Below are 72,089 nucleotides of genomic sequence, written 5' to 3' on the forward strand. Positions count from 1 at the left end.
AACAACTCTATTTCCAATTGCATCAGAAAGAACAAAATACCTAGAAATAAATTTAATCAAGGACATGAAAGACCTGATCACTGATCACTTGAAGACACTGAAAAAGACACAAATCAATGGAAAAATACCCCATGCTCATGGAACGGTAGAGTTCATACTGTTAAATGTCCATCTAATGGAAAAATTGGCGTTCGTCCCCAATCCCGGGGGCGTTTTTCCCAGAAACAAAGCAAACCCTCGCACCCGTTCGTGTGGAGCCACAAAGGGCCCCAAGTGGCCAAAGCGGCCCTGAGAGGGGAGAACAGGCTGGGGGCGTCTCCGCCCCGACCTCACACTATTGTGAAGCTTCAGGCACCAAAACTGTGGAATTGCCTCCAACAGGCGCCCAGAGCAGAGAGCCCAGAACTAAACCCACACGACGGGGTCGGTTAACTTAGGACAAAGGGGCTAAGGACACACCGCGGGGAAGGGCAGTCCCCACAGGCAAGGTGCTGCAAACACGACCCCCGCATGCCTGCCGTCTACACCGCACACAAAACTGAGTAGATCCCAGCTTTCCCATCGAGCCCTTCCTGCGTCTTCTGAAGAGGGACCGCCCTCAGCCGCACGCGGGAAGTTTCTCCCCATTTTCCCTCACGTCTCCTCGCCTTTTCCTCCCTCGTCGCCTGGTCAGCATGGAACCCGGCTCCCATCAGGTGGATGCAGCTCCATGTGGTCCTGACCTAGTCCCCCGTGGGTCCCCAGGAGACGGAGGCCCCTCTGCAGAAACACCGCCGTGGGGTCCAGCGCACTGAGCAGACACGACTGCCCTCAGGTGAGTGGAGTGGAGCCCAGCCCGCCAGGACCTCGCTGTGGGTCCGTGAGGAGCTCGCCCCCTGTGGTCAGGGCGGGAAGTGCAGGCCTCGCCTCCCTCACGGTCACTCGACACGGCGCCCCTGCTGGCCGAACTGCTGAATCCACTAGATGGTGGAAATCAGACTGAAATGGAAACGATATTCCCAAGCTTGTCTAAAAAGCGTTAAAAAACAATCAATTGAAAACTATTTGGCATGAAATAAATGCAGACGCAAACTTCACAGCTTACACCAAATTAGTTCAAAATTATGGCTAGATCCTTTGCCAGGGCCTCCTGCTATTTTTCAAAACGTGGCCCAGTTGGAGGCTGATATTGAGGGCCTCAGAGGAGCTCTTCTGGAGGTCCTCTCTGCTAAGACCCCACCTGGGCTAAGATGCAACTACATGCTTGAGGAAGAGAGCATGTGGAGCCTTCGTGGAAGGATCTAGGAAAATACCTCCAAAGGCACACAGCTCTAAATCTGCACATAGGAATCTTCTGATTTACATCTTAGTTGGAAAGCTTCTCTTTGATAGAAAGCGAATTTAAGATAGTGAAGTTGGATGGGCAGGCCAGCCTCTTGAAGTATCATTGAGTAGGATACACAAGTCTTCCAAGAACTAAAAACAACCGTCTTTGCTAATCCCATCCATACACAACATAAACGTGGCTCTAGGAAGAATTTAAATCCCACCCACCCTTCTTATTGATATCAAAGTCTCCATTTTCTTCTCATGTCTAGGCTTTGGAAAAAGAACTGTCCTACCTACACTCAGGAAAGAAGAGAAGTTCCCGTTGTGGCTCAGTGGTTAACGAATCCGACTAGGAACCATGAGGTTGCGGGTTCGATCCCTGGCTTCACTCAGTGGGTTAATGATCTGGTGTTGCCATGACCTGTAGGTCGCAGATGTGGCTTGGATCCCGAGTTGCTGTGGCTCTGGCGTAGGCTGGTGGCTACAGCTCGGATTAGACCCCTAGCCTGGGAACCTCCATATGCCACAGAAGCGGCCCAAGAAAATGGCAAAAAGACCAACAAAACAAAACAAAAACCACACCAAGACAGCCACAAATTATTTCCAAAAATTCCTTTGTCCAGATTTTAGTCCATGGCATCCGTAAGATTACATACCAGGACAAGTCCAAATCTCAAATGTTTTCCCTACAAATATTAGGTAAAACCCTTAGCTCTTCTTAGTGAGTAACCTTTCTTGTTCCATCTACCAGAAACACAATTCAGAGCCAACTATTTTATATAAATAGATTTTAAATTACTCAGTTTTACCGACTCGTGGATAAAATTTTGGTAAAAAAAGATATATCTATTTGCATTTGTCTCTATGATGATATGTCTATGTACATCTGTATGTTCTATATGTCACATTTTCTACCTTCAGTTGGTATTGCCAATATTAATTCATGAAATTCCAGAAAAAAAGGTCTATTTGAAATGGCTTAAGTTCTTATAATAAATAATATTTATAAAATCCTCAGAAACATAGGAACTAACCCCAATGCTTTTCAAATTGAGTAATCTTAGTATAGATGGTGAGATGCACGTTACCAGGGGGAAATTAAGACATGCCCACTGCTGCTGTGTGTCTTCACCACTGGTCATGGCTCCTACCACGGAATGGACAGGTCCTCCTGTAGAAATGTATAATCTGGAGTTCTCATCTTGGCACAGTGGAAACAAATTCAACTAGGAACCATGAGGTTGCAGGTTCAATCCCTTGCCTTGCTCAGTGGGTTAAGGATCCGGCGTTGCTGTGAGCTGTGGTGTAGTTCACAGATGCGGCTTGGAATTGGCATTGCTGTGGCTCTGGCATAGATTGGCAGCTGTAGCTTCAATTAGACGCCTAACCTGGAAACTTCCATATGCCATGGGTACAGCCCTAAAAATCAAGAAATAAAAAAATAAATAAATGTATAATCCAGTGAGCTACAGGTCAACCCTTGGGTGAAGGCAACCTTGAAAGAACTGACTAGCAAAAGAAGTCTACCCAGGAACTAGAAAGGCACACAGTGCAATTTTGCAAATGTTTTATGCATCATAAAATATTCACTAGCAAGAAAGGAGACTGGCAGCACCCATATGTAGGAGAAAGAAAACTGATGATTCCATAAGCCTGCAGTCTCAGAACTTCGAAATAGAAGATCTCCTTGACATCATAATCACCCCTCTAAATGGGGCACCACCTCCTTCTGGCCACATGAGACCCTATAAAATTGTATTTACTATTTTTTTGGGGGGAGCAATGTTTGCTCTTAGTTTATTTTATAGATATATGTTATTAATATGTGTTTCCAAAGTTGTATGAAATTCCTAGAAATTTGCCTTTGTCTTTACTACCCATGATATAATCTGTTATAATGTAATCACTCATAATTCCAGTTATTATCTTAAAAAGTTACAACCAAATTTCCTTGTCAATTTCATTAAAGTGACATCTCACCAGGTCTTTAACCCCAGCCATTTTAAGCCTTTTTGATTCATAGTTATATTTTTACTCTGATGCTTTTTGAAAGCTATCACATTCATCTACAAACCAATATGCTTCATCATCAACAAAAAAGGAAGGATTTAGTTGAGAAGTTGATGGGTTCCTAAAACTGCTGACTTCACATCAAGGAAAATAAGAGTTAATTACATGAGACTAAAGGAACTGATGAAGATATTTATAATTTTATAATGTTTTATTGGAAATATGCTAGTGTTGCAGGACTTACTTACAGGGAGACAGGACACTGAGGCCTTTTTGCCAGGAAGCAGCATTTATTCATGCTGGCACTGGCTCACCGGATTCATATCCAAAGGCTGAGCCTGGAATGCAGTGGGCCACTGTCTTATACACCCTCTGTTATTTTTTACTTTTACACTTTGATCTCTTTTTCCCCCTTATAAGGTAACATATATTCTGTAATCTGAGTGGATGGTTATAGATATGCTTGTGCCCATGGATTCAGGTTATGTTACATTGTTACAAACTGCACACGCGCTATAGGTGCTGATATTGCCTTCCCTTTGTCCTGGGAGGGCCCTTCCCCTCCTCACCACACTAGTGCTTTAGTGATCTATTTTCCAGATTAAGAAACCCCTTTTATCCTTTTCAACAGGCTATCTATAACTTGCAACAGTTTAATACATTATACCTTTGTAAATGAAAATGAAATATTTATCTCTTTTTCCGAATAAAGCTTCTGGAATTCAGAAACTCTTATTGAGAACAGTTGACCTTTGAACAACATAGATTTGACTGCACAGGTCCACTTATATGCAGAATTTTTTTTCACTAGTAAATACTACAGTACCACACCATCCTGGGCTGGTTGAATCTGAGGGTGCAGGACCACAGGTAGGAGGGGTCTAAGTTATATGTGGGATTTTTGACTGCACAGAGGGTTGGTGCCCCACATTGTTCAAGGGTCAACTGTATTATTTTCATGGCAATCAAATTATCTGCCTAAGTTTTATAATAATCTTTCTTCCTTGTAACAGGACACATTAGAAAGGTTGATTTTATTACCAAGGCTTTTCCTGAAATGTCTTATTCCAAAAGATGTGTATAGAACCAGGTAGAACCAGACAGTTTTCAGTAACTATGTTGGTTTTGTGGAGTCAGTATTTACAAAAGCCCTTGACAATAACTTGTCTGGCACTTGGTTGACAGGGTTCCCAGGCTTACAAGTGAGTAAAGGAAGTTTACTTCATGACAGGTCCAGGAACCTTAGGATATCTGGGAGACATTGAGAAGAGAGAAATTTACTCATATCTAAGTATTGCAGGGGAAATATGGTGGTGAGTCTATGGTTTGGCTTCTTAGCCTTGAGAGGCTTTTAAAAATTGAATCTGAATTTCCCATTGTGGCTCAGTGGTTACGAATCTGATTAGGAACCATGAGGTTTGGGGTTCAATCACTGGCCTTGCTCAGTGGGTTAAGGATCTGGTGTTGCTGTGAGCTGTGGTGTAGGTTGCAGACGAGGCTCAGATCTGGTGTTCAGTGGCTCTGGCATGGGCCAGCGGCTGCGGCTCCGATTAGACCCCTAGCCTGGGAACCTCCATATGCTGCGGGAGCAGCCCTAGAAAAAGGCAAAAAGACAAAAAAAAAAAAAAACATTGAATCTGAAGTTCCTTATTAATAGTTCCAGTAATAAAAACTGCTGTGCTCTGAGAAATACCATGACTGTGACATGAATGTCTGTCCTTCACTAAAGGCATTCAAGCTGCCAACCAGGAAAATTGTTGGATTGCCAGTGCTGTCCTTGATTTGCCATCTGGAGAGTATTTATCTAGTTCTTGCTGTATATAAGTAAGGATTTGATCCTCTCAATAACTGAGAAGGAGATATAACAATCAACCCATTTTACTGAGGAAGAAACTGACATCCCAAGAGTTAGATACTTGGCCAAGGTTTTGAGAGAGAAACGCATTAGATACAGGATATTAATCTCTAATCTATAGCCTGTACTTCAGCATCTTGCATCAATCCCTATGCTATCTTGCCCTGAGAATAACCGGAAAATAAGATTATAATCATCTGAATGGATTTTCAAGTTGAAGCATAGCCTATCTATCAAAAAGTCTGGAAATCATGGGTGTTGCTTCATGAATTATCCAAAGAGAACACAACTGGTAACCAGTACATACAGGAAATAGAACATTACCAAGCCTCTGGGTACCCCCTAATGCACCCATCCCAGGTTACAGTCCTCTTTAACCCAAGGAAAGCCAATTTCTAACTTCTGAGTTAATTTTTTTTTTAAATTTTTGATTTTTGGCTGCACCTGTGGGATGTGGAAGTTCCCAGGTCAAGGAATTGAACCTGTACCACAGAAGCAACCTGAGCCACTGCAATGACAACCCTGGATCCTTTTTTTTTTTTTTTCCCTTCTTATATATTTCTTTTTTTTTTTTTTTTCCCACTGTACAGCAAGGGGGTCAGGTTATCCTTACATGTATACATTACAATTACATTTTTCCCCCAGCCTTTCTTCTGTTGCAACATGAGTATCTAGACGTAGTTCTCAATGCTATTCAGCGGGATCTCCTTGTAAATCTATTCTAAGTTGTGTCTGATAACAACCCTGGATCCTTAACTCATTGTGCCACAAGGGAAATCCAATTTTGCTTGTTTTTGAAATTAATTAATTTTTTTTTTCTTTTTTGGCTGCCTGGCGGCATATGGAGTTCCCAGGTTAAGGATTGGATTCAAGCCACAACTGCTACCTACACCACAGCTGTGGCAACACTAGGTCCTTAACCCTCTGCACCAGGCTGAGGATCAAACCCACAACCCTGCTGCTTCAGAGACACTGTCAAACCTGTTGTATCACAGAGGGAACTCCTTGAAGTTGATTTCAATAGGGTCATACATAATGCTCTCCTTTATGTCTGGCTTCTTTCATTATGCTTTTTAGGATCATATCTAGTCTTCACAGTGGCTATAGCTCAGTTTTATTTCTTACAATATTTTATTATAAAAATATACACCATATGCAAAAATCAAGTTAAAATGGATCAAAGATCTAAATGTGAGACATAAAAACTCCCAAGAACAAAACACAGGAGGAAATCTTCATGACACTGCATTTAGCAAGGACTTCCTGGATATGAAAATATAAGCACAGGCCACAAAAATTAAAATAGGCAAACTATATCAAAATGTAAAACTTCTGACCATCAAAACACACAATAGGCAGAGTGAGAAAAGCAACCTATGGAGTTAGAAAAAATATTTGCCCATTTCATATCTGATAGAAGTTAATGACTAATCCTAAGCCCCCAACCCCTCCCTGCGTGCAGACATGGGACCCAGCCCTGCGACCCAGCCCTGCCCCACCAGTGGCAGCAGCCTCTTTGGAGGCACAAACCGGCAGTCAGGCAGGTGGGTGGGTGCAGGGTGGGCAGCCCCACCTACCAACATACCCACAGAGGTCAGCCTCACCACACCAGGAGGGCCCATATATAGCTGTAAAGCATACAGCTCTAGTGTATAGCACATAGCAGCATGCGTGTGTTGCTGGGCTTCCCAGGAGAAAGCAGGGACTTAGAGAAAATTTAGCAGACACAGACTGTCAAACCAAAGCCAGGCAAGTACTCAGGGAACAACCTCAGATGAATTGCTTTTGATTCTATCATTTCCAGTGGAGAACGTCTTCCCCAAAAAGGCTGTATGCCGCAGAGCAGGCAAAAAAAGAAAAAAAGAAAAAAAGAAAAAACAAAGATGACACAAAAATCCCAGGAGCCAGAAAGGAAATAATGGATACATTTGACCACATGCAAGTAGAAACAATACTCTGTCTCTGCACAGACCACAACAAAGTCCAAAGACAACAAATAGGTGCGTGTGGAACACAAGGGCAATTAGAATATCAATTTCAGCATGACTGACCAGAATAACACAAAACAAGGAAAGGAACTAATAGCCATTTATGAAACAAGGCAAGTCCAGTACATCTGTACAATGTAATACTATGCACACGTGAGTGTGTGTGTTTGAAACGAGGTAAATGTTGATGATGAATGATGAACTTCTATTTTTAAAAAACTGGTTGTAGAACTTCCTTTGGCATTAAAATGAATAAAAATGAAAAAAAGTATACATATTTCTCTTTAAAAAGATATACAGATAGGGAGTTCCCATCATGGCACAGCGGAAACAAATCTGACTAGTATCCATGAGGATGTGGGTTCAATCCCTGGCCTCGCTCAGTGGGTTGGGGATCCGGCATTGCTGTGGCTGTGGTGTAGGCCAGGGGCTGTAGATCCGATTCGACCCCTAGCCTGGGAACTTCCATGTGCTGTGGGTGCTTTCCTAAAAAATAAATAAATAAATAAATAAAAGATATACAGATAAACAAAGGGACCATAATGATGACAATAATTTCAAAGAACTGGAGTTCCCGTCATGGCTCAGCAGTTAATGAATCCAACTAGGAACCATGAGGTTGCGGGTTTGATCCCTGGCCTTGTTCAGTGGGTTAAGGATCTGGCATTGCCGTGAGTTGTGGTGTAGGTCGCAGATGCGGCTCAGATCCCGTGTTGCTATGGCTCTGGCGTAGCCGGTGGCTACAGCTCTGATTCGACCCCTAGCCTGGGAACCTCCATATGCCACGGCAGTGGCCCAAGAAATGGCAAAAAGACAAAAAAAAATAATAATAAGAGTACCCTGATATAACAATTACTTATCCAGAGACCACTGTGTGATGTTGACAGAAAGACAACATCAACTGATGGAAAAAACAGAGACCCAAACAATATGCTCAACCTCAGCTGAATTTTGGCAAACATGGAAAAGCAAAAAGATGGCCTTTTCTTCCGATGGGAGTAGGGCAATTGGACAGCCACAGGCAAAACATGCAAATAAGCAAACAAGCAAGCAAACAAAAGACATTTGCTCTTGACACTTAGACCCCCACCAAACATGGAAATACATCGTACACTTCCATGCAAAACAGGGGATTTCTAAGGGGAAAATTAGGGATCTAGGGCCAGGCAAAGAGACTTGAAGATGACACCAGAAACGTTATCCCTAAAAAGAGATGGAGACGTTGGAAGTCATCAACATTAAAAACCTAGGCTCTGTTAAATGCCCTCGGAAGAGGATGGTAAGAGCAAGGAATAGAGGCCGGGAGAAAACATGCACAAACCACACATTCTGTTGGGATTTCGATAGTGTTCACCTGCCTAACAGATTTTACCAAGTGAGTTTGGTACTTGCCTCTTTAGAAGAATGAGTTTGTGAGAGATGATGTCAAGACTTTATTTCTTGATCCTTAGGATTTGAGTATACGCTTAGCAAATGTTCAAATTTGCTAGACCCTCTAGAGTCTACTGAATCCATGATATGTTTATATTCTACTAAAGATCTCACTTAGTGTTTTCTGCTTCCAACCTTAAGTGAGGTTATGTATAAATTCTTCCACCTAGGTTCCAAGAAATCGCCTAAATGGCCTCACCCTACTTGTTGAAATGTCTGTCCCTAGAAGCCCACATGTTTGCATGTCCCTTCCAGCCTGAACAGTTTTTTTTCCCACCCTTCTGTGCCATGTCTGTTTCTAGCTCGCATCACAGAGCCCATCATCTGTCCCTGAAGTGTCTTCGCCTGTGTCAGCCATGTGCCTCTTTGCCGGGTAAAGCCCTCGCCCAGCCATTCCTCTACCCCTGGCTTCCGTATCTCCGGATTTGGCTGATGGGCAGCACCAGCCAGGAACTGCAAGAAGTCAGAATCTGTCTGTGCATCTTCTCCATATCAGCACTTGCTGACTCACCACCATGTCTCCTCCTGCCACACACCCTCCCTCTTTGGTCACACCTCACCATAGGCATCCCTGCCCCCCTTAGGGCTGGGCATGTTATGGCAGCTCCAGCAGCAGCAGCCCTGTGGCTGCAGTGCCTCAGCTCCAGCAGCTCTTTCTACCCATTGAGAAACCACGTGAGCACTCGGAGAGTTGGAGAACTCAGGTTTATTACACCAACCTTCTCAGAGGAGATCACTCTCCAGAGTCTTAGCCCCGAGGAAGGGTTTCACAAGACTTTTATGGGCTAGCTCTTCCGGGTCTGTGGACAGCAGAATGGACTGGAGTGGGTATAGGCAGGATTAGGATTGCCGAGCGGGAACAAACAGGACTGCTGATGCAGAAGCAAATTTACAGAAGCAGACTCGTGGGTGGGGTGGTTAGGGTCTGTTGGGAGGATCTTGCTTAGTCATCACGACCAGGGTGTTCCCCCTCCTGTTCATCGCAGGACGTTTTCTCCTTCGGTAATATCACTATTCCTCAGGTTGACCCAGCTTTCTGCTGACATTAACCTGCAGTTGCCTCTCTGTTCCTGGTTTGGGGGGAGCAGAACTGGGTTTCCTCACCACCCCCCCATCTCAGTCAATTAACTATTTGCTAGGCTGTTTACTTTCTGGTTATTCTGGACAACCATCCCTCTCCCATTTTATTATTCAGTAGCACTAAACTATGTGTTAATGAGAACACAGCCCTTCAGTGAGTTTCCCCGTGGACAAATTACCCTGCTAGTACAGGCTTTGAGAACAAAAAGAGAAACAAAGGAAAACATGCATTACTGAGCAATTTAAGTATTCTTTTCCACAATTTCCATGCAGTAGAATTAACATTTCCTCTCTGATGGAATAGAACTTGACTTTTTAAATTTTTATTTATTTATTTATTTATTTATTTATTTATTTATTTATTTATTTTTGCCTTTCTAAGGCCACACCCGCGGCATATGGAGGTTCCCAGGCTAGGGGTCGGTCGAATCGGAGCTGAAACTGCCAAGCCTACACCAGAGCCATAGCAACGCTGAATCCGAGCCGCGTCTGCAACCTATACCACAGCTCATGGCAACGCCGGATCCTTAACCCACTGAGCAAGGCCAGGGACGACAGGAACTCCTAGAACTTGACTTTTTACTGTTCCATTGTGTTCAGTGTTCAGATGACTCAAAGTAATTCTGAGTTTGATTTTCCTCCATGTCTTTATATTTTCCGGAATAAGAGGGTCCTAGAAGCACTTTATCTCTTTACTAGAGTGTTTATGAAATGGCAGCAGTGTACAAGAGACTTGTGCAGTGGCCTAAGAAGGATCGGGTCTATTTAGACGCCTTACCACCAAGAATACCTTAGATATTGGAAAAAATGGGACACAGAGAGTTAAATATTGGTATACCAGTGCATGCGCAGGCAAACAAAATAGCAGTGGTGCTTAAAGCAGAGGTAGAAGAGTTCTCTTGTTGCACAGTAGGTTAAGAATCCAGTGTCACCGCAACAGCTCATGTCACTGCTGTAGTGCAGGTTCAATCCCTGGCCTGAGAACTTGTACATGCCATGGGCACTGTTAGAAGCATGGGGAATAAGGAGACAGAGGCTGGAGCCCTGAGCTCTCAAGCAGGTTTATCCACTAACAGAGCCCCCGGGAACAAGATATAAGTTATGTTGTTACAATTTAACAGTTCCTCCAGCTATTTTTGTCTTGAAGCTTTGTGTTTCATGATGTTAATTTTTGTTCCAAGGCCCTCTGGCTTTTGCCACATTTTAGTTCTTTTCCAATCTACAGTCACCCTCTAACAGGCACCAGTCACAACAAACAAACAGGGGAAGACACTAGCACATTTTGTTTAAAAATGAAATATTGGCCAAGATCCTAGAGCTCTGACTTTGTAGAATTAATGTCTTATAAGCCTTGATTTTTGAAAAAGAAAAAAAAAACCCACTGTTCTTATAAACAACAACAGTAAATATTTTGTGCACTTTGAGTTTGCATTTTGGTCCTTTATTTGTTGCTTAAATATCTAGCTTACATTCAGAGGTTTCCTTCCAAGATCTGCAGCTTGTTCTCCCTATTGAAATCTCTATTGAACTGCCTGGTGTGGGCTTTGTTTTCCCGATTGGATCCTGACGCATACACCACCTTCAAGGTACACATTCTCCAAAGTTACTAAAGTCATTGTTAATCATTCGAGGGCACAACACCGAGGACGTAAAGATGGATAAGATGCAGTCCTGTTGCTGCCTGAGGAAGCTAGCCTCACAGAAGACAAATTCGTGATTACGGAATGCCTTTTGGATAAGCATGTGGACTTCGGAGGTGAACCTCAGAGCAGGAGGTGGCTCTGGAATGACTTGCTTTGTGAATGTGAGCCGGTCAGTCACCAGTCGAGAAGGACCTTGTGCATTAGGCCAAGGAACTAATACGTAAGTGTGGGATGCTCTCTGCATAGGGAGATATTTGGGGACAGTGACCCTCAGGAGCACTTAGGATGGACTAAGTAGGTCTGACTAGATTCGAGGCTACCATTAGAAAGATACTGAGTGGTGTGGGAATTGGGGGGGGGGATGCTGAGAAGAAGGGTCACTTGGCTGTAGAATCATGTAGGATTACTGGTGGATTGGAGAGGGAAGGGGGAGTTAAAGATACAAATGACAAACTTTCTTTTTTTTGTGTTTTTGTTTTTGTTTTGTTTTATTACCAACATTTAAAAAAATTGTTATTTCCCCAATACAGTTTTTCCTACAGTACAGCATGGTGACCCAGTTACACATACATGTATACATTCTTTTTCTCACATTATCATGCTCCACAAATGACAAACTTTCTGCTCTCCCTTGTCGACTCTAGGACAGCTGATTTGTCTTCTCTTTGAATTTTGGCTGAGCCACATCCCCAAACAGTAACCCATTTCATTATCTGTAATCATTAAAATGTTCATTTCTGTCCTTCTCCCCACCCAGATTGAAGGATTAAAGAAGAGAAAACCAATGACAATATTTTCACATCCCCCAAAATATTCCACATACTTCACATATACTGGTATGTAACATATTTCTTTGATGAATCCAGATCTATTTTTAAGTTGTATGTATTATATATACAATAATATATATATACAATACACACATATATATACACACACGTATCCACAAGTAATTTAATTAATAACTAACAATTTAATAAGGTAATTCTAAATTATGCACCTTTCCAAAATATCAACTTAACAAATGTTATTTATTTATTTTTGCTTTTTAGGGCCACACCAGTGGCATATAGAATTTCCCAGGCTAGGGGTCAAATTGGAGCTACAGCTGCTGGCCTATGCCACTGCAATATGGGATCCAAGCCACATCCGTGACCTACAACACAGCTCACAGCAGCACTGGATCCTTAACCCACTGAGTGAGACAAGGGATCAAACCCACATCCTCATGGATACCAGTTGGAATTGTTTCCACTGCACCACAATGGGAACTCCCTAAAGGCTAGTTATTAAGTGGAATAAAAATACAAGCTTACTTTCAGGAATTTGGTCCTTGGCAGTTGTGGTAAAGTAACTGCCTTAGTAACCATCTTTAATGATAAAGAGCTAGTAATACCTTGGTGATTGGAATTTAAAGACTCTATTGGACTTTTTACTAAATGAACTAAGGTTAAATATGCAATATAATGCACAAAAGTATATCAAACTCCATTGGGTTTGTTTCTCTTTTAATGGAGGGTTTAGTGCGTGATTAGAAAATGAAAAATTCAGTTTTTAGGGTCCATTTACTGTAAACTAACTGAAATTGAGTGGAAGAAAACCCTCACATACCTGCCTTATTAATGCTATTTCAGTGTACATAGTACTGATTTCTGGACATCAACTTGAGAGATGTGCTTTTTCGTTTAACCAATGGAAAGTAATCTTTGAATTAGAATCCTTTTTGTGTAATAACATAATTACCACATACAAGTATTCTGTTTCCTCTCTCTTACTAGTGATTTTTGGTTTCTGTTTCCAAATGTTTATCCTGTTTGGAATTCATGCAACATTTTATATGGAAAGAAGTGTGAAATATCACACAATAACCCCAAACCCTGACACTGACTCCAACTCCAGACCTAAACCCTAGCCTTAGTCTATCCCTGACCCATACCCATACCCTAACTCATATCCTAGATGGTACCATAACCCAAACCCTAACCTTAAGTTTTAACCCTAATTGGTAAAAGAATTTGTAACTGAACCTGTAACCAAACCCAGACTTGAATACCAAAACTCTGAATCCTGAAACTGAAACTTGAACTCCTAACCCCAATCCCAGACACAAATCCCTGTACCCAGGAAGGGCCCTAACCCAAATCCTCAAGCCATATTCCAAGGCCCAGCCTGAGCTGGGACTCTAGCCACTAGCCTTTACCTTTTAACCCTGAGCCCTGGCCCAAACCTGAGACCTGAAACTGACAAGAACCAAAACCTGGAAACCAGACCAGAAACTATAAACTATAAACAATAAACCATAACTACAGCCTAAATCCCAGCCATAACCCATAACCCTAACTCAACCCCAACCATAGTCCCAATGCCAGCCTCAGCCCTTGCCCTGACCCCCTAAGCTACTAACACTTGCACCAAGCTAATCAAATCACACATATACATCTTCTAAAAGAAAATCTATAGACCACCATCTAAAGTATCTCTCTTAAATATGGGCAACCTGAAGGGCTTAGCATCTGAAGGATGTCCAATATGGCTAGAAATAGAACTTGAGAGAAATCCTGGGATAAACTGAGGCTTGTGGAGGTGGCCAGGTCCCGATAAACTGTGTAGGACATAAGGGAAAACCAAATCTAATTATGTACAAATGGGAGCCCCATAAGAACAGGAGGGCCAAGGATGAGTTAGGCAATCGAGGCTTGTATGGGACTTCAGAGGGCAGTTCACATAGAGGGGGAAAAGCAAATATTTGGCAAAAAAAAAAAAAAAAAAGGACACAAAGAGGGTTTTGGTCTCCAGTTCCTGCCAGGTCTCCCCCACACCCCACCCAGCCCACATTTTGTGATGATGGTGCCCTTCCTGGACCAAGCCCTTTACCTAAAATTTTTTAGGCAGTAAAGGGGGAGATTAAAAGAAAGACTTTCTGAGGCTTCTGTTTCTTAAAAATAACCAGCCTAAAACAATCCTCTTGCCAAAGAGACACATTTTGGGGTGGAAAATGTTGTTCCCCTTTATACTTAACAATAATTTTTTTTTTGTCTTTTGTCCTTTGTCTTTTTAGGGCTGCACCCGCAGCATATGGAGGTTCCCAGGCTAGGGGTCGAATTGGAGCTCCAGCTGCCGGCCTACATCACAGCCACAGCAACTCGGGATCTGAGCCATGTCTGCAACCCACACCATGGCTCACAGCAACGCTGAATCCTTAACCCGCTGAGCAAGGCCAGGGATTGAACCCACATCCTCATGGATACTGGTTAGGTTTGTTAACCACTGAGCCATGACTGGAACTCCAAATATTTTTTAATAAGTGACTGAAGAAGCAGGCCGTCATCCCCACCCAGCCTGAGATGCTGTGTTGGCTTTCCTGTTCTGACCTGCTCCTCTGGCTCTAGTCTTGACCAGCCTATTTACCATGTGCCAGTTCCTGACCAGCCACTCCATCACTAAGGCTATGCTCTGTGCCCAACCCATCTCTGTTCTTACTGCCTTTTAGTAGAGCCCCACCCCACCCCCCAGTAAAAACAGCCTATCTATTGGTGCCCCCTGTGGTGTCTGCTACCCTCTCTCCCCAGAAAGCCCTCCACGTTGACAATTACCTCTGCCCTATGGTGTCTGGGCATCAGCTCCTGAACATTTGTGCCCACCCTATTCCTAATCCAACTTTCCCCAGAGGCCATAAGTGTTACATAGAGTTAAGTGACACTGGGAACACTACATCAGCTATCACTGACCCAAAAGAGCCTTGTGGTTGCTGGGAGGGTTTGAGAGAGACCCATTCTAATTTGAGCCCACGGGCTGTGTGTGTGTGTGTGTGTGTGTGTGTGTGTGTGTGTGGACATGGAATGCTCACCACTCATTAGGTGAGTGTTTCTCAACTCTAAATCTTTATCAGAAAAACCTGTATGTGTGTGTGTGTGTATACACATACATACATACATACATACAGATAGATAGATAGATAGATAGATAGAGATATTCAGAACTTAGCATGGTGGCCTGGCACATGAAGTGCATAGGAAATGATTGCCATGTGACTACTGACCAAACAAGGGAGAGGGTGAGAACCAGACAGCTGAAGGGACTGTGTCGTGTCAAAGAATACTCTGCTACTCAGAACTACTCACACATCTAAATTCCCCCCATGGCCATCTACACTCTTTCAGCAGTACCTGCTATCTTATCCCCAATCCCTCAGGCCATTGGTGATATCCCTTTTGTATTTATTCTGCTCTTAACAAGAACTGCCAATGGGTGAATGGCTCTGACACATTTACGCCAAGTCTTAAGGGGCATTGATCTACCCAGGTCATTTTGACCACAGAGACTTTTTTGGCCTTTTTTTCACGACATTGTTAAAGTCCTGGGACATTGTATTACCATGTTAGGCTTTCTAGCCTACCTTCATTTTACCAAGAAAAAGTGAGGAATGAATAGCATAACTTTTTCTGAATCTGCCATTGACATAGTCACCATGGAGGAACAGTTGACCCAGACTTTAACAAAGCTCAGATCAGTCTATACTCAATTTTTTTCAGAAAAATTTCATGCTTCACAGCTCCATGACAACTGCCCAGGGTGAAGGTGCAAGTGACCTTCAGAAACTCTGATTCAGTACTGCCTGCCTCAATCCAGACTCCAAACCTGTAACTCCATCAGAATAAAGGGGAGGACAGCTAGGCTGGAAAAGTTTCTTCTGAGTATTTCTCCGGCTCCACAGGCCTCATAATTGCTGAATAGTAAGTGAAACAATGAAGGTGTGAGTGCCCTCCAAAGAAAGTCTATTTTACTTTTTTACAATGCATTACTTGGAAATTGAGGACACCAAAATAAGGCAAGTTTCAGTAACAAAACTTCTAAACATCTAGTCATTGTCACATAAGAAGTGAAGCTTAGAGACATTTTCAATATATGAACACACAGATACTTCTGATGGCTTTTCAGAATTGGAAGAAGTGAAATTGTCTCAAAGGAATTATTTAACTTCTTTGAATGATCTCTGACTTTGTTTCTTATTATTTGGTTTCCAATGATTAAATAGAAAAATATCACTTCCAAAGTTTTCATCATTCATTCCTTCCTTCCTTCCATTTAAGAAATATTTACTGTCTTACATGGGGCTTTCCACTGGACATGGAATGCTCAGCACTCACTAGGTGAGTGTTTATCAACTCTAAATCATTATCAGAAAAACCTGTTCCAAATCAAAAATTCTGATGAGATGTGTCTGTAGTGGGTTCTGACCTGTTTTTACAGAGCTTCATAGATAACTCTGATACATGGTTAAGATGAGAGTCTCTGACCCAGGGACTCTCCTGGGTGGGACAGACATGCATAAATAGTGAAGTGTGGCAAGGCCAAGCAGGCAATAAGTGCCATTAAATAGATAAACTGAAACACTGGGCAAGAGCAAACATATGCCACCAAAATGTTGACAATTTTATCTCTGAGAAAAGGACCAAAGGTGAGAGTCAAGACTGAATGGAAGAAGAGTAGCTGAAATGCCATTCAGATATAAGAATGAAAAATGCAAAAAAAACCTGCAGATAAAATGACATAAAAGTTTCTTTTTCTCTCATAGCATTACACATAGGCAATTCAGATCTGCTATGATGACTCAGAGTCCTTTAACGTCATTGCTCCAGTATGCATACTCTCCATACTCTCCATTCTCAAATTCATCTCATGGTCCAAGATGATTGCTTCAACTCCAGTCATCACCTCTACATACTAGACAACAGGGAGAAGAAAGGGAGAGAAAGACATCCTCCTCCCCATTCTGATAACTTCCTAGAGGTTTTGCATACTACTTCCTCTTAAACCTCATGGCCAGAAATCAAAAGCTTTGCAGACAAGCAAAATCTAAAAGAATTCAGCACCACCAAACCAACTTTATAACAATTGTTAAAGGAACTTCTCTAAGTGAAAAAGAAAATGCCACAACTATAAACAAGAAAATTACAAAATGAAAAATTCACTGGTAAAGGCAAAAATACATAAAGGTAGGAAATCATTCACATATGAATCTACTAGGGAAGTTGAAAGACAAAAGTAGTAAAATCACCTGTATCCACAATAAATAGTTAAGGGATATACAAAACACTTACATGTAAAATACGAGAACAAAATAGTACTCATAAGTGGAAAAGAATACAGAGTTTTTAAAGTGCATTTGAGGAGTTATCTTGTGGAACAGAGGGTTAAAGATCTGGTGTTGTCACTACAGTGGCCTGGGTCACTTGTTGTGTGGGTTCAATCCCTGGCCTAGGAACTTCCACATACCATGGCCAAAAAATGAAAAATAAATAAATAAACAAAATCTCTTTTGAAATTAAGAGTTCAGAAGCTTAAAACAATCACACACACACACACACACACACACACACACACACACACACACACACAGAGGCTGCTATACAAAAACTTCATGGTAACCACAAACCAAAAATCTATAATAGACACACAGGCAAAAAATAAAAAGGAACCCCAACGTAACATTAAAGATAGTCATCAAATCACAAGAGATGAGAACAAAAAGAGGAAAGGAAAAAAAAGACCTACAAAAATCCAAAATAATTAACAAAATAGCAATAAGGACAAATGTATAAGTACTTACTTTAAATGTAAATGCACTAAATGCTCCAACTAAAAGACATAGACTGGATGAAGGGATACAAAAACAAGACCCATAAATATGTTGCCAAGAAACTCATTTCAGATCTAGCGATACATACAGACTGAAAGTGAGAGGGATGGAAAAAGGCATGCCACACAAATGGAAATCAAAAGAAAGCCAGGGTAGCAATACTCATATCAGACAAAATAGCGTTTAAAATAAAGACTGTTACAAGAGAAAAATAAGGACACTAAATAATAATCAAGGGATCGATCCAAGAAAAAGAAATAACAACTAGAAAATATATGCACCAAACATAGGAGCATCCTAATATATAAAGGCAAATATTCACAGACATAAAGGAAAAATTGACAGTAACACAATAATAGTAGGGGACTTTAATACCCCACTTACATCAATGGACAGATCAAATGACACATTAGACCAAATGGACTTAATTGATGTATATAGAGCATTCCATCCAAATTCAGCAGAATTCACATCCTTTTGCAGTGCACATGAAACATTCTTAAGGATAGATCATAGTCTAAGCCAAGCCTCTGTAAATTTATGAAAACTGAAATCATATCAAGCATCTTTTCTGACCACAATGCTATGAGACTAGAAATCAACTACAAGAAAAAAAAAAAAAAACTGCAAGAACCACAAACACATGGTGGTTAAACAATATGCTACTAAACAACCAATGGATCACTGAAGAAATCAAGGAGGAAATTTAAAAAATATTTAGAGACAAATGACAATGAAAACACAGTAATCCAAAACCTATGGGATGCAGCAAGAATAGTCCTACGAGGGAAGTTTACAGCAATACTCTAACTGCATGAAGCAAGAGAAATCTCAAATAAATAACTGAACCTACATCTAAGGGGACTAGAGAAAGAAAAACAAACAAAAAACACAAATTAGCAGAAGGAAAGAAATCATAAAGACCAGAGTGGAAATAAATGAAATATGGACTAAAAACAAAAGAAAGAAAAATAAAAATCAATGAAACCAAAAGCTGGGCCTTTGAGGAGTTCTCTGTGGTACAGTGGGTTAAGGAGCCAGTGTTGTTACTGCAGTGGCTCTGGTCACTGCCATGCCTTGAGTTCAATGCCTGGTCCAGGAACTTCCTTCCACATGAAGCAGCCATGGCCAAAAAACCCCCCAAAATACAAAAACTGGTTCTTTGAAAAGATAAAAAAAAAATTATAAACCTTTAGCCAGACTTAACAAGAAAAAAGAGAGAGGGCCCAAATCAATAAAATCAGAAATGAAAAAGAAGTTACAACCAACACCATGGAAAAACACAGGATCATAAGAGATCACGACAAGCAACTATATGCCAATAAAATGGACAACCTAGAAGAAATGGAAAAGTTCTTTGAAAGGTACAACCTCCCAATATTGAACCAGGAAGAAATAGAAAATATGAACAGATCAATTACCAACACTGAAACTGAATCAGTAATGTTAAAATTTTCAAAAAAAACTAAAGCGCAAGACCAGTTGGCTTAGCAGGTAAATTTTCGCCATATATTTAGAGACAAGTTAACACCTATCCTCCTGAAAAATTTCCAAAAATCTGCAGAGGAAGGAACACTTCTGAACTTACTCTATAAGTTCACCATCACCCTTATACCAAAACCAGACAAAGATATCACAGAAAAAGAAAACTACAGGCCAATATCACTGATGAGCATACAAAAATCATCAACAAAATACTAGTAAACTGAATCCAGCAATACATTAAAAGAATCATACACCATAATCAAGTAGGATTTATCTCAGGCAAGGATTCTTTAATATCTGCAAATCAATCAGTGTGGTAGAGCACATTAACAAATTGAAGGCTAGAGAGTCCCTGTTGTGGCTCAGTGGAAACAAGTCTGACTAGTATCCATGCAGGTTCGATTCCTGGCTTCACTCAGTGGGTTAAGGATCTGGCATCACCATGAGCTGTGGTGTAGGTTGCAGATCTGGCTTGTATCTGCCATTGCTATGGCTGTGGTATAGGTTGGTAGCTACAGCTCTGATTCGACCCCTAGCCTGGGAACTTCCACATGCCATGGGTGTGGCCCTAAAAAGACAATAAAACAAAACAAAGACAAAAAATCATATGATCATCTCAACAGATGCAGGAGAAGCTTTTGATAAAATTCAATATCCACTTATGATTAAAAAAAAAAAAACCTCTCCAGAAAGTCAGCATAGAGGGAAAATATCTAATCATAATAAAGGCCACATAAGACAAACCCAGAACTAACATAATTAACAGTGAAAAGCTGAAAGTATTCCCTATAAGACCAAGAACAAGAGGAGTTCCCATTGTGGCACAGTGGAAGTGAATCTGACTAGGAACCATGAGGTCGAGGGTTCGATCCCTGGCCTCGCTCAGTGGGTTAAGGATCTGGTGTTGCCGTGAGCTATGGTGTAGGTTGCAGACATGGCTCAGATCTGGCATTGCTATGGCTGTGGCATAGGCCACCAGCTGTAGCTCTGATTTGACCCCTAGCCTTGGAACCTCCATATGCCATGGGTGTGGCCCTAAAAAGACAAAAGACAAAAGACAAAAAAAAAAGAACAAGAAAAAGAAAAAGAAGCTCACTCTCACCATTTTTAATTCACCATAGATAGCCATAGCAATCAAAGAAAAGGAAATAAAAGGCATCCAATTGGAAATAAAGAATTGAAACTGGCATCCCCCATTGTGGCTCAGTGGTTAACAAACCTGACTAGTAAACTTGAAGTTGTGGGTTCAATCCCTGGCCTCACTCAGTGGGTTAAGGATCCAGTGTTGCCTTGAGCTGTGGTGTAGGTCACAGATGCAGCTCTGATCCTGTGTTGCTGTGACTGTGGCATAGGCTGGCAGCTACAGCTCTGATTCGACCCCTGGCCTGGGAACCTCCATCTGCCTTGGGTGCGGCCCTAAAAAAAAAAGAATTGAAACTCACTGTTTCCAGATGACATGATATTATACATAGAAAAACCTAAAGATGCCAAGAGAAAACTACTAGAGCTCATTAGAGAATTTGGCAAAGTTGCAGGGTACAAAATTAATATACAGAAATCTGTTGCATTTGTAGTCACTAACAACAAAACATCAGAAAGAGAAATTAAGGAAATGATCTCATTTACTACCACAACAAAAAGAACAAAATATCTAGGAATAAAAGTACTCTGAAAACAATAAGACATTGATGAAAGAAACTGAGGATGACACAGATGGAAATATGTACTGAGTTCTTGGATTGGAATAATAAATACTGTTAAAATGACCATACTACTGGGGAATTACCATCGTGGCTCAGTGGAAATCTGACTAGTATCCATGAGGATGCAGGCTCGATCCCTGACCTCACTCAGTGAGCTAAGGATCCGGTGTTACCCTGAGTTGTGGTGTAGGTTGCAGATATGGCTTGGATCCTGCATTGCTTCGGCTGTGTTGTAGTCCAGCAGCTATAGCTCTGATTTGACACCTAGCCTGGGAAACTCCACATGCCTCAGGTGAGGCCCTAAAAACACAAAAAGAAAAAAGACCATACTACCCAAGGCAATCTACAGATTCAATGCAATGCCTATCAAATTACCAATGGCATTTTCCACAGAACTAAAATAATTTTAAAAGGTATATGGAAACACAAAAGACTGTGAATAGCAAAAACAACTTGGGGAGTTCCTGTCATGGCGCAGTGGTTAACGAATCCGACTAGGAACCATGAGGTTGTGGGTTCGGTCCCTGCCCATGCTCAGTGGGTTAATGATCCGGCGTTGCTGTGAGCTGTGGTGTAGGCTGGTGGCCACAGCTCCGATTAGACCCCTAGCCTGGGAACCTCCATATGCTGTGGGAGCGGCCCAAGAAATGGCAAAAAGACAAAACAAACAAACAAAAACCCAAAAACCAAACAAACAAAAAAACAACTTGGGAAAATAACAAATCCATGAACATACAGTCAATTAATCTATGACAAAGGAGACAAAATTATATAATAGAGAAAAGACACTCTCTTCGATAAGTTCTGGGAAAACCGGAGAGCTCCATTAGAACATTCTCTAACACTATATACAAAAATATACTAAAAAAAAAAAAAAAAAAGGCTTAAATGTAAGACTGGATACTCTAAAACTCCTAGAGGAAAACATAGGCAGAATACTCTTGACATAAATTACAGCAACATTTTTTTGGATCTGTCTCTTAGAGTAATGGAAACAGAAGCAAAAATAAACAAATAGGACCTCATTGAACTTAAGATATTTTGTACAGCAAAAGAAACCATCAACAAAATGAAAAGACAACCTATGGAATATTTGCAACCTGACAAGGGGTTAAATATCCAAAGTATAAAACAGCTCATGCAGCTCAATATCACACAAAAAAACAAACCCAATTAAAAATGGGAAGAACATCAAAATAGGCATTTCTCCAAAGAAAACATACAGATGGCCAACAGGCACATGAAAAGGTGCTCAATATTACTAATTATTTGAGAAGTACAAATCAAAACTACAGTGAGGTATTACCTCACACTGATTAGAATGGCCACCATCAAGAAGTGTACAAATAATAAATGCTGGAGAAGGTGTGGAGAAAAGGGAATCCTCCTACACTGTTGGTGGGAATGTTAACTGGTGCAGCCACTATGGAAAACAGTATGGGGATTCTTTAAAAAACTGAAAATAGAGCAAGCATATGATCCAGCAATCTTACTCTTGGGCAGCTACACAGAAAAGATAAAAGCCCTAATTCAAAAAGTACATGCACATATAACTGTGAGAAATTGACAGAACATTATAAATCAACTATAGTAAAGAAAATTAATCCTATAAAATTGGATTGTGATGATCATTGCACAACTATAAATGTAATCAATTCATTGAGTAATTAAAAAAAATTACATGCACCAAGTGTTCATTGCAGCACTACTTACAATAGCCAAGACATGGAAGAAATCCAACTGGCCATCAGCAGAGGAATGGATAAAGATATAGTGTATACATACACACACACACAATTGACTATTACTAAGTCATAAAAATAATGAAATAGGAGTTCCCGTCGTGGCACAGTGGTTAACGAATCCGACTAGGAACCATGAGGTTGCGGGTTCGGTCCCTGCCCTTGCTCAGTGGGTTAACGATCCGGCGTTGCCGTGAGCTGTGGTGTAGGTTGCAGACGCGGCTCAGATCCCGTGTTGCTGTGGCTCTGGCGTAGGCCGGTGGCTACAGCTCCGATTCAACCCCTAGCCTGGGAACCTCCATATGCCGTGGGAGCGGCCCAAGAAATAGCAACAACAACAACAAAAAGACAAAAAGACAAAAAAAAAAGAAATAATTTCACTTGTAGCAACATGGATAGACCTAGAGAAAGACAAATATGTGATAGCATTTATCGGTGGAATAAAAATGATACAAATTAACTTACTTATAAAACAGAATTAAACTCGCAGACATAGAAAACAAACTTCTGGTTATCAAAGGGGAAGGGGGAGTTTTAGGTGGTAACTATACAAAATGAAACACAAAGCTACAAGACAAGATTAGCTGGAGAAACTGTTAAATTCTAACAACATAACTTGTATTTTCTCTGTTTCTTACTCCAGCAGGAACCTGTGCTAAAAATAGAAATGTGCTAAAAATAGAAACTACCCCTTTCCCTACCTACCTAGCTGCTCCCTAAGCTGCCAGGGGAGCCTGTGTTCTCTCTGCTCAGTACTCTATGCCATTCTGTCGGTGGATGAACCTGCTTGAGATCTCATTGCTCCTGTCTCTGCCTCTTTCCTCCCTCACCCCCCCTCGCTGTTTCTAACAGATCCTAGAACTTTCTTCACAGTAGCTCCTCACATAAGTCTCAAGCCACCACTGGCCTGATTGCCACTGCTAGTCTTCCGGTTCAGGTCTTCCAAAAAATTTGACCCCAAAAAGGACTTTAAAAATAACCTTCCACTCCTCTTTGTTTTCATTCTTCTATCTTGTGTCTGACTCTGCAAGCCATTTGGAAATGCTTACAACACTCTGGGCCACTGAAAGGGGGAGTTTCCAATTAGGGTTCAAAGAGTCTCAGGGAACAGGTGAGCATCTGTTCTGCGGGTGGGTCCACAGAGATGAGAGCAGCAGTTGAGCTACCACCAGAGACTACGAAGGCAGCACAGCAATATGCCCCTGCGCAGTGATGCTCGGTGCCCAGGCCATGGCAGCGGAGGGTCTGCAGGCTTTGGCTGGGCTTTCTGATGCCTCCACACTGCTGGTGAGGGATGCTGTCTCTCCATGATGAGCCCGACCCTCCACCAGCAAACCCAGGCCAGGTCCCCTCATCCCTGAACCCGCAAACCCTCTGCAATTGGACTTCAGTCTACCCTCTTCTCCTCTCAGCCACAATGAACCTGGGACAGGGTGGCCTCTACCCTCTCTGTCCTCCTTCCGCCTGTTACTGTAGGTTATTGCTGTGCTACTCCTCTGTCAGAGTCTTCACATTCTTATTTTCTAGGGCCTTTTCCTCATTCATTAATTTTCAAAACAAAAACATTGCCTTTTCAAAGCTACTATTTCTGATCTAGACTTTAAAAGTCTACTTGGAAGAGTTCCCATCGTGGCTCAGTGGTTAACGAATCCGACTAGGAACCATGAGGTTGAGGGTTCGATACCTGCCCTTACTCAGTGGGTTAAGGATCCAGCGTTGCCGTGAGCTGTGGTGTAGGTTGCAGACGTGTCTCGGATCCTGCGTTGCTGTGCTTCTGGCTTAGGCCAGCGGCTACAGCTCTGATTAGACCCCTAGCCTGGGAACTTCCATATGCCGTAGGAGCGGCCCAAGAAACAGAAAACAAACAAACAAACAGGCAAAAAAAAAAAAAAAAAGTCTACTTTGAACACACACAAAAAGAGCATTGGGCTATTTCTTTTTCTTTGCATTCTTGTGATAACAACCTAATTCCCTTCAAGGCAACACATTGCTTCTTAGTAACTGGAAGAGGAACCACATGGAAGGACATGATAAAAGAAACAGAAGAAATTCCTGCACGCTGTCTCACTATATCAGCATAACCCACCCCATGGGAAATTGAGGGGTCCCTGCACAGCGTTATCTCCCAATATGGCCTCTTGAATGGAGACTGGAGCAAACCCATTAGAGAGTATGCAGCTCTGTGTAAATCACACATTAAGCCAACAATGCTGGTAGATACAGAAATGAGCAATGAATACAGCCTGCCCACATTCTGTCAGCCAGGGGCATTTTTTTGGTTCATGTGTTGTTTGACCCAGTTTTTACGCTCTGAGTGTTGCAGAACTAAACCATTTATAATAGATGCACTATCTAAGGGTGTTCTGAAATTTCCCCCAATCACAAAGTTGCTTTCTAAGGCCAACATTCCAGTTATATGTTACTTTCCATGGTATAGAAAAATAGTCTTAACCAACATGTATCAGGAGATGAGGCTGTGACATATAGGATGGCATCCATTTCCTTTGGGAACTGGGATGCCATCCTATATGGTTATGGGATTGACCGTCTAACACACTTAAAACAACCCATTTGTTGGTAGAATGCTAACTTTTATCTAAACCCATAAAACTGACACAAAATCAGTCACCAAGGGACTGATTTTATTTGACTTTTCCAGGAACAGATGGAATATATTTGTAGGGTAACAAGGGCTTCCTTTGAGCCTTGAGACTTCCTTCTGTGCTTGAGAAGACCAGCCTCCAGTTGTGCCTCTTATGGTATAAACAGCCACAACAGCCCATCAGCATGGCAATAAACATGCATAGCACAGCGTGTACTGCAAAGGCACTCTGGTCATAAGATTTATTTGGAAAGTACAGAAATAAAAAGCAGTGATGCCAGAGTTATGGTTTGATTTTGTGTTTTCTTTGGTTTTAGTTAATGTGGCTTTAATTTAGTCAAAACTTTAATAGAATTAATCTTTAATAAACTAGGCAGGCTTGCTTAATCTTCTCATTACTTGATCATTATGACAAGACCAAAGTGGAAATCCTTCACTCTGTGGAGTACATTAGACAGAACACTTAACAGTTACTTCACCACAGAAGGAAACACTGTGAACCAGCAAGCACTTTTTTTTTTAGAGCTTCTTCTAAGATGATTTTAATATAAGTATGTTCTTTTGGAATAAAAAAATATGGCATTCAAGACTATTGGCAAACTTGTTCTAAAGTAATACAAGAGGAAAAATGGAACCAGGAATCAGTAGATAAATAGCAAAGACACTTGCATGCCATGCTGAGTGCCTTTCCCCCAAGAAGTGACCCGGGGGTAACAGGAAATAGCACATTTCTCATTAGCCCATTAGTTACAATAAGCTTTGAGTCTGGTGATTTGCACTTGTTCTGTAAACTCAAATGCTCCTCTCCTCAGTCCTCAGAAGGAGAATAGGGAGACGGCCAGTCTTCACGTCCCAGCGTCAACGAGGAAGATCTTGACTTTCTAACTCTTTGGTCTTAGACAAAAGTGTTCACTACTTGCCAGGCACAATGAGTAGCCCTTCAGCACCCCAGCCAAGTGCTCACTGTGAGTCTTAAACCGTCGCTTTTTCTGGGGAGAAGGCTTTTTCCTTCCTTCTCTGAATAAGGGCCACTTTCTTCGGTACGGATTCCTGCATGGAAGAGATACCCTGTCACTTCACATACTCTTTGGTGTTCTCCCCATCCATCGAATCCACAGTGACACTCCTCCACAGTTTCTGAAACTCTTCATTTACAGAAAACTGACAGCTTTTCTCATTGAAGAAAAGAATTTTCTTCTTATCAGGATGATTTACAAATAGTATCTGGTCCCCTAAAGCCTTGATGGCTTTCTGGGAATTGGGGAGTCCTTCCTCTATGTCTTCTCAAAGAATTCCTCCTAGGCCTCGCTGGTCATGCTTATCTAAGAGACTAAGTAGAGCCTTCTTTTTTTTTTTTTCCATTTTTTTATTACTCAAATGAATTTATCACATCTGTAGTTGTATAATGATCATAACAATCTGATTTCACAGGATTTCCATCCCACAGCCCAGGCACATCCCCCCACCCCCCAAACTCTCTCCTCCAGAGACCATAAGTTTTTCAACGTCTGTGAGTCAGCATCTGTTCTGCAAAGAAGTTCAGTTTGTCCTTTTTTCAGATTCCACATGTCAGTGAAAACATTTGATGTTGGTGTCTCATTGTATGGCTGACTTCACTTAGCATAGTTTCTAGGTCCATGCAGAGCCTTCTTATCTTTCGAGTTGTAGTTGGGCTTTAAGGCATTCTTTCCACCTATTACTTCAGTTTTGGGATTACTGACTAATGCCTCAGTGATTAGCCATTGTTTCTGCTTGAGTCCAATATCTAAATGTTGTGTTTCATGCAAAATTTCTTCTAAAGTAAGAGGATGTGTATCTCCTCACTGATGCCCTGTCTTCATGTAATTCACAACCTTAGCAAGAATGCCAGACTTACATCCAGAGCTTCCTGATAGTGCTTTCAAGTTAAATGATCCATTGCTATGGTCAGAATTTTGTTTAAAGCCTGATGATCCTCCATGTTCTAGCTTTCCTTTTTTCTTCTTGTATGATGATGGTGATGACTCAGAAGATACCGAGCATTTTTCTACTACAGGAGTGGAAAGAGCTCATTCTCTCAAAAGGCTTGGATCCATACTGCTGAGCCAGAAGGGCTGTCCCACACACCCCCGCCACCACCAGCCATCCCTGCTAGCTTGGCCACCACTTGCTGTTCGTGGCCAGCACCCACGCCCGAACGCACCCATGCCCAGCGCTGCCCCGCCAGGTTGGGGTCCTAGCACTGGCAGCAGTGGTGGGGGAGGTGGCGGTGGCTTCCAGGAGGCAACTCGGCTCTGGCCCTGCCTGCCACTGGAACCAGCAAGTACCGATGTGCAAGATCAAAAATCGTCAGAAGTCATAGCCAAGAAGGGTTTTTTTCGAAATTCTCGGCAGTTCACCATTAGTAAGTGGTTGAGCTTTTTTAGTCTAGGCTTTGCTGTGAGGATATGATTTATCCTTTCAAACAGCTGCTGTTGTGTGAATTATGGGGTTAATCTAAGCCTGTCACTCACTGATGAGTGGGTGGATATCCTGGGTCTGGGAGAGTTTATAGATGGGAGCAGGGGCCACTGTGATTCAGTAACAGAGGATGGTGCATCAATAATGCTGTTTATAGGAATTCCCATTGTAGCAGAGCAGAAAGGAATCTGACTAGGAACCATGAGGTTTCCGGTTCATTCCCTGGCCTTGCTCAGTGGGTTAAGGATCCGGCTTTACTTTGCACTATGGTATAGGTTGCAGATGCAGCTGGAATCCTGTGTTGCTATGGCTGTGGCATAGGACAGCAGCTGTAGCTCCGATTGGACTCCTAGCCTGGGAACCTCCATGTGCTATGGGTGCAGCCCTAAAAAGCAAAAAATAAAAATGAAAAATAAATGCTGTTTATAGATCAACCAGGAAATTTTTGAGATCTTCCAGAAGAAAACTATAAGGTAACAAACTTTGGTTCAATTATCTGTTCTGCCATTGAGTCACCAAGTTCAAATCCTTAAACTCTGAATGAGATTCTCTGTAAGTTTAACAACCATCTGCTGGTTAGCCACCTTCTAAAGAAGCTCAAAGGATCTGCCAAGGAATAGAGCACAGGCACATAAGCCCATCTGAGAAAAATGGTTAATTTAATTCAACCTGCTGAAGGACTTTCAGGTTTTACACAAATAAAGGCTTAGCTCAGGTCCTGGGAAGAAATGGAGTGTGAACATCAGCCTCCGGGTAATCACAGGTCACAGGGGGCAGACAGAAAAGCAGCACTGGTCACATGATGGCTCCCTGACTGGAGTTGATCTTGGTCAGGTGTTCTCAAGGTGCACGACTGGCCTTATACACTGGCCACAACTGGGGACACAAGCCAACACTGGAGGGAGATCAACATCAGAGGCAGGAAAGAGGGGTGGGAACTAGACAAGATGCAGGCAAGGTGGAGAAGAACGGCTCTCCAGTGAGTGAAATGACATAGGAGGCAGGATGGACAATGGAGGAAAGACCATCTCTTCAGTAACTGGTGCTGGGAAACCTGGATAGTGACATGTTGAAGAAAGAAACTGGAACCCTAACACCAGGCACAAAAATAAACTCGAATTGAATTAAATGACCTACATGTAAGACTGGAAACAATAAAACTTCTAGAGGAAAACATAGGTAGAACAGTCTTTGACATCAATCACAGCAATTTTTTCTGAATCATCTCCTAAAACAAAGGAAATAAAAGTGAAAATAAACAAATGGGACCTAATTAAACTTAAAGGTTTTTCACAGAAAAGGAAATCATTGACAAAATGAAAAGACAATCAAATAAGTGGGAAGAAAATATTTGCTAATGATATAATTGATAAGGGGTTATTACCCAAAATATGTAAACTGCTCATACAACTCAATATCAAAAAACTAACCACTTGATTACAAAATGAGCAGAGGATCTGAACAGGTATTTGTCAAAAGGAAACATACAGATGGCCAACAGGCACATGAAAAGATGCTCAATATCACTAATCATCAGGGAAATGCAGTCAAAACCACAATGAGCTATCACCTCATACCTATCAGAATGGCCATCATAAAAAAGACAACAGATAGCAAGTATGGGTGATAATGTGGAGAAAAGGGAACACTTGTGCACTGTTGGTGGGAATGCAAATTGGTGCAGCCACTGTGGAAAACAGCATGTCAGTTTCCTGAAAAACTAAAAATAGAAGTACCATATAACCCAGCAATTCCACTCCTGGGTACATATTCAAAAAAAATGAAAACACTATTTTGAAAAGATATGTGCACCCCAATGTTTACAGCAGCACTATTTACAATAGCTGAGATATGAAGGCAACCTAAATGTCCATTGGCAGATGAATGGATTAAGAAAATGTGTGACATAAATGCAATGGAATACTACTCAGCCATAAAAAGAATGAAGTAATGCCATTTGCAACAACATGGATGGAGTTGGAGGGTATTATACTAAGTGAAATCAGACAAAGATAAATACTGTATGATATCATATCACTTATATGTGGAATCTAAAAAATAAAACTAGTGTCTATAAAAAAAATTGAGTAAGGCTGCTTGTTGCTAGAAGTTGTCCCAGTGACATGAAGAAAGTCCACTGACCAGTCCAGTTACCAAAATGTCCTGTAAAGAATCTTGGACAACAACAACAACAACAACAACAAAAAGACAAAAAAAAAAAAGAATCTTGGATTTCCCACTGAAAATAAAAAAAATAATAAATATGATGACACTGCATGCCTATAATGTCCCAAGCACTGGAAAGTTTCACGTGCAATTTCTTACTTAATCTTTATGCCAGTATCACTGTACTCCATTATACAAAGAAACTGAGGCTTGGGTGGGATAAGGGACAAGCTCACATGCACATCAAAGGGATGATTGCAGTGAGCCCAGACTCTGCATCTTCATCTTCCCAAACATAGAAAAGCTCTGAATCCATTCACCTGAGATGTCTGGTTTTCTTTAATTAACAGTAATTTTTGACATTCCCACTACCAGGTCTTTGCTGCAAAAACTCCTTTATATCCTGGCTCCTGCTCCCCCAAACCTCTTCAGAGCAACCCCTCCAAGTTTTCTGAGATGCTGTGGCCTGGACTTATGTCCTCAGTTTTGTCCGCTGAGTAAAACTTTTAGGTTGTGTTTCCTCCCACCCCATCACAGTATTTTAGATGTGCTGGGAAAATAAGGCAAATACCACAATTAAGACTATCCCTTGGAGTTCCTGTCGTGGCTCAGTGGTTAATGAATCTGACTAGGAACCATGAGGTTGTGGGTTCGATTCCTGGCCTTGCTCAGTGGGTTAAGGATCCTGCACTGCCATGAGCTGTGGTACGGGCCGCAGATGTGACTCAGATCCCATGTTGCTGTGGCTCTGGTGTAGGCTGGCAGCTGCCACTCTGATTCAACCCCTAGCCTGGGAACCTCCATATGCTACATGTGCAGCCCTAGAAAAGACAAAAAAAAAAAAAAAGACTGTCTCTTAAATTAATCTCCTTACCATCTGAGATAATTATTTGATTTCAAAGTTAATCCAAAGAGGGACCAAGGGTTAAGATGGCAGAGGAGTAAGACGTTGCACTCAACTTCTCCCACAAACACATCAAAAAACCACATCTACATGTAGAATGATTTGCACAGAATATCTACTGAACGCTGGCAGAAGAACTTAAACCTCCAAAAAGGGCAAGAACCCTCCACATAACTGGGTAGAACAAAAGAGAAAAAAAAAAAGAGAGAGAGAGAGAGAGAGAGAGAGAGAGAGAAAGGAATCAGGATGGGACTAGCATTCCTGAGAGGGAGCTGTGAAAAAGAAAAGGAACCCACACCTTGGGAAGCCACCTCACCAATGGGGATACCTCAAAGGTGCTGAGAAAAGCACAGCAGCTGTGCTGAAGAGGGCAAAGTATAGAGAGAGCTGCACATATCATCTACGCTACCACCCTAGACACCATAGCCTGAGACACTTGGGCAGGGGCGGCCACTGATACTCAGGCTCTGGAGGTTGGTTCAGGGGAGAGGACTAGGGTTGGCTGTGTGGAGACAGCCTGAGGGGCTAGGGAGCAGTATGCCACAGGCTGGGAGTGGAATACCACAGTCTAGGAAACCCAGGAGGTGGTCTAGGCCCACAGGAGAAGCAAGGCACTGTTGTTGGGGAGGGCAAGAGGAAGAGGGGCTGACTATCATAGGAATTTTCCCCTGCACACATGTGGGCTCTCAGAAGGCTGGGTGCCTCTGGAGCAAGCTATGGGTGGTAAGAGGCCACTTGCTTGGGCTACGGGAGACCAAGTACTACTCATGTGGCTATAGGTGGCTGGGCATCTCTTGTGTGGGCTAAGGGCAGTGGGATGCTAAGTGTGATGCAGTATCTCTTGCATGATCTACAGGCAGCAGGGATAAACCACAGCAGTCATCTCAGAAACTAGAGGGAGGGATAGCCTGCCACTACCAGGCATCTGTGAACAGGCTCTACCTATGGTCCCAGTCACTGCAGAGGTCAGCAAAAAAAGAGGGCACTGCAACTGGGTACCACCTGTTGTTGCTCTCACTCCCCTGGGAACATGCTGCCCTCTGCTGCCACTGCCAAACACTCTGGGCAGTGCCCACACATGCTTGATCACTGTCATTTTCCAAGACCCTGCAACTAGAAGCAGCCTGTGCAGCACCTCATGCATGGGCTGAGCAGGAGGGGGTACTTCTTGCATGGTCTACAGGTGACAGGGGCAAACCACCACAATTATCTCTGAATCCAGAGGTGGGTGTGGCCCACCACCACTAGGGGTCTGTGAGCAGGTATCACTTGCTGCCCCAATCAACTCAGAGGGCAACACAGAGGAGGGCATTGCAACCAAACATCACCTGTTGTTGCTCTTGCTTCCCTGGGAACTCACACACCCTGCCACTGCCACTGTCAAATGCTCCAGCACCCCCTAAATCTGCCTGAGGCTCATTACCACTTCCCAGGGCCTTGCAACTAGGAGTAGCCTGAGCCACCTTCCTGCAGGTCCTTGCTACTGTCAAGAGTCCAGCAACCAGCCACTGAATATTACCCCTACCCACTGCCTCCTTCTCCATGGAAACACACTCAGCACTCTGGGAATAATAGCCTGCTCACATCAAAGAAAGAGACAGCAAATATCCAAACTCCCAAACCAAAAATAAGCAGTAACCCCCACAAAATACAAAGGGGCTCTCTTGCATAGAAATAGCCCTCCAAGACTACAGTTTGGTTTCCATAAACGCACAGAAAAAGAAAAATATAAGCAAAATGAAGAAGCTCAGGAATGATTCCCAGTTAAAGGAACAGGAGAATTCACATGAAGCAGCAAACAATGAAACAGACCTCTTCAGTCTAATAGACATTCAACTCAAAAGGAAATTAAAGGTAAATATGAAGGAATTAAGAGTGGATATAAACGGTAACGCAGATTACTTTAGAAAGGAACTAGAAAATATAAGGAGGAACCAAGAAAAATTAGAAAATTCATTTGCAGAGATTCAAACTGAGCTAAAGTCACCAAAGAGCAGAATGAAAAATGCAAAGGAATGAAACAGTGACTTGGAACATATAATAATGGAAATCACCTAATCAGGTCAGCAGACAGAAAACCAAATGAAAAAAACATGAAAGCAATATAATACATCTATGGGATAATATAAAGTGGGCCAATCTATGCATAATAGGAATTCCAGAGGGAGAAGAAAAAGAAAAGGGGATTGAAAGTATACTTGAATAATTATGCCTTGAAAACTTTCCAAATCTAAAGAAAACTGACATTAAGATATAGGAAGCAGAGGATCCCAAACAAGTTGAACCCAAACAGGCCCACACAAAGACATATTATAATAAAAATGGCAAAGTTAAAGATAAAGAGAGGATTCTCAAGGCAGCAAGTGAAAAACCAAGTTATTTATAAGGGAACCCCCTTAAGGCTTATCAGCTGATTTCTCTACAGAAACACTACAGGCCAGAAGAGAGTGGCAAGATATATTCAAAGTTCTAAAAGGGAAAAATTTGCAGCCTAGAATACTCTACTCAGAAAGAATATCATTTAAAATAGAAAAATAAAGAATTTCTCCAACAAACAAAAACTAGGAGTACAGAAATACTAAATATATTCTAAAAGAAATACCGAAAGGGCTTCTCTAAATAAAAAAGAAGTAAGAAGAAATATGGTGGAGTTAATCACTTAAATAAGCCAGCATACAGATATAAAAGGAAAAAAAAAACATACTGTAAAAGTGATGCTAAACAAAAGGAACAGCAATAGGACAAAAATGAAGATGTTAAAAAGGGACTTCAAAATCATAGAATGTGGGGAAGGAAAGTAAGAAAATCTATATTCTTTTATTATAATCTGTTTGAGCCTATATGACTACTGGGCTAAAGCTAGCAGATATAGGAAGGGGTTAACATACTTGAAAAATAGGGCAACCACAAATCAAAACCAAACATTGCATTCACAAAAATTAAAAAGAAAAGTACACAAGCATTAAATAAATGGAAATCATCCAACCAAAAAAGGAAAGAAACAAAGGAGAAACATAGAATCAACTGGAAAACAAGCTTGAAAATGGCAATAAATACATATTTATCAATAATTACCTTAAATGTCAGTGGACTGAATGATCCAATCAAAAGACACACAGAGTGGCAGATTGGATAAAAAAGCAAGAGCATACAATACGATATGCTATCTACAAGAGACTCACCTTAGGGCCAAAGACACATACAGATTAAAAGTGAGGGGATGGGGAGTTCCCGTCATGGCGCAGTGGTTAACCAATCCGACTAGGAACCATGAGGTTGTGGGTTCGGTCCCTGCCCTTGCTCAGTGGGTTGGCTTAGTGGGTTGACGATCCGGCGTTGCCGTGAGCTGTGGTGTAGGTTGCAGACGTGGCTCGGATCCCGCATTGCTGTGGCTCTGGCGTGGGCCAGTCTGTGGCTCTGGCGTGGGCCGGTGGCTACAGCTCTGATTCAACCCCTAGCCTGGGAACCTCCATATGCCGCGGGAGCGGCCCAAGAAATAGCAACAACAACAAAAAAGACAAAAGACAAAAAAAAAAAGTGAGGGGATGGGAAAAGATATCTCATGCCAGCAGAAAAGACAGGCAAGCAGGAGTTTCAATGCTCATATCAGACAAAATATACTTAAAAATGAAGGCCAGGAGTTCCCATCATGGTGCAGCAGAAATGAGTCCATCTAGGAACCATGAGGTTGGGGTTTATCCCTGGGCTTGCTCAGTGGGTTAAGGATCTGGCATTGTCATGAGCTGTGGTGTAGGTCACAGACATGGCACGGATCTGGTGTTGTGGTGGCTGTAGCATAGGCCGGCAGCTGGAGCACCAATTAGACCCCTAGCCTGGGACCTCCATATGCCATGGGTGCGGCCCTGAAAAGAAAAAAAGACAAAATAAAAAAAAAATGAAGGCCATAGAGAAAGACAAAGAAGGACACTATTTAATGATAAGAGAATCCATTTAAGAAGAGGATATTACAATTGTCAAAATATATGCTCCTAATATAGAAGCACCCAGATACATACAACAAATACTAACAGACACAAAAGGAGAAATTGATGGGAATACAATCATAGTAGGAGACTTTAACACCCCACTCACATCAATGGACAGATCCTCTAGACAGAAAATCAATAAGGCAACAGAGAACCTAAACAACACAGTAGAAAAGTTAGACTTAATTGATATTTTCATGACATTACATCCAAAAAAAAATCAGAATATGTATTCTTTTCAAGTGCACATGGAACATTCTCTAGGATTGACCATGTACTGGGGCACAAAATTAATCTCAACAAATTCAAGAATATAGAACTTATTCCAAGCATCTTCTCTGACCACAATGGCGTGAAACTAAAAATCAACCACAGGAAAAGAAATGAGAAAAAACTGACTACATGGAGACTAAACAACATGCTACTGAAAAACCAATGGGTCTATGAGGAAATCAAAAAGGAAATTAAAAAATACCTCGAGACAAATGATAATGAAGACACAACCATTCAAAATCTATGGGATGCTGCAAAAGTAGTGCTTAGAGGAAAATTCATAGTGATAGAGGAAAATTCATAGTGATACAGGCTTTCCTCAAAAAAGAAGAAAAATCTCAAATCAACAACTTAACCCACCACCTAAATGAATTAGAAAAAGAAGAACGAACAAAACCCAAAGTCAGCAGAAGGAAGGAAATCATAAAGATCAAAGAGGAAATCAATAAAATAGAGATTCAAAAAACAATAGAAAAAATTAATAAACCAAGAGCTGGTTCTTTGAAAGGGTAAACAAAATTGACAAAACTGCAGGCCAGACTCACCAGGAAGAGTAGAGAAAAAACCCAAATAAACAAAATAAGAAATGAAAAAGAGAAATTTCAAAGGATACTGCAGAAATACAAAAAAAATCATAAAGAATACTATGAACAATAACGTGCCAACAAATTTGAAAACATAGAAGAAATGGACAACTTTCTAGAGACTTACAGCCCACCAAAATTGAATCAAGAAGAAACAGATCAGCTGAGCAGACTGATCACTAGAAATGAAATTGAATATGTAATAAAAACACTCCCTACAAACAAAAGTTCAAGACCAGATGGCTTCAGAGGTAAATTCTACCAAACATACAAAGAGGAACTTATACCCATCCTTCTTAAATTTTTCCAAAAGGTGAAGAAGAAGGAACACTCCCAAAGACATTCTATGAAGCCACCATCATCCTAACACAAAAACAAGATAAAGATACTACCAAGAAAGAAAATGATAAGCCAATATCTTTGATGAATATAGATGCAAAAATTATCAACAAAATTTTAGCCAACTGAATCCAAAAACATATAAAAAAGATCATACACCACAACCAAGTGGCATTCATTCCAGGTTCACAAGGATGGTTCAACATATGCAAATCGATCAATGTCATACACCACATTAATAAAGGAAAAGTCAAAAACCACATGATCATCTCGATAGATGTAGAAAAAGCATTTCACAAAGTCCAACATCCATTCATGATAAAAACTCTTACCAAAGTGGGTAAAGAGGGAACATCCATTAACATAATAAAAGCTATCTATGACAAACCCACAGCCAATATAATACTCAATGGAAAAAAAGCTGAAAGCCTTCCCACTAAAATCTGGAACAAGACAAGGATGCCCACTCTCACCACTGTTATTCAACATAGTACTGGAAGTCCTAGCCACAGCAATCAGACAAACAAAAAAATAAAAGGTATCCAAATCGGAAGAGAAGAGGTAAAACTGTCACTGTATGCAGATAACATGATACTATGTATAGAAAACCCTAAGGACCCCACACAAAAACTACTCAAGCTTTTCAAGGAATTCAGTAAAGTAGCAGGATACAAGAATAGCATTCAGAAACTGGTCACATTTTTGTATGCTAACAATGAAATATTAGAAAAGGAATACAAAAATACAATACCCGAAAATTGCACCCCCAAAATTAAATACCTAGGAATAAACCTGACCAAGGAGGTGAAAGACTTATATGCTGAGAACTATAAAACATTAATCAAGGAAATTAAATAGGATTTAAAGAAATGGAAAGGTATTCCATGTTCCTGTGTTGGAAGAATCAGTATCATAGAAATAGTCATACTACCCAAAGCAATCTACAGATTCGATGCAATCCCCATCAAAGTACCCATGACATTTTCACAGAACTAGAACAAACAATCCAAAAATTTATATGTCACCACAAAAGACCCAAAATTGCCAAAGCAATCCTGAGAAACAAAAACCAAGCAGGAGGAATAACTCTCCCAGACTTGAGGAAATATTACAAAGCCAGAGTCATCAAGACAGTGTCTTACTGCTACCAAAACAGACATACAGACCACGGAACAGAATAGAGAACCCAGAAATAACCCGGACATCCACGGTTTAATTAATTAATCTTCGACAAAGGAGGGCAAGAATATAAAAAGGGAAATAGTCTTTTCAGGAAGTGGTTCTGGGAAAACTGGACAGCTGCATGTAAATCAATGAAACTGGAACTCACCCTTAACCATGCACACAAATAAACTCAAAATGGCTGAAAGACTTAAACGTAAGACAAAACACCATCAAACTCCTGGAAGAGAACATAGGCAAAACATTCTCTGACATCAACCTTACAAATGTTTTCTCAGGTTAGTCTCCCAAAGCAACAGAAATAAAGGCAAAAATAAACCAATGGGACCTAATTGAACTGACAAGCTTTTGCACAGCAAAGGAAACTGGAAAAAAAAAAAAAACCAAAACCAAAAAGACAACAGAATGGGAGAAAATAGTTTCAAATGATGAAACTGACAAGGCTTAAATCTCTAAAATATACAAACAGCTTATACAACTCAACAGCAAAAAAGCCAACAACCCAATTAAAAAATGGGCAAAAGACCTAAATAGACATTTTTCCAAGGGAGATGTACCGGTGGCCAAAAGGATGTGAAAAAATGCTCAGCATCACTGATTATTAGAGAAAAGCAAATCAAAACTACTATGAGGTACCTCCTCATACCAGGCAGAATGGCCATCATTAATAAGTCCACAAATAAAAAATTCTGGAGAGGATGTGGAAAAAAGGGAACCCTCCTACACTGTTGGTGGGAATGTAAGTTGGTACAATCACTATGGAAAACAGTATTGAGGTACCTCAGAAAATTAAGTATAGAACTACCATATGACCCAGCAATCTCATTCTTGGGCATATACCTGGACAAAACTTTCCTTTAAAAAGACACATGTTAGAGTTCCTGTCGTGGCGCAGCAGAAATGAATCCAACTAGGAACCATGAGGTTGCGGGTTTGATCCCTGGCCTCAGTGGGTTAAAGATATGGCATTGCAGTGAACTGTGGTGTAGGTTGCAGACTTGGCTCTGATCTGGTGTTGCTGTGGCTCTGGTGTAGGCTGGCGGCTACAACTCTGATTGGATCCCTAGCCTGGGAACCTCCATATGCCAAGGGTGCGGCCCTAAAAAGACAAAAGACAAAAAATAAAATAAAATAAAAAAACCAAAAACAAACAAAAAAAAACCAAGAGAGAAAAAAATAATGCCATTTGCAGCAACATAGATGAAACTAGAGACTCTTATACTAAGTGAAGTAAGTCAGAAAGACAAATACTATATGATATCACTTATACCTAGAATCTAATATAAGGCACAAATGAACCTTTCCACAGAAAAGAAACTCATGGACTTGGAGAACAGACTAGTGGTTGCCAAGGGGGAGGGCAAGGGAGTGGAATGGACTGGGAATTTGGGGTTAATAGATGCAAACTATTGCCTTTGGAATGGATAAGCAATGAGATCCAGCTGTATAGCACTGGGAACTATTTCTAGTCACTTGTGATGGAGCATGATGGAGGATAATGTGAGAAAAAGAATGTATATATATGTGTGTGTGTGACTGGGTCACTTTGCTATACAGTAGAAATTGACAGAACATTGTAAACCAACCAAGACAGAAAACATAAAAATCAGTTAAAAAAACAAAGAGCGCCTGGCACAGAGAGGCACCCAATAAAGTCATTGTTATGTCTGAAAAAAAAAAAAAAAGATGCTTGCTGTTGTCAAACATCTTGATAATCATTTATACACAGATCACACATAGTATTAACTGATATTAAACAAAATATAGTCTACCTTACATATTTAACTTCAAAAATATGACTTCGGTTCTAATAAATAAAAGCTGATTCGTCACAAACCAAAGGAACATATCTAGCCAAACACAGATGCCAGTGCCCGTGAAGGAGTGCCCCCGTCACTGCCCCGCATGGAGGCAAAGGTGTCACAATGGGTGCCTCTCCAGAAGACTGGATTGAAAACGAAACAGAAAACCATCTGATCGAGGTGCTATTTTCTGCAAAGCTGTTCAGCCTCCCTTGTGAGGTGTTTCCCTGGGATCTGCCAAGCTGGCAGCTGGTTCACAACTGTGTCAGAGGCCATAGTCAGGGTTCAGGGCAGCATTTCCTTCTGCTCTCTCATCAGAGCCTTTTCTCCTTGAGTGTCATCTCATCTTTGTCCTTTTAAACCTCATGAAGAAGTTCTCAACAGCAGTGTTGCTGTCGAATAGGGAAAATACCAAGTCTTTTTGGCAGAAAATTGGTTTACTTTTCTGGGAATTGAGCGGTGGGGTGCGAGGGATGACATGTGTGATGTGTATGTGCCTGTGGCACAGTCCCCATCTCCGCAGGGTTTTTAGGGACTCTTTGCCTCCTGACCTTGATTCCCATTCACCCTCCACCAACCCATCTTCATTCTCCCACCTTTCACCATGTCACTATCTGGCCTCCACGGTCCATACTTTCTTGTAATTAAGCACCCTTGCTACACATCTCTGTTGATGCATTTTTCTCTCCCTCATCAGGTTATAAATGTCTTGAGAAAAATCACTTGAAAAGCTCAAATACTTTTCTAACCAAATTTACTTCCTCATTTCCTCCCTGTGTTTTATTGTTTAAAATCACAGCCAAAGGTGGTGTTGTAATAAAAAGTTTCACAACAAATTAATTAAAATAAGAAAAAAGGATATTTGCCTTTTTATTTTAAACATGGTAATCGGCAGTAGCGTTAGATTTAATGAAAAACACCTGGAAAATGCTATCTTTCAAATACAAAACATCTGAGACTGAAACATCATTGCACAGGCTTTCCTCCTAGCAAATCTGACGATAACCCACTAAGGTCAGCAATGAGGGAAGAGAATGAAAGGTGTCCCACATTTCTTGTGAAGCCTAATAGATGGTATGCACACCATCTCATGGGGCCAGGTCACAGCCCATGCCCTGTTGTTAGAGTAGTGTCTGGAATCGCCCTGGACGGGACAGGCCACAATGACCAGGGCCAGGTTTCTATGCTGAGGATCTGAATGGAATGGTACAACACAGATGGAGTGCCTCCCTAGAGCTCATAGGACACAGGGCTTATGTCCATGGACAGGTGGCACCTACTCTGCCCCTTTATTCTGCAAAATCTTTATCTCTGACATGTTCCTACTTCAGAGGAACTAGAAAACTCATCTGCATGCAGACAGATTAAAATACTGCATCTCTGAGAAGTCTCTCCATCCCTGCATGATGCTATGGAAATCTAAAACTGTACATGCTGCTTTAGGGCTAAATTCTAGCAGATACCCCTACTAATACTGTGAGGCCAGCAGAAAAAGCTAGCAAAATAGGGGACTTGCTTTTTTTTTTTTTTTTTTTTTTTTTTTTTTTTAGGTCCGGACCTGCGGCATATGGAGGTTCCCAGGCTAGGGGTCTAATCAGAGCTGTAGCCAACAGCCTATACCACAGCCATAGCACAGCCACAGTAACTTGGGATTCAAGCTGTGTCTGTGACCTATACCACAGCTCACGACAACGCCAGACCCTTAACCCACTGAGCAAGGCCAGGGATCGAACCCACAAACTCATGGTTCCACGTTGGATTCGTTTCCGCTGCGCCATGACAGGAACTCCAGGGGACTTGCTTTTGGAGATTAAAAAAAAAGAAGATAAAAAGTTTACTCGCAGGCTGTAGTATTGAGGATGATGTGGGACTGTCCCAGGACCAGGAAAGAGAGGCCAGGGAGCAGAACAGAGAGGCCAGGAAGACACCAGCCTCGCATCTCAGGGCCGGTCTGTGGTCTGTGGGGAGGGCTACTTTTTGACAAATGGTTATTCTTTAAGCAACTCGTGTTCCATCCATTTCCATAAGAGCAAAGCTGGAAACAACTCAAATATCCATTAACATTAGATTGGGAAGGTTTGGGTTTATTTAAAGTATAGACGACTAAACAGCAGTGAAAATAAATAAACTGCATGCATCAGCGTGGGTGAACCTGAACACGATTCTGAACGCAAATAAAAATTACATCACAAAAGGATAATCACTGAGATTCTCTTACCTGAAGAGCCAGGGCTTTGGTTTCTTTCCTTCTGGAGCAGAGCTGAGAATACAACTATGGGAGTTCTAGCTGTGGCTCAGTAGGTTATGAACCCAACTCGTATCCATAAGGTTGTAGGTTTGATCCCTGGCCCCAGTGGGTTAAGGATCCAGGGTTGCTATGAGCTGTGGTGTTGGTCAAAGATGCAGCTCAGATCTGGTGTTGCTGTGGCTGTGGTGTGGACTGGTAGCTGCAGCTCCAATTCAACCCCGAGCCTGGGAACTTCCGTATGCCATTAAGCTGTGTGTCGAATTACATGAAATGACGTGTGTTAACACAGCTTTAAGGGCAGGCAGGGTCCCCAATAATTCCAGTGAATGATTAGCAATAATTACTAATTATCTAAGTGGGCACAAGGTGACCATGCTCAGTGTCTGCTGGGTGCTGGCCTGGCTTTGAACCCTTCTCCTCGTGTTTGGCCTGCTTCTCTTTCCATAGCCATCTACATCTCAATTACTTTCAGCTCCGAAAAGCCACTTTTTATTGTACAAGGTAGAGAAGTGGGTGGGAGGCAGACTCCCCAGCCCACCTGAGCTTCCTTCTTGTTTTCTAGACAAAACTGAGGGTGCTTTTAGTACTGGCCAGGATCACAGAGTGAGTGGCCAAGATTCAAACCAAGGTGAGTCTGATTCCTGGGTCCTCATGCCCCCGGGAAGTCCACTTCTCACAGTCCCCAACTCAGAGCTTGTAACTGAGCAGGATCTTGGGGGCCTTCCTGGGGTGGGGGCAGTTCTACTGCTGTACTGCCTCTCTGAAGCACCCAGATAAGAGCATGGACTGCACAATTCCTGAACGGCTTTACACAACAATAATATCATTTAGCGAGGGGTTGTTCCATGAAGTGAATGGAAATATACCTACAAATCATTCCGTATATTTTCCAGTGTAAAGTATTTACCCAATAAATAGAATGCTGCTACCTTCATTGTTGTATTAAATATTGCAAATAGCATCCTAGTGACTGGTGATGATTCTCAGAGGCCCCAGGTCGAATCTAGATGTGGAAAAGGTCTGCTTGAAGCACGATTTTTCTTTTGTTCTGCTATGAAAGGAGAGTTCATTGCTCACTTGACAAATGCTTTGTGTTGCTATGGAGGAGCGTGACTCCAGTGGTCACCACCAGCTACTCCATAACCAAGGTCATGAGCAGAATCACTATGGGGGGAGTTCCAGTCATGGCGCAGTGGTTAACGAATCCGACTAGGAACCATGAGGTTGCGGGTTTGATCCCTGGCCTTGCTCAGTGGGTTAAGGTTCCGGCATTGCCGTGAGCTGTGGCGTAGTTCGCAGACGCGGTTTGGATCCCGCGTTGCTGTGGCTCTAGTGTAGGCTGGTGGCTACAGCTCCGATTTGACCCCTAGCCTGGGAACTTCCACATGCCATGGGAGTGGCCCTAGAAAAGGCAAAAAGACAAAAAAAAAAAAGAAAAAAAAAATCAAAAAATCATCATGGGCGATGAGCCAGGACGCACAGGAACCTGGAGGGACTTATGCTGCATGTAGCAGTACCATGAAAAGACACCAAGTTTGGCCACAAGAGGTAAGCTGGGGGTGTGTGGGGGGGTCCTTGCCAGGAGCTGCCCTTCAGCCACAGTCCCATCCTGTTCTCTCCTCCTACTTTTGCGGCCTCTCAGGGCCATTGGAACCAGGCGATGATCTACTGCTCCAGTTTACTTTTTTTGTTTGTTCCAGTTTTTTGTTTTGTTGCATTTTAGCCGCACCTGCACATGTGGAGGTTCCCAGAATAGGCACTGAATCCACACTGCAGTTGCAGCAACAGGAGATCCTTAACCCGCTGCATCACAATAGAATTCCTAAATATTTGGTTCAAAAAATACAAATCTATCCTGCCCTTAATGCCTGCAATGCAATGCTGTTGGAGCACATGGTGCTTTTCTAAACGATTCCTCTCACTGGATCAGGTTGGTTTGTTTTTCTAACTTAAAAAACTTGCATCACTTTACTGCTTTTCCTTGAACACCCTTAGGGTTTCTTCTCAGAAATACGGTTGTCAGCTTTTTCAACTGAACTTTGTCCTTCTTTTCCAAAGAAATTTAGCATTTGAAACATTTCTGTCTCCAAGAAAACAAAACACTATTTTTAAGGCCAATCTCTGATGCTATAATCCAGCAAGGAGTTATGTTTTTCTCTAAAAATGGCAACCTTTGGTTGGTCATTCCAGCTTAGGAACCACTCAAAGCTGACCTTTGCTGCAAAGAAAAGAGGTAAAGGTCTTCCTTGGCTTCTGACCTATTACCAACGGACACAGAAAATTCAGAAAACCATTGACCTGCCCCCTACCCCATACAATTTTGCCTCTGTCTAGACTTTCGTGTGACATTCTAAGAGGAGATTTCCATATTGGTAGGACTAGGGGCTGCCTTGTCTCATTATGCAGCAGGGCTGGGTTCAAAGACAGGAAAATCTGCTCTTTAGAGACTCTTCATTGATGGACCCACTAACGACTCTGCAGTGGGATACTGGATGGATAAGTCAAGTCACAGAAAATGTCAGGACACTTGCACTTCCCCTCCAAAAGAAAAATAAGGAATTTTCTAAATGCTGCATGGTAGTTTATAAAAAATCATTTTTAAAAGTTTTAGTAAGAATCACTTTAAATTTTCTAATGAAAAGTGTAACAAAAGTTACTTATAAAATGTAAAAATTAAAGTTATTAGAGAAAGAGAGAACACTGGCAGAAGAAAAGAAGGACTTTCCAGGATCCAAGAGGAGTCTGGAACATTGTGTGCTAAAAGAAATGAAGTGAGAAAGAAAAAAGAGAGAAAAGAAAGAAAGAAAGAAAGAAAGAAAGAAAGAAAGAAAGAAAGAAAGAAAGAAAAAGAAAGAAAGAAAGAAAGAAAGAAAGAAAGAAAGAAAGGAAAGAAAGGGAAAAAGAAAGTGATGGGGCCATGCTGGAAGGATGAACAGGTCAGCTTAAAGGGGCCCCCATAATCCAAAGCTTGGAACTTGAGGGCTGAACTCCTTGCGATGTTTCCTTGCTCAGCTTCTGGAGTGCAGCACTGTTGGTCTTCCTCCCACTTTCTCTGATTCTCAGGCTAGCTCTTCCACATGACCCACCCCTCCAGTGCTTAAGGGCTTCCTATCTTGTCCTTCATGGACCTTCTCTATGCTCACTGCCTAGGTGGTATGGAACACAATGCAGACTCTGAAACTCCTCAAGTTGCTATCACTAGCCCAAATCTCTCCCATGAATCCCAGACTTGACTCTGTAATGGACAATTCAACTTCCCCACCGAGAAGCAGCAGCTTGGACGTGTTGAAAACAAGTGTCCTGATTTTCCCAGTCTCCCTGTCTCGGTCATGGCAACTCCACCCTCCAACTGAGCTTCACTCAACTCACATCCAGTCTCTGGGGAAATCCTGCTGTCTGCACTGTCAGAGCGAGTCCATAATCCAAACGTCTCATGACACCCCTGTCCCCTTGGTCTGAATCCCATCAGTGTCTCCCTATGACTGCGAAAGCCTTCCCTGGGTTCCCTGATGCCATGCTTGTGTGTCCTATAGTCTATTTTCAACACACCAACCAGGGCAGTCTTAAAATCAGAACCCTGAAATGCCACTCTTCTGCTCAAAACCAAAAGTCCGGAGTTCCCGTCATGGTGCAGTGGTTAACGAATCTGACTAGGAACCATGAGGTTGCGGGTTCGATCCCTGCCCTTGCTCAGTGGGTTAAGGATCCGGCGTTGCTGTGAGCTGTGGTGTAGGTTGCAGACTCGGCTCAGATCCTGCATTGCTGTGGCTCTGGCATAGGCTGGCGGCTGCAGCTCCGATTCGACCCCATATGCCTCCATATGCCTCGGGAGCGGCCCAAGAAATGCCAAAAAGACAAAAAAACAAAAAAACAAAAAAAACCCAAAAGTCCTTAAATCTTTATGATGGCAATCTGTCCAATGTAGAAAAACAAACAAAATAATTCAGACCTAAAATGCATTGTTAAGTATGTCATTTATCCAACTGTTTACATTAACCAAATGAACAGATAATTTTTCACTTTGCTTTGTGCTCTTGAAGCACTATAACTTTCCTTAACCAAAGAGAAAGATACATTCTCTTTTATGTGTATATGGAGCTTACAATTCTGATTTACTGTAATTAAAAAGAAATGTTGAATATTGACTCATGCATGGAATTAACTTAAGGATTCCCTTGCTTTTGTAGTTTGTACATGTTAGTGACTGTTCAAGAAACTTTAATCCTAGAAAAGAGGAAATTTTAATTATATTTGAGCCTTCGCTTGTGCATGGATGCTATCATTTATGGTAGTATCTGGTAATTGAGATAAAGTAATTGAAAAAATAGAGGATGTTATGTTTTTCCATTATAATCTTCCATGTTAAGATTTAAGAGTTTTAAAATACTAAGAAGTGAAAACACTGATCCTCTCAATCATGTGTTAAAGTATTTGTGGAACAAATATCTTTATAAGATACTTTATAACCACAGCCATTTCCCAAAAGCTTTATGTGTGTGTAGTTAATGCATCACATTAACTAAAAACAAGTAAGTGTATGGAGTTCCCGTCGTGGCTCAACGGTTAACGAATCTGACTAGGAACCATGAGGTTGCAGGTTCGATACCTGGCCTTGCTCAGCGGGTTAAGGATCCAGTGTTCTGTGGCTGTGGCATAGGCTGGCGGCTACAGCTCCGATTCGACCCCTAGCCTGGGAACCTCCATATGCCACGGGAGCAGCCCTAGAAAAAGGCGAAAAACAAAACAAACAAACAAAAAAAACAAGTAAGTGTATATTTCAGACAAGTATTACGTATATTCTGGAATGATAGTTTTAGTGCATTTGCTGCCTGACTTCTTTCCAAGTGTCCTGTTCTTTTTGAAGCTAAAAGTCCTGAATAGCTGCTTAAATACTGAAATCAGAGAGATTTTGTTTTGCTCAGGGAGCTTTTTTTTTTTTTTTTTAAATGACTGATTTTCTAAAATCTGAAAGTGAAAATAGGAGTTCTCTTGTGGCTAAGGTTAAGGTTAAGGATCCATCATTGTTGCTGCTGTGGTGTGGGTTCAATCCCTGGCCTAGGAACTTCCGCATGCTGTGGGCCTGGCCAAAAACAAACAAAAAAGTGAAAGTATTTCATATTTTGGAAGATCCAGTCAGTATTTCTGCCCCATGGGAGATTGTAAAAATGGTCAAAACAACTTTTTTTTTTAAACAAATGCCTGTTTCAGGTAAAATTTCTGGGTCTACTTCGAAGAGTGTGGGGACACTGATTTCTTGCCAAAGATCTGCAGAGAAGGAGGAGGGGAAATACCCACATGTGAGGAACTAAAACAGCTGCAAGGATATGAGAGGTGAGAGGGGACATAGAGCGATACACTTGCTGGCCCCCTGCATCTCCTGGGGCTCTGGCACCTCTGTTCCATTGCTTACCTTTAAGATGTTGGTTCTTGTCCAATAAAGCCCCCTTTTGGTTTTGGCAAGTGTACTCCAAGACCTTAAGTGCAGGAAACCGAATAGGTAGCAGGACAATGACAGAGAACTTTGGAGAAAGTGTGTAGAAGCTGAGCTGCACAGGAAGGGGTCTCAGGTGAGAAGTCACCTGTGCTTCCCTTCTGAGCTGCCTATACCTGCAGAAGATCACACGCTCGTGACAGGTAGGTGGAGGAACAGCCCATCTGACCAGAAAGTAGGGGGCTTGAAACACAGAAACTTACATCCTCATGGTTCTGGAAGGGAAAGTCCAGGATCGAGGGGTTGGCGGGTTTGGTTTCTCTCCTGAGCTTGCAGACCGTACCTTTCTGCACCTCTCTCAGTGTCCCTTCTTATGGGGATGCCTGTCTTACTAGATCGGGCCCACCCTAATGACCTCATTTTCCTCTTAATTCTCTCTTTAAAGACACTATCTCCTAATACAGTCACATTTTGAGGTCCTGGGGTTAGGGTTTGCAGGGACACAATTCAACCTGTAACAGGTTTCCAGCATCATGTTTCGACTATTTTAAGAAATAATGGGAATCGGGGAGAAGGGGAGGAAGAGTAGGGTAACATGCAAGCCCAGATACAATAGCAAGATTCAAAGAAAATGAAAGCCTTGGGAATTTTTTAATCTACAGAAAAATAACCTGCATTCCCAAAGCTAATAAAATGAGGAAGATAGAAATGCAGGTTCTTAACCATACTCAGATCACAGCAGGAGACTATAAATTATCCTAAAATAAACAGAAATGTCATTTATAACATAAGATACCACCATACACATAAAAATGTGAGATTTTCTATGCCTCTTTGGCTTAGCCCCACAGCCATGTTCCAGGACTCAAATCTTTTTTTTTTTTTGCACCTTTTTGTCTTTTCAGGGCTGTACCCACGACATATGGAGGTTCCCAGGCTAGGGGTCGAATCGGAGCTATTGCTGCCGGCCTACGCCAGAGCCACAGCAACACCAGATCTGAGCTGCATCTGTGACCTACACCACAGCTCACGGCAATGCCGGATCCTTAACCCACAGAGCAAGGCCAGGGACCGAACCCAAAACCTCATGGTTCCTAGTCGGATTTGTTTCCGCTGTGCCACGATGGGAACTCCATCAACCTTTTTTTTTTTTTTTTTTTAATTAAAGTGTAATTGAGTTGCAATGTTGTGTCAAAGGACTGATTCTTAAAGTGTCCTTTTAAGCTTCTGTTACCATCTTGGCCACGATCTTCCATTTTAAACTGTGGTATCTGGACCTGATGGATCTGACCAGAGCCAAACCAAACAGGATTATTCTTCACTCTGAGGTACCCCTCCCCAGGTTCCCAAACTTGAATTTGCTCTCACATTAATGCCTGTTTTTGCTTTCTTTTTGCCTATCACAAATCATCTGATATTTCCAAGTCATCTTCCTAAATGCTACATCTCTTCTCAATTGCCTTTGTGTGCCTGGGTTATTTATTTAACCACGTACAGAAACTTACAAGCCCTTAATCAATTTCTTTCCATTAGATTCAGACCTAGTCTTGGTCAGTTCAGACTGTAAAGGAATGATGCGGTGGGGAGGACTTAAACAGCACAGTTTCTTTCTCACCATACTGGAGGCTAACATCTGTGATCAAGGTGCCAACAGAGTCAGGGTGGGGGCCTCTTTCTGGGTAACAGTGCATTGGCTCGACAGATACTCAAGCAGCAGAGACAGAGAGTTCTGGTCTCTTTATCCCCTTATAAGGGCACTAATCCCATCATGGAGGTCCCATTACTGCACCTAAACCATATAATTACCTCCCAAAGGCCCACCTCCAAATACCATCACACTGGGGATTAGGGCTTCCACCTATGGATTTGTGGGCTAGGGGTTGGGGGACCCAAGATATTCAGTCCATAGCACCATCTGTCTGCTGTGCTTTACCTGTAAATCTGGTTCACAGATGAGCCATAAAAGAACAGATTTCTGATTCACCAGAAAGTTTGTAAAAGTGAACGTCCCAAAGCAAAGGAAAACTAAGCACCCCAAATCCAGGCTCCCCAGACACCTCCATGTAAATTCACTGCCTCAGATAATAATAACCAGCATCTGCTCGAGGTTTAACGCTGCTGATGTGCTGCTTTTTATTAAAGAGAAGTGGAGAGGTTTCTCCTCATCAAAGACCGTGGGCCTGTCATTTCTGGGCTCCAGGACCCTCACAATCCCGAGTAGAAACCAGGCCTGCTCCCCGGAGGTGGAGTCAGGGGGGAAAACCTAAAGGACTTTCTCGGCTTCCAGACAATGGTTGGAGCCCAAGGCCTTTTCTGTCCTGAGACCCTACAGTGATGAGACCACGCCTCCAGCCAAACTCATCCTAGTGCTGTTTCAATCCCCCTCTTCAGAAGGTCACTCAGATTTTGACAGGGAGATGACAAGCTAGGCTGTGTGTTCAAAAATATCTTGGATTTTTTTCCATCCACAGAATAACAGACAGAGGGGGAAGAACTGTTTACATCATCCGCAACCAAATATTTGCCATTTAAAGATTTGGCCCAGGTGCTCGCTTCGGCAGCACATATACTAAAATTGGAACGACAAAGATTTGGCCCTGGAGTAGATGACCTTGGATCAGGCAAAACCTTTGTAAACTGCATTAGGTGCAAGAAATGAGGCCCCCCCACAGCATAGATTTTAGCGTCAGAAAATAGATAAACTGCCCTTCAAGAGAAATGAAAAGGAATTTGAAGGTGAATATGCATGCAGAGGGAAGCAGAGGAGGAAGAGGAAAAGGAAGGCTGGGGACTATGTGGGGATGCCTGTGGGGAGTCTGATGGTCCAGGTGGGGGCTGCTCTCTGGGGTGGGAAATAACCACCCACCGCGGGCGTTCACTCACCAAGGCCCTGGATAGATCAAGTGGTCTGTGACCCACATCCAGGTCAGGGCTGAGCAAAGCAGGTGGCTGGGGCTGCTCAGGCCCCAGGGGCCCAGCAGAAAAAGGAGACCTGTGACTCCAGCATGAGACACGGCACCGCCCCCCTGCCATGGTGTCATGATTGGAGGAGAGTTGTCATTTCTTTCCACATGTGAATGGGGAGGCTTGGCCAAATCAATCTCATAGGATAGGTAATGATAGGTGAGAACGTGGCTTCGATTTTTCCTGTGAGATTCAGCCTTCAACCTTTGGCATGTGGTCCCAAGATTACAAATGGGTTGAAGACCAAAAGTTTTCCTCTTTGTCAGAATTCATTTTCATAATTAAAAATAATATATAGGTAGTTTGTTAATTCCTAGCGTAAACACAAAAGCCTGCTTTGCTATTCATTAGTTGCACCAAAAAAATAAAAATAAAAAATAAATAAAAAAGAGAAAACAGGAAAAGCTTCAGGGTTTCCATGAGTAAAATGCCTTCAAGATGTTCCATCTGTTTCCCTCATTGTTAGTATGATTTTTGGTCCAGGAGTTTAAAGCAAAAGCAAATACTGAAATGTGAATTACTTCTGAGAGTCTGGGTTTTCAGGGACCCTTTGCCTAAAACTATTATGTTTCTGTATTGTTCTTGAGAATTCAGGCTGACCATAGAAACCAAAATTTTAAGGACACTATGAGCTAGGAATTATCATAAGTAGTTTGACATTAATATTTTCATTTCAAGTTTCTATGAAGTTAATGTTTTTAAATAAATTAGTGGCAAAAGAAATAATAAATTTACCTCAAATATTTTATTTTCTAATGAAATGCTGGGCTGTGCTTAGATGCTCTGTCCCATTTCTGCATCTCAGACAAATACTCTGGCTGTTCCACAGCCCCTGAACCCCAACGTGGTCCACTGCTTTGCCATGCTTTACGCAGCATTTTTCCTCCTTCTTCACTCTTCTGTAAAGTTAAAGACTCCACTCCAAACTCCACCCAGTACTTCTGGGTCCCTCAAAACCTACCCGCCAACTGGCTCTCTGGCTTGAAAAATTATAAATGTTTTCCAGATTCTTTGAGATTTAATCATGATTTGCTTATGGTATGCTTTTTTGGCTAAACTCAAGATGATTCACACAGTTTGGCCTGAGTTTTATCAAGTACAGAGTTCACAAGGATTCCTTCTTAGTTCATTTTAGGATGAACTGGGAAATGAGAGCATCGTCCTTGAAACAGCCACCAGGAGGAGCCATAGCTCTTAGGTATCAGCTGCCAAGGACAATTTCTGGAGGAACAAGCTTCTGCAATTCTTAGCCAACACCAGCTTGTCTGCCCACCTTGGATATCCCAAGTTATAGAAACTTCTTATAGTCTGTTTGACCAGTGGTCGTATCATTTGCTCCCATCCTACAAAAATAGTTGTTCATCATTCTTTTATCCATGCTTAAATATTAATGAACATAATAATTACAAGAGCTTATTTTGACTGAATATATAAAACCTTCCAAATATTACACTTATATGAATTATGTTCAATCCATATCACAAGGCTAAAGCTAAGCACACATATTTCCACTTTCTCCAGATGGGGACCCTGAGGCTCGGAGACAAGGGGACCAAGATGTGGAAACACATACCACCCCTGCATAGCACACACCGACCCCACTGCACACACAGTCCCACACTGCACACACCACCACCCCTTGCACATACAACCCCACTGCACACTCTGCCTCCACCACCCTCCTCCCCTGGAGGATCCCCAGCTCACAAGTCCCTAGGAGGAGGCAGCACATCTACCTGCAGATCTTGACTTATTGTTTGAGGACAAGGTACCTCTATTCCTTCTTCTTCTTCTTTTTTTTTTTGTCTTGTCTTTTGTTTTTTTAGGGCTGCACCTAAGGCATATGGAGTCTTCCCAGGCTAGGGGTCTAATTAGAGCTGTAGCTGCCAGCCACAGCCACAGCAACGTGGGATCCAAGCCACATCTGTGACCTACACCACAGCTCACGGCAACACCGGATCCTTTATGGATGTGATAAATTAATTTGAGTAATAAATAAAAAACAAACAAACAAACAAACACTGGATCCTTAGCCCACTGAGCAAGGCCAGGGATGAACCCACAACCTCATCGTTCCTAGCCGGATTCGTTAACCACTGAGCCATAAAGGGAACTCCCTCTCTATTCTTGTACAATAATGTAAGCTATACTGTCAAAAAAAGAAATGAATGTTGGCTAACCTGAATACCAACATCAAAGAATCTTCAATGAGACATTCATGGTACAAAGCGACTTGTAAGTCACCTGGTGATGAAGGCTGCTGTACTGCCCAGGTTCCAGTCTGGTGTTGACGCGGGGGACAGAGGGAAGGCCTTTGCTGAGGGGAAGGATCTCCAGATCCTTGTATCTGAATCACCTGAGCCATTTGTTATAAATGCATGTTCCCTGCCATCCCTTCAAACCTAATCAATCAGAATCTCTTAGCAAGTCTGCTCTTTTGACAGCTTTATACTCTTGCACACTAAAGTCTGAAAACCAAGGATAGTGATCGCTCTGTTTTACTGACAGCACAGCAGGCAGCCTCTGGGATCCAAGGCCCCTGATGATCAGTCATTACAGCTTCTCTGTTATACACATCTGGCCATGTCAGAGCTGGTCCTGGAACAGCCTGGGAAGTATCAGAATGATACAGCGTAAGTTTATTATTGCTCTCACTGTTATAACCCAGTTTGTACCACCCCAGAGGGACATGTGCTCAGCCCCCAGTGTCTGTGGCTCCCACGTGCCATCCAAGCCCCCTCCTCCTCATTGGCTGAGTAACAGGGTCCAGCCTCAGGTGAGCACAGCCCTCTCTGCTCACCTCACTGTCCAGGAGGCCAAGCATACTGGATCTTTAGCTTGCCTTGTCTGTGACAGGACCTGAAAATCAAGTACCCTGGGTGATTCTTTCCTAAAAAGCCACCCATGAGGACCCACAAAAGAAGAGCTTTACCCATAAGACTGGCCCCAGTGAGACAAGCCTCTGAATTCAGTCAGAGAGGAGCAGCCTGGGGCAGTGTCACCGTTCAGACACTCCACCCTCTCCTCTGTGCAACGGAATAATTTCCAGGGGTAACCAAACACTGAAATGAAAAGTAAAACTAAGCAGGGCCAAAGAAGAAGGCAGACAGTGGGAAATATCTTGTGTTGAGTTTTGTAAGTATAATCACGTCTGTAAAAAACAAAAAATAAACATAATACAAAAATCACCTTACACTACAAATACATTTATGTTAATATATTTTGAAAAGGAAATAAAATTTATTCCCACATACTGGTTCATGGTATTAATAAATAATATTTGCCAAGTTGTCAATGACTTCATCATTGCACATATTCGTATTCCCAAAATAATACAGCCAGACTTCTCATCCTAGCTTTACCCATAGTTGAGGAAAACTTTTGATTATTTTAACATTGAAAAGTTTCTTTCATGTGAAGCAACACATACATATAAACTTAGGAAATGTCATAAGCATAAGAAGAAATGCTTTTTTAAAAAATCCCATTTCCCAATAAATTCCAAAACCAGCAATGCTCTTAGTTTTAAGATGACTTCCAATTGCTCTCAAAAGTCCCTACGATGGAAAATTCTCCAGTGAAAAGTTTTCACCAGAAAATTCATCAAGATTTTTTATTATATTTGTATAAAACTCCCAAGGTTTTCCTTTAGCAAATGTCAGAGCATGTGGCTGAGTTCGAGGCTTCAGAACCCCGTCAGTCATGGGTGAGTGTGCTCACCTCTCATTCCCTTTGGATCTTTCCAGCATCTTTGTCATTTCTCTTGACGTTCCTCTGAAAGATATTATTTTATTCTTTATGTAATAATCAATTTCTCTGCATTTTTTGTAGCAAATGACTTTCTAGACAATTTCTGTGCATCACTCTTCAAGGAGCAACAGTAGAGCTTGACAGATCACCCCACATTGTCCATCAAGGCTGATATGGCTCCTCATGAGTATTTTTTGAATCTGATTAATCCCATTCAAAACTTTACACTGGAGCAAAAGAAAACCCAGAAAAGAAAAATCATACAGTAATCTTAGCTTATTTTGACTCTAACGTTTAAATGTTAGCTATACATGAAACGTAAAACATACATGAAACATAAATGTGACATCACAGCAACAGGAGGCATGACCTTGGAGGATCCTGATCTGTTAGGAAATTACTCCCAAATCAAATGCCAGGCTGGGGTCCACATGCGTCAGGGGCCAAAAGCACCTCCTAGAGTTTCCCAAGTTAATGTCCTTGTAAACTACACCAGTTATTAGAGGATAAGTAATCTAAATGGGCTAGTTTAAGCTTATATATACATATATATATCATTAAAACTCAGTAGTAACTGAAGCAATACTTTATAGTTCATACCTACAGAGTATTTTTTCAGTAAGAAGTACTTTATCACTGATGCTGTCTGGAATGGCCAGTGCCTGGGATAATAGACAGACCGACTTTTAGTCAGTTTAGTTGTTTAAACTTCTCTGCCCACCCCTCCCCTACTGGAGACCCCCTTGCTGTGCTCACAGCTGACTCCCTCCCTCCATGTCTGGCCCTGCCCCTCAGCTCCAGGTGGGTGCATTCCTGCTGGGGACCACTGGCCAGTGCACTGAAGGCTGGTCCTGGAATGTCCACTGCAGCCAGGGTCAGCATCTCTGTGAAACAGGCTTTTTTGGGGGTCCCATGTCTTGCAATGGCATCTGACCTTTAGGCTGGGATCCTTTCAGATGAAGCTACAGAGGCTCTTCTCTTTCCAATACCCTCTGTCCTCTGATGCACCCTCTCCTTCCTGTGGATACACTACCATGCCTGGAAAGGCCAGGCTGTGCTGCACAGACAGCTTTACATCGGGAATGACTGAGGGGTGGTTCCAACACACCCATGACAAGGACCATCCGTGCCCCCACCCTCATGGAAAGGGTCTGCAGTAGTGGCTTCATGTCACAGAAGACTTTACTTTTTCAACTTCTTGAAAAACTTTGAAGAAATGCTTAATGTCCTCTTAAAAAGACAGATTTTGACCATTGCATTCATATCTCTTAACATGTAATTTCTAGATCAATTGATGTAAATATTTATGCTGAATATTTTCTTGTGCCCTTAACTATGAACAAAATCGTATTAAACACACAGTCAACTGGCTTCTGTGGGTGTGTGACAGACACCTGTGGTTACCTGATGGTTAACATTATAGAACTTTGCTCAAAAGTCAGTCAACTTTCAAGGCTGTATTTATCATTTATTTCCTATATGTACAGTCTAATAAACTGCTGAGGTATAATTTGCCTTTAATGCATTAGCATAAATTATTTACTTTTTTTTTTGGCTTTTAGAGGTGCACTCACGGCATATGGAAGTTCCCAGGCTAGGGGATGAATTGGAGCTACAGCTCGAGAGATCGAATCCGCATCTTCATGGATACTAGTCGGATTCATTTCCACTGAGCCACGACAGACACTCCAAATTATTTACTATTTAGAGCTGAAAGCTACAGAAATATCTTTAGGAATTATTTGGACTCTGAATTTTAAACATTTTGACACTGTTAACAAGCATACTTGTCTTTTCTTGCCCAAGGAAAATGTGCTTAATGTATATTCCTAAAGGCTGTTTATGTGTTCACCTGTTTTAATGCCAAGAGTTTGCCTTGATGAATAGTGTTGGGTAAAAATAAGCAAAAAGGGCAGAAGCAAGAACCCCTTATATCCAGGGACCCCAGGCAAAGTGAATCCACATTTAGATGGAGTGTTGAGGTCTTTAATCTTTTATGAAACATAAGAATTTTTTTCTTTTGTGCACATGATTCTAAGTTTTTTGTTTTTTGGAGGGTTTTTTACTTTTTTTTTGCTTTTTAGGGCCGCACCCATGGCTTATGGAAGTTCCCAGGCCAGGAGTCAAATTGGAGTTGTCGCCACCAGCCTATGCCACAGCCATAGCAACACAAGATCTGAGCAGAGTCTGCGACCTACACCACAGCTCACAGCAATGCTGGATCCTTAACCCACTGAATGAGGCCAGGGATCAAACGTGCATCCTCATTAACACCAGTCAGATTCGTTTCCACTGAGCCATGACAGGAACTCCTCAAGTGTATTTTTCATGCAGGACAGTTTTCAACCTTGATGTACAGTGGCTATGTCAAGTTTTCCCCTCAGTGGCAATGGGCAACATTTTAAAATATGGTAAATATCCTGTCTAGTTGTTTTTGTTTTTGGCCACCCTCACGGCGTGTGGAAATTCCCAGGCCAGCGATTGAACCCGCACCACAGCAGTGACAATGCAGGATCCTTAAGCCACTGTGCCACTAGGGAACTCCTATCCTGCCTGTTTTGAAGGGGAGATAACCATAAATCTACCAGCTGGAAAATCCTGTTAAAAAACAAAAAAGGTTCAATGATTTACTCAAAGTAGTGGCTTTATCCTTTTTTCTGTCCCAGGCAAGAGGTCACCAGTTGCTGTCTTGCTTACTAAGAGCAGAGAGAAGAGGAAGTTATCAACAGGAGCAGGACCACATGACCATTTGTAGAAATTAGGATTATGACAGATGTGAATATTTCTCTTGGCTCTGAGTATATTTGATATAAATAGCTAGTTTTTTCTTTCTTTCTCCTCTTCCAGTCCACTACTGTCCAACATAAGGTATGTTACAGTGATTAGCTTTTTATCTTGGATTTAAATTACAGGACAGCAAAAGGGAAAGGTGGTTCATTTATAAGGAACAGCCTCTCCCAAGGACCCAGGGGACCTTTGCGTGGCCTCTTCGGGAGAGAAGGCTAGCATGTCTTTGTCTGCTTCATTTTAAAGAGAAGTTTGTCATCACTCTGGTATTTGTTTGGAAGTTGCACGTGGCTGGAGAGACTAAGTTGCAAAGCACACATTGTGCGCTGCCCACTCAGCACCACTGGGCTCCCCAGGGCTGGACTCTGTGTCCCAGAATCCCTCTCTCTGGGTCAGGCTTGAGACCTCTGTGAGGGACTCACCAAAGATGGGCTGGCAGAAGCAGAGGTCGTTAACTCTCAGGGGTCAAATGTGGTGGCAGAGGAGGGCAGAAGGGCTTGGTAGATGCCCACCCCACATGCAACTTATTCCCCTGTCTGCTGGCCCGAGTCTAACCCAACACTGCAGACTTGGCCACAGCTGCCCAGGTGGGGACCCCTCGGAGTCCCACTTGGCGGCCACACCCCATGCATCCAGCAGGCCTGGGCTTCAGAGGGACACAGATGGTGACCGTTTTCCTATCATTTCCCATCCCCCTTCCAGACCTTCACCCATACTCACATACATTCTGTGTCCCATAGAAAACTCCTTGTTCCCAAATTAAATGACACCGAGCTGCCTCTGAGGCCCCAGCTGGGGCAGGAGGGGCTGGCCGGCTGCCAGCACAGCATGGTCCCCTTTCTGCTGGGGAGAGGGGTCACAAGTTGATACCACCAAGCCAGAGACTGCATCTTTCACAACCCTGGAATCCAGATGGAGTCTATGATGGTTGCAGGCAGAAAAATACGAGAGGAAGTGACTTGTGTCACCACTGCGCCAGGACAGGTAAGAAGATATATACCACCTTTTCCTCTTCCTTCAGTTGGACGAGAAGGGCCCCAAACTGAACCCAGTATGACAGCTGCCAGCCATGTGTGGTTAGTGGGTCCCTGAAATGTGGCTAGTCTGAACTGAGAGGTACCATACGTGTAAAAAAGACATCAGAATTTGAAGATTCAGTATAAAAAAGAATATAGAATATCTCACGAATAATTTTTATAGGCATTCTCTTGTGGCTCAGCAGGTTAAGGACCCAGAGTGGTGACTTCTGAGGCTGGGTTGCTGCTGTGGCGTGGGTCAATCCCTGGCCTGGAACTTCTGCAGTCTGCAGGTATGGCCAAAAAAATTTTTACCACTATGTAGTAAGGATCTCAAATGCACGCAAAGCATGAAGCAGGATTCCTGGCACACAGTAAGCTCTCAGTAAATGTCAGCTATTTTCCAGAAAACACAGCAGGCCTGAGGGTGCTGTCTGCAGAGGAGCCTGTTTGCAAGGTTGGTCTTGGCTTGGTGTCTGGGAATTTGTCTGGGACCTTGGCACCCGACCCACTAAACAAGAAGTTGAGGGTGGTCTAGTCTCCCTAAGCTGCTTGTGCAAACAACAGTTTACTCTGAACATTTTCTTTCCTTCTGGGGGTGGTGGTGGAATTTTGTCACATGGTTGGCTGGTGCTCACTGACCGACCCGGTGATGGCCAGAACAGCACCCCTTCAAAATGTCCACATCTAACCCCTGGAACCCGTGAACTAATGTTACATGGCAAAGGGGAACTAAGGTTACAGGTGGAAGTAAGCTAATCACTGGTTATAACATAAAAAAAGTATCCTGGATTATTCAGGTGGATTCAACAAAAACAGCAGGGTTGGAGCAAGACGTGACTGGGAGAAAGGCGCAGGGAGATGCTTGCCACCCAGAAGGTGAAAACAAGAGGAGTGCATTGTCCTGCAGAGCCTCCAGAAGGCAAAGCCCTGCGAATGCTCCACCTCCGTGTACAGAGACCTCTTCTCACCCACAGAACTGAGATGAAGCTCTGTGTCTAAACCCCATGTGAGGTAGTTTGTTTCAGCAGCAGCAGAAAGCATGGGTGAGTCACCATTAAAACCCAGCTGCTGAGTGAACAGTCAGCTTCCTGAGGTGGAAAGAGCACACACACGTCCCTGTGTTTCCTGCTGCTAGAGGAAGAAGCATGAGCATTAGGTTGTGCCTAATAGAAGGGAAAGAGTCCAAGAAGCTGTTGTGTGGCTTCCTCTGGGCCCCTTCTGGATTGTCCCTTCTGCGCTAGCTGTGCACCCTTCCACATCAGCACCGTGGGTCTCAGCCATGAGCCCACCTACAGGCTTCATCTCCCAAGTCCTTCTAGCAAGTCTTGGGATGTGTGGGTGGCTGAGTACCTCAACCAGCTGTTGGTGGTGGTACTATATTATCCCTATTTATTTACAGTACTCTCCCCTACGAGCTCTTCCACTAAGTCATTCATTCATTTTTTTCAAGAAAAGTATGTTAGGCACCTATTATATAATAGGCACCTTACTAGCCTTTTGAGCCAAAGGTAATAAGTTTAGTTCTTATTACACATGAAGTCTTATCAATGACTGTGTGCCTCTAAATCCTTTCAGTGTTCATCTATTCAAAAAGGATACATTTATTTTTGTTCTTCTAAATATTTATCTAATTTAACACACACACACACACAATTCCTGACAGCTAAGATGTATATGTCTCCCAAACTCAGGATTTAATTAGACTGCTTATTGAAAATAAAAGAAATATATTCATCAAAGTAGCCTATATTCAATCACTAATAAATAAGCAAAAAATTTTTCGATGTTTTTCTCATACCCTAAGCACTAAAATTGGCAGTTATCAGAGATCCTGCGGTGGCTCAGCAGAAACGAATCTGACTGGTATCCATGAGGACATGGGTTCGATCCCTCGCCTCGCTCAGTGGGTTGAGGATCTGGCATTATGGTGAGCTGTGGTGTGGGTCACAGATGCAGCCCAGATCTGGTGTTGCTGTGGCTGTGGTGTAGGCTGGCGGCTGCAGCTCCTATTTGACTGCTAGCCTGGGAACCTATATATGCCATGGGGGCGGCCCTAAAAAGCAAAAATAAAATAAAATAAATAAAACTGGCAGTTATCAGGTTGATAATAAGACCATAATCCTTTATCTGAAAACTCTGAGGCCAGATGTTTTCCAAACTTCTGAATTTTTCAGGTTTGAGAAAGGTACATTTATCCCATATTATGTAACAATCTCCACAGGGTCTGGGATGGTGATCCACAGCCAAACACATTGATGTTTCTGCATCAACACTTGTGAACAGCCACAGTAAAGGGGATAACTACAGACAATAAACATACTGGACGACAGTTCAGCTCAGGCATGGTCACTAGATGAGTCACAAATAAATGTCTATTCTTCAGAACTCGATTTAAAAAATTGTGGATAGGAATTATGAACCTGCAATTTCAACGTGTAACGCCAATTGGATTCACACTGAGGCCACTCCAGGAAAACAGGGAGGACACCTCTATAGGTCACCCACAGCCATCTGTCCAGACAGCTCCTCCATCTCTGTCACATGTCAGCACTTGGCTGAAGGGGAGGACCCAGGAGTCACGTGTGTGGCCCTGTCTGCCCGCAGAGTCCATGGCGAACCCTCTATTGTGCTTCAAAGGCGAAATGTTGTTATCCAATGTCCACAGCTGTGCCTCTTTTCCACCCACGTACAAAAAGCACATAGAAAGAATAACATGAATCAAGAATGAAGGAAAATTTAATGAACAGAAACCATCTATGAGGCATGTCTTTCCTACAACTGCACTGAAGAGCCCTGTGGTTTTTTTTTTATTGACAAACCCCAGGAATATTTACAAATCGTATTTGATAATTTATACATCACAAACCTGTCTTGGAAAAAACCACTTAAATGAAAAGAAGTGATTGGCAATGTCAAAATATTTCCTATAACTTCCAATTTTTATGACACTTCCCTACATTTATTTAGGGGAAGAAATGATTTGAGGGAAATATTTATTTCTAAGTTTTCATTCCTAACTCACAATATCATTGTTCTGCGGGGTCTCGCCTCCATCTGCAGTGACATGTTTAACAACGGGGCTCTCAGGAGATGCCTGCTGCTCATGTTACTGATAAATCTTGGAATTAGGAAAATAATCTTGGTCATCAGGCCAGCATTGTCTTTGATAGACAGTTCTTCATTATTTATTGGTCTTTGCTGGAGCAAAACAACAACCAGTAAAAATAAGAGGAGCTGAATAAGATGAGAGGGTAACCAGTGCTTAGCAGAAATGTTACAACAGCTCACATTGCCTGGCTCCACAATGATATGAAATTATTTAAATTGCTATTTCAGAACAGATACACTTGATTTCAAAATTGTACACCTGGCTTTCAAGTAGAAAAATATGCAATTAGCCAGGTCTTCCTTTTCAGGGGAAAAAATAGCACTCCTTTTGAGAAAAGTGGAAGGATTTGAAGCCTGAACTGTCCGACTTATTTTTCTGTATTAATTGACATTCTCTCAAGAGGACAGCCTCTTTGTGGGGAGATTTGAAAACATCTTAATTGCCATTGGTTAAACGTAAAAGGTCATTGTACAGCCCCACTATTGTCATCAGTCTTAAAAATATTGTGAATATAGTTTCAATATTAAAAAAAAAAAAAGAGCTCCTGTCGTGGCTCAGAGAAAACGAATCTGACTAGTATTCATAAGGACGTGGGTTCAATCCCTGGCCTCACTCAGTGGGTTAAAAATCCAGAGTTGCTGTGAGCTGTGGGGTAGGTCGTAGACATGGCTTGGATCTGGTGTGGCTGTGGCTGTGGTGTAGGCCAGCAGCTACAGCTCCAATTCGACCCCTAGTGTGTAAACCTCTATATGCTGCGGCTACAGCCCTAAAAAGACAAAAATATGAACACAATTAACTCCCAGCCCAGTGAGGACACAGAGAGGGTGGAAGGAAAGACAAGGCGAGTCCATTCACATATTTGAGCAATAAAAGTTCACCTGTAGCTGCCATATTAAATAGGAACATTTTTTAAAGTAATAAATGTTAAAACTACAACAACAAAGTAGAAAGAAAAAGAGCATGTTATATCCCTCTGGTATAAAAGAGGTCATTTTAGAAAATATGTATCCCAAACAGCCAAAGGAAATATATATACATATATACATATATTTGTGTATGTGTGTGTGTGTGTGTGTATAAACTGTTTATGACATGAGCATGAAATAAGATTTCAGAATTAAAAATTTAAAAAGAGATTGTAGACCTAAGGAGGTAAGTTGGGATAAACCACCACCACAATTCAAAAATTTAAAACATAATAGAAACAGCAAGAAGTAGCATCAGCACAGGAGAAAACCATGACGATGAGTCAGAGGGCAGGAGTGGCAATATCACAGACAACATCGAGAAAATGTGAGATGAAAGTAACTGAAAAATGGTGGAAAAAAAAAGAAAGATTACAGAGACCTAACCACATGTCATCAGTGTTCCTAAGGTGGGAAAGAGAAAAAATAGCACAGATTTTTCAAAAGTATACATAAAAGGACATACCATCTGTTTAAGCCACCAGAATTTTGGATAATAAAAACCCACAAGGAAAATTCTGGACTTCTGGCTAGTCTAGCTTGTTGGATCCCAAAACACAATAGATGAGAAGAAAGATGTAACCATGTCTGTACAGTGATTGTGCAGAGTTGTTCAAAGTGAATCCAGTTTTATAATACAAAGCTGGGGTCTTATGGACCTGTAGTTGGTGATCTCAAAGAGGTAGCTGGGAAGATAAACATGGCATTATAGCTGAGAAGTTATACAAGAGGTAGATAATAATGTAATTTTATCACATATAGCAACAACTCACTGTAAAATCTGAAAAAAAGCTTCTAAAGTCCCTCATAGTGGAAACTACTAAAACAATTCCCTATAGGACAACCAAGAAGATCACACCACATGGCATACAGCTGCCTGTCACACACTTTCCACACAAGTGTGCACCCAGGAGTGGGACTCAGGAAGCACCCCACACGAAGCCCTACTACTACTTCACAAGGCCCAACTTAAAAATCCCTTACTGTGGCCATACGTAATATTGAAAGCAGAGATGTTTTGTTAATACAGATTATCATTACTTTTTTGCATGACACAAAGAGACTTTTGGTCAAATTCAAATAGTAATCTTACTAGTTTTTATTACCTAAGTTTCGGCCACAGAAGTATATGTTATTATGTTTACTATGTAGCATTTCAAAGGTTGTATATTATTGTAGCTGTTATGACATGGTAATAGGAAAAGTTAACATCTGAAAAACTATTCCAAATGCCTTAAATAGAGCTGATTTAATTAATTGATAATTTTGTTTCTTACAATACAGAAACAAAAATAATCATGAAGTCATTAGAAGTTCCCTTCATGGCTAAGTGGTAATGAAACCCGATTTGTCAGACAAAGTGAGCTACAGACAAAGTAAAAATCCTAACAAATTTAAAAGACTAGAATTCATGTAAGTTTCTCAAAGCACAATGGAATCAAACTAGAAATCAATAATAGAAAGCCGAAATCTTCCTCAAGTATTTGGAAATTAAACAATACACATAAATAATACATGAGTCTAGGAGCAAATTTCAACAGGAAATAGAAATATCTTGAAATGAATATGGGACACAGTTAAAGCAGTGCTTAAAGGAAAATCTATCACTTCTTTTTAAATTAAATTTATTTATTTATTTTTCCGCTGTACAGTGTGGGGGCCAAGATACACTTATATGTATACTTTTTTTTTCCACCCTTTGTTCTGTTACAATATAAGTATCTAGACATAGTTCTCAATGCTACTCAGCAGGATCTCATTGTAAATCCATTCCAAGTTGTATCTGATAACCCCAAGCTCCTGATCACTCCCACTCCCTCCATCTCCCCCCTGGGGTGGCCACAAGTCTATTCTCCAGGTCCATGATTTACTTTTTTGGTGGAAATGTTCATTTGTGCTGTATATTAGATTCCAGTTATAAGTGATATCATATGGTATTTGCCTTTGTCTTTCTGACTTATTTCACTCAGTATGAGATTCTCTAGTTCCATCCATGTTGCTGCAAATGGCATTATGTCATCCTTTTTGTGGTTGAGTAATATTCCATTGTGTATATATACCACATCTTCTGAATCCAATCATCTGTCGATGGACATTTGGGTTGTTTCCATGTCTTGGCTATTGTGAATAGTGCTACAATGAACATGCGGGTGCATGTGTCTCTTTTAAGTAGAGTTTTGTCCGGATAGATGCCCAAGAGTGGGATGGTCATATGGAAGTTCTATGTATAGATTTCTAAGGTAGCTCCAAACTGTCCTCCATAGTGGCTGTACCAGTTTACATTCCCAACAGCAGTGCAGGAGAGTTACCTTTTCTCCACAACCCCTCCAGCATTTGCTATTTGTGGACTTATTAATGACGGCCATTCTGATTGGTGTGAGGTGGTATCTCATGGTAGTTTTGATTTGCATTTCTCTAATAATCAGGGATGTTGAGCATTTTTTCATGTGTTTGCTGGCCATCTGTGTATCTTCCTTGGAGAACAGTCTATTCAGGTCTTTTGCCCATTTTTCCATTGATTGATTGGCTTTTTTGCTGTTGGGTTGTGTAAGTTGTTTATATATTCTAGAGATTAAGCCCTTGTCGGTTGCATCGTTTGAAAGTATTTTCTCCCATTCTGTAAGTTGTCTTTTTGTTTTCTTTTTGGTTTCCTTTGCTGTGCAAAAGCTTTTCAGTTTGATTAGGTCCCATTGGTTTATTTTTGCTCTTATTTTGTTGCTTTGGGAGACTGACCTGAGCAAATATTCATGAGGTTGATGTCAGAGAGTGTTTTTGCCTATGTTCTCTTCTAGGAGTTTGATGGTGTCTTGTCTTACATTTAAGTCTTTCAGCCATTTTGAGTTTATTTATGTGCATGGTGTGAGGGTGTGTTCTAATTTCATTGCTTTGCATGCTGCTGTCCAGGTTTCCCAGCAATGCTTGCTGAATAGATTTTCTTTTTCTCATTTTATGTTCTTGCCTCCTCATCAAAGATTAATTGACCATAGGTGTCAGGGTTTATTTCCGGGTTCTCTATTCTGTTACATTGGTCTGTCTGTCTGTTTTGATACCAGTACCACACTGTTTTGATGACTGTGGCTTTGTAGTATTTCTTGAAGTCTGGGAGAGTTATGCTTCCTGCTTGGTTTTTGTTTCTCAGGATTGCTTTGGTGATTCTGGGTCTTTTGTTGTTCCATATAAATGTTTGGATTGTTTGTTCTAGTTCTGTGAAAAATGTCATGGATAATTTGATGGGGATTGCATTGAATCTGTAGATTGCTTTGGGTAGTATAGCCATTTTTACAATATTGATTTTTCCGATCCAGGAACATGGAATATCTTTCCATTTCTTTACATCTTCTTTAATTTCTTTGATTAAAGTTTTATAGTTCTCGGCATATAAGTCCTTTACCTCCTTGGTCAGGTGTATTCCGAGGTATTTGATCTTTTGGGATGCAATTTTAAAAGGTATTATATTTTTGTATTCCTTTTCTAATATTTCATTGTTGGTATATAGAAATGTGACTGATTTCTGAATGTTAATCTTATATCCTGCTACTCTGCTGAATTTATGAATCAGTTCAAGTAGTTTTGGGGGTTGAGTCCTTAGGGTTTTCTATGTATAGTATCATGACATATGCATACAGTGACAGTTTTATCCCCTCTCTTCCTATATGATGCCTTTTATTTCTTTTGTTTGTCTAATTGCTGTGGCTAGGACTTCCAAAACTATGTTGAAGAGCAGTGGTAAGAGTGGGCATCCCTGTCTTGTTCCAGATTTGAATGAGAAGGCTTTCAGTTTTTCTCCATTGAGTATTATAGTTGCTGTGGGTTTGTCATAAATGGCTTTGATTATGTTGAGGAATGTTCCCTCTATACCCACTTTGGCAAAAGTCTTGATCATGAATGGATGTTGGACTTTGTCAAATGCTTTTTCTGCGATGAGATGATCATATGGTTTTTTTGACTTTTCTTTTGTTAATGTGGAAATAAATACTTTAAAAACTGTAAAAGATTAAAGTTCCCAGAGTTCCCATGGTGGTGCAGAGGAAACGAATCCTACTAGGAACCGTGAGGTTGCAGGTTAGATCCCTGGCCTCACTTAGTGGGTTAAGGATCTGGCGTTGCCGTGAGCTGTGGTATAGGTCACAGACTCAGCTCAGATCTGGCATTGCTAAGGCTGTGGTGTAGACCAGCAGCTACAGCTCTGATTAGACACCTAGCCTGGAAACCTCCATGTGCCACCAGTGTGGCCCTAAAAAGACAAAAGACAAAAAAAAAAGATTAAAGTTCCCCAAATCAGTCATCTGAGGTTCCATCTTAAGAAACCAGACAAGAAAGACTGGATACAAAATAAGCAGAAGGAAGAGCATAATAAAGGTAAAATTAGAAACCAGTGAAATTGAAAACAGAATAATAACTGAGAAAATCAATAAAGTATATAGCAGGTTTTTTTTAAAGAACATAATAAAAAAAACCTGGTAATCTTCTAGTCAGACTAACATAGAAAAAAAGACAAAACTCAAATTACCAATATTAGGAAGGATGTAGGATCATCACCTTGATCCCCTCAGACTTGAAAAGGATTATAAAGGAACACTACAAATAATCCTATACTCACAATTTGAGAAATTTACATGACGTGGACCAATTCTTTGGAAGCCATAAATAAAAACTCAATCAAGGATAAAGACACTGAATAGTTCTATATCTATTAAATAATTAAAATTCATAGTTGAGAACCTTCCAACAAAGGAAATGCTCTTAGTGAATTCTGCGAAACATTTAAAGTAGAAATACCAGAATATAAAAGAGGAAGAAACACTTCCTAACTCATTTTATGACATCAGCATCACTTAACACCAAAACCAGAGAGCAATATTATAAGGAAGAAAAAAAAACTTAGAGACCAATATCATGAAAATCCTCAACCACGGATTAGGAAATTGAATCCAGCAATATTTATAAAGACAACACATCATGACCAACTCAGGTTTAGCCCAGGAAGGCAAAGCTGCTTCAACATTTGAAAATCAACCAGTGTAATTCACCACATTAATAGACTAAAAAAGAAAAACCCTATGATCATTTCAACTGACATGGAAAAAGCATGTGACAAAATCTGACATCCATTTCTGGGCAGTTTCTTGGTGGCCTAGTGGGTAAAGGATCTGGCTTGCCACGGCTGTGGCAAGGGTTCGAGCCCCGGCCCAGGAATGTCTGCATGTGACAGCTGCAGCCAAACAGAAAAAACAAAAACAGAAAACCCCCAAAACATGGTGCCTGCTAGCTTTAGCAAGACAGCAACCCTGCCTTCATGTAGGAGCCCTGCCAGTGCAGTCCCACTGGGCTGGGCACACAGCTTTGTCTTCTGCCCCTCTTCACACTGGCAAGGCTTTGGCATGGCACAGTCAAACCCTAAGACATTTCTATTTCCCAGGTAAGAGTGAAGCATGGTGCCACATGCTGTGGTTGGTTTTAAAGGCCATTCACACTGCTGTCAGAAGAGCTTGTCAGAGAAGGCCTTGAGCCCCAGGACACTGTCCTGCAGCAGCCCGGGGAGGCTGTAGTTATCCTGCGTCAGCTGTATGCAGAGAGCCACAGACAGAGAGTGGCTACAAGGGCAAGTCCCAGTGTTCAGCAGGTGGTTCTTCCAAAGGAGACACAAGGAAGCAGAAAATTAGGTCAAGACAGGCAAAGTATTCCAGCTAAGCACATCCAAGTGCCAGAGACAGGGCACAGGAAACATCACAGGGAAAAGCCTGTGAAAACAAAGAGCAAAAGCAGCCCCTGACAGTGACCCTGGAGCCTGTGAGATGCTGCAAAGAGCTGCCAGGTTGCATCGGATCTGTTTAGGGACCTCACCGCCAACCCTCCAGGAGGCACAATAGCACATATATGTATGTCAAATATGAACACACATCATTTGTCATTATCAAACTCATTTATAGTAAATTATTGTGAGTTATTTTGTGGAGTAAAATTTTTTTTTCTTTCTTTTTTTTTTTTTTGCCTTAGCCACTGCATGTAGATGGATCAGGGACTGAACCTCTGCCACCGCAATGACCCAAGCCATTGCCACGACAATGTTGGATCCTTAACCCACTGTACCACAGGGGAACTCCTCTCTTCCTCTTCTTATAGAAACAGTCCTATTGGATTAGGGTCCTGCTTTTAAGAGCTCATTAACCCTAATTACCTCCCTAAAGATGACGTCTCCAAATACAGTGACACTGGGGATGAGCACTTTAGCATATAAACTGGCGGGAGGCGGGGGGCACAATTCAGTGCATAACACATAATACAAAGGAAGTCATAATCCATTCTGGACACTGCATCCATGGGAAGGAAAGTCACATCTAGTCTGTGCCATTGCAAGACAGATTTAATTATGGCCAATTTATCCAAGGTGATAAAATTAGTAAGTAAAGAATTAGTGACCAAATACAGATCTGACTCCAGAAATCTATGTTGTTTTGGAGTTCCTGTCGTGGCTCAGTGGTTAATGAATCTGACTAGCATCCATGAGGACATGGGTTCGATCCCTGGCCTCGCTCAGCGGGTTAAGGATCTGGTGCTGCCGAGAGCTGTGGTGTAGGTCACAGACGCTGCTCAGATCCTACGTTGCTGTGGCTCTGGCATAGGCCGGTGGCTACAGCTCCGATTCGACCCCTAGCCTGGGAACCTCCATAATGCCATGGGTGTGGCCCTAGAAAAGACAAAAAAAAAAAAAGAATTCTATGTTGTTTTCATTATACAAACTAGGATAGACTTATTGTAAAAATGTGGCAATCCTTCTAAGTCCTTTGCAACTTGGCTTTGAAGCTCTTTTTCTCAGGAGGCGGAGAGTATTTGCCACCCTTTGAATCTGGGTCATTAAGACTTACTTGGTCAGTAGAATATGGGGAAAGTGACGCTGTGCCAGCCTCACAATTAGGACCACAGACCACATGTGCTTTTCCTTCATCTCAGAATCCTGCCACTGCCGTGCCAACAAGCCTGAGTAGCTGCTGGAAGATGAGAGACAGGGTGGAGAGCAGCCATACAGCTTACAGCCAGCCAACCACATCAGGACCTGGGTTCTCTCCTGGACCTGTAACTGATGCAAGCTCGTGCGACCCCAGTCAGGGTCAAGAGGGTTCCTTGGCAACAAATGCTTCTTGTTTTAAAACACTGGGGTCTGGGTGTTTTGTTATGCATCAGTAGCCAACAGACTCACAGTTTACCTTTTGTTGAATTCTAATTCCCTAATACTGCCACAGGATTATAGCACACAGTACCTTTCTGTTAGCCAGCATATCTGCACAATTATAAATATACTATATCACATTCCCCCGCCTCTGGGCCTCTGACACATGATTGCCAGGGCCACTCACACAAGCACAGTATTACCTATTGCCAGGACGGATGGGCTCCAGAAAACAGAATCATCTATGGATGCAACTTACTCTGACGATGATTCCTAAAATCAGTCAAAATTTTGGTGGCCTTCTAAGTAATGTTCACATTCCAGGGCTTTCTCTTTCTCCAGGTCCACCCTCAGGAAGTAGCCACAGTAAAGCAGAGACTAACAAGCTACCCAGCCATGGACATAGCAGTGCATCATCTGATTCCGCAGTCCTGTGTTGCATCGCTTCAGCTGTGGATGGTACAGACTCGGTGGGAGCAGGGATGACGTCCAGAACTGGCGCTGTTGTTCCCACTCAGCTGCCACCGGTTGTGACCTAGGGAGTCTCCCTTCAAGGTCTTTGAACCTTATAAACAAAGCAGTGGAATTTGACCTTTTCTAGGGACTTTTTCTGTTCTAATGCTCTATAGTGTCTAAATCTATATCCATATTTGAAATTGTATTTTGAAAATGTTTCAATTTTCCACCAGACTCCCCTATCACACAGTCCTCCTGAATTTTTCTTGCACAAATAAAAGGGTGAACATCTATGGGCTGCTCACAAGTTCCCAGACACTGTTCCAAGACAGGATCTGTTTTCTTCAGTCCTACAACCTCCCGGGGGCATCAACACCATTATCATGTCTATGTTATAGGTGAGAAAATCTAGACTTAGAGAATCGTCATTTGTCCAAGTTCTCTCTTTTTTTTTATTACTTAATGAATTTATTACATTTGTAGCTGTACAATGATCATCATGATCCAATTTTATAGGATTTCCATCCCACAACCAAGTTCTCTTGAGCACCAAGTTGCACAAATATATTTTTAAACCAATTAGCATGACTCTAGATCCCAAATTCATCACTGTGTTGTGCTGCCCCTCTTTGCACACAGCCCCCTCTGAGCCACCCCATAAACACGCGGGCTGCACCTTGGTGAATTACTTGTCTATTAGTTTGTAACCTAAGTTGAGGAAACAGGGAAAATGGAGATTATTCAGTAGAAAGTCTTTTTCTTACAGGGCCGGAGGGAGATACAGTGAGAAAAGATGATTAACGAGCAACAGGGTGACCAGTGCTCAAGCTCTGAAAACAATACCCAGATAATGATAAGTATTTTCTGTTCTTGGCTTGTGTTTTATCAAATATTTGTGTACATTTAAACATCAATCTTAATGGACATTGAAAAAATGATATACTTATAACTCATCTGCCAATGGCCACTGAGGCCAGAGAAAAATCACACTCTGGAGCCAAGCGCGGTGTCTGGTACACAGATCCCAGCAAACTCTGGTTTGATAAATGATTCTTTGACAAAGTCACCCGAAACACAGAAACTCTGCATAAGCACACCTTCTGCAGCATGCTTTTTTGTTTGTTTGTTTGTTTGTTTTGTCTTTTTAGGCCTTCACCCCCAGCATATGGAAGCTCCCAGGCTAGGGGTCTAATCAGAGCTACAACTGCTGGCCACAGCCACAGCCACAGCCACGGCAGATCCGAGCCACATCTGCGACCTACCCTGCAGCTCACGGCAACGCCGGATCCTTAACCCACTGAGTGAGGCCAGGGATCAAACCCGTAACCTCATGGTTCCGCTGAGCCACGACGGAAACTCCTGCATCACCCTTCTCCCTTTTATTTATTTATTTATTTTATTTTTTGTCTTTTTAGCTATTTCTTGGGCCGCACTGGTGGCATATGGAGGTTCCCAGGCTAGGGGTTGAATCGGAGCTGTAGCCACCGGCCCATGCCAGAGCCACAGCAACGCGGGATCCAAGCCGCGTCTGCAACCTACACCACAGCTCACGGCAACACCGGATCCTTAACCCACTGAGCAAGGGCAGGGACCAAACCCGCAACCTCATGGTTCCTAGTCAGATTCGTTAACCACTGCGCCACGACGGGAACTCCTTGCATCACCCTTCTTATTCCCAATCTTCAGGAACTCTAGACCCACAGCTAGCCTGAGAACTTTTTCACTTAGAAAAAGAATTTACCAAAATTCACCACTGTCACTGCCACCAGCATACTTCTACCACTGTGGTCAGAGTCCCCCTCACTTTTGGTTGATGATCCCAGCATTGGTTGCAAGTGATGGATTCACTCCTCGTTCTTTTTTTTTTTTGTCTGTACCCACGGCATACAGAAGTTTCTAGACCAGGGATCAAACCCTGCCACGGCAGTGACAACGCCAGATCTTTTAACTGCTAGGCCACCAGGGAACTCCATTCATTCTTTTACTCCAAAAAAAAAAAAAAGAAAAAAAAATCTAATCGGCATAAGCCTTTGAGGCACCCAGTATATAAACAGGTATAGTTCCTTCATTCTAAACCCTCAGTGCAGAGTCCAGGAGGGAAGGTGAGGTTTAATCAGAACACTCATGGCAGCGTGTCCCAGGTGAGTGATGGTGGGCAGTTTGCTACCGTATGAAAGTGCACATCCTCCCCCACACTGGCCACCAGGCAGCCCCAGCCATCTGCCCTCTCACACTTGGCAGGTCAGCTCCTTGCAAAATCAAGGACAAAGATCAGGCCACACAAGACAGTGGTTCCAGATGATTCTCAATCACACCAAATTGGGATGATTATGAAGCCAAATTATCTTCCATTGTCTGAAATGTGTTGGAAGCTTGGAGAAGATAAAACAAGAAAGAAAGTCATGTGGCTGTTACTCTGAGAGTTTCATCTGGAGAACTTTGCTCATAGAAAAGGCAGAATAAATGTTCTGTAATAAAGCTGTGCAGGCACATGGGGGACAGGTGGCAGCACCAGGTGCCAAATTAAAACACCCTCGTCCACAAGATGTGAATGTGTCCATCCTCTGGACCTGACCTGGGTAAGAAGTAGTGAAGCGAATCCCCATAAGTCTCAGTGTAGACGCAGTGGGATGTGGATCATTCACTTTCCACAATATCCAAAAGCTTAAAATGAAACAGGATCCCTATTCTTCCTGTAGTTCAACATTTTGTTGATTCAGCTTAGTTCCAGAGCCAACTGTGAACATAACCCAAATGAACAGATTTTTCTGCTAAGGTTCCATTCTGAACTAGTATAGAACCATATGCAGTGGAAACGAAAGTACTTTCAGTTCTGGATCCAATCCTACCAGTCTCTTCTATTCTCTGGGTTTGTGATTTATACTCAGTAAGGACATGATAGTTGTATACGCTTTCTTTCAAATGTTAATATTTTCCATGCTTTTCAAAGATTTTTCTTTTAAAATGTATTACATCTCAAATCTATCAAATTCAGATTTTTTTTTTTTTTTTTTGCTTTTTAGGGCCGCA

General features: G+C 42.0%; 1 pseudogene; it reads right to left on the bottom strand.

Moving 5' to 3' along the window:
• Positions 1-810: 810 nt before the first annotated feature.
• Positions 811-27,562, bottom strand: LOC125133354 (transcription initiation factor IIE subunit beta-like; annotated as a pseudogene).
• Positions 27,563-72,089: the final 44,527 nt, after the last annotated feature.

This window comes from Phacochoerus africanus, chromosome 8 (assembly GCF_016906955.1).
Source record: "Phacochoerus africanus isolate WHEZ1 chromosome 8, ROS_Pafr_v1, whole genome shotgun sequence".
In the NCBI taxonomy this organism is placed as follows: Eukaryota; Metazoa; Chordata; class Mammalia; order Artiodactyla; family Suidae; genus Phacochoerus; species Phacochoerus africanus.